Genomic DNA, 51,487 nt, shown 5'->3' on the forward strand with positions numbered 1-51,487 from the left:
GTATTAAAAACCTTATACTTAACTGAGGCTATTCAGTGCTTTAGAAAATGCACCTTTGACTAAGAGCAGCCAGTGAGAAGTTTCTGTTTCCTGCAGGTCAAAATCATGATGGGTCGTTGACTTCTTCCTTTCTCTCCAAGTTTTTAGAGTCTTGTAAACTAAATTTTTAAAAGCTCTCATTTGGCAAGTGTACATCTTTTTTTCCTAAAAGTTTATTTGTCCTAGAGCAACAGACCCATGTATTACAATGTCAGAACCTTCTCCACATCAGTGCTACTCAAATAAAAATCACAACACAAACAAAAACAAACCCCACTAAATTAACCAAGACCCCCTCCCCCCCCCCCCCCAACCTGATGTTTACATTCTAATTCTGGTAGTAGGCATCGAGCTGTCCTTACCCCAAGACTCCGAGAGTGCAAACAATCGTGTGTGTGTCTGTCCGTACCTCTGTGCTTCTCCTCTATCCCCATGGTGTGGCGGTGCCCTCGCTGCCCGCACCGTCCCCGTGTCCCGGGGACCGCGGCCGCGTGCGGTGCCGGCCCTGCCACGCCCGGGCACACGGGAACTGCTGGGTCATTCCCACGGCACACACGGGGTGGGAGGGACGGAAGGAGAACCAGCCCCGACACCGCTCTGGCTCCTGCGGCCGCCGCCGGCTGTGACCTCCCCGGCGGGGATCCGTGGCTTTGAGGCAGCGCGGCAGCCGGGCATTCTCTCACGAGTATGAAACATCACAAACGCACTGCTGCTCTACAGAAGAGCTCTGGCCCCGCGAGAAACGCTGTGGAATTAATCCAGTGCTGCAACACCACATCAGAGACACCGCTGGTGTGAGCCACCCCCTCCCCGTCTGTCAGCGCAGTCCTTCATCTCCCTTGGAAATGTTTCCTTACAGTTGTGTCACAGTTTTATACACTTCTCGAGGTTGAGCATTCAACCTTTGAAACACACCTAGAAGGTAAACTTTTTTTTTTTGACTACCTAGAGGTAACCCAAAGCTCACCAACACTTAAGTTCATTGTTTCAGTAATGTTACTGAGAGAGAACTGAAAACACTTGCACCACCACATGACTGTGAGGCATGTCAACTGTAAGCCACTGTGAAGTGAACTTCACAGGTAAAACATGGTAAAGCCTTTATGGAAAACTTCCAAGTGTTGTTGAAAAGGACTAATCAATCGAATGACCAAAATCTAAGATTACCTACTTACTCTAATTCAAACTTATTACAAATGTCATCAGAAAAACTAAGTAACATTTCTACAGCATACATGTACAGATTCTGTCATTTTATGCATCTGCTGGACACGCTACAAAAGCATCAAGGTGACCAAACCCCTCCACCATGTGAGCTGTTGGTCCTGGAGCCAGGCAGGGCCCATCAGCCAACCACAGGTGCTGTCCAGGAGCAGTGACACGTCTGTCACTTTAGGGTAATGGTCCTTTATACAGAAAGGTGAGTGTCCAAAGCTCAGCACAATACTGGTGTAAAACACAGCGTATCATGAGGTAGAATTAAAAAGGTAACACTCAGTGCATATTCACAGGCATAGCATTACAGTCACTAGGGTTCCACCAGTCTGAGGAGGTTCTGACAGGAGAAACAAAAACCGCCTTGTAAACAGACAGACACCCAAGAACCACTTCGGTCCTAAAGGTGCTCCTTCACCTCCAAACAAACACTATGCAAGCCCATGAGAACTCTGAGATTCTCTCAAATGTCTCTGTAGTCCCTTCCATGATGTGTAACAAAACATTAAATAAGGTGAGAAAACAGCAGCCTGGCAGTGGGACAGCAAATGCTTGGGGGAAAATTGCTGTAGGCCCAGGCAGGACCTGGATTTTTTTTTCCCCGAACAGCTTGGCCCATTACAAACTCCTTGTAGCTCTGCTTTTGCAGAAAGATCTCATATCCCATGCTTGTCCCCAACTTTCTTGCACACTTCACTCCCAGGGCATTGAACCACAGCCAAGGGAAGTGCCCTGAGCTGCTTTAACAGCTCAGTAGACTCACCTGCCCCACGTGCAGGCTCAGACCAGCAGAAGGTCTGATTTGCCCTCAGATTACCAAACACACAAAATTGAAGGCTTCATATTACCAAAGAAATTCTCCAAAAGAGGAAACCTGGTATTTTTTTCTCTCATAATGCAGAGGAGGCTTAAGTTGCAATGATTTCTGCACCAACACCAGGGTATTCTACCCACATAAATACAAAGCTACAGGAAGGTCCTCAGGCTTACCTTTCCAGCTCTCTCACATCCATAAATGTTGTCTTTATCCCCAAATACGTTTTGCAAAAGGCTTTGTAAGAGTCAGCTTTGAACAAGTGTGTTCTGTTGAGCCAGACAGAGTGAACCTGAACACCAGCAGGTGACAGTCCTTTCAGGTAAAGTTCCCTGCAGAACTGAGTGTGTGACTGGTCTGCAAAACTTCAGTGAAGTACTAAAAAAACTCATCTTGGTACACCTAAGTGATGAAAATGTTATAAACTGATATGGATATACAAGACTGAAATACCTGTGCATTTACAAGGTTAGCTCTATTAACTCAAGGGCTGAAATCTGGCATTCATACTTTGGGTGTGACCATTGAATCACAGAATACCCTAAGCTGGAAGGGACCCACAGGATCACCAGTCCCACCCCTGACCCTGCACAGACACCCCAACAATCCCCCCGTGCATCCCTGGGAGCAGTGTCCAAATGCTCCTGGAGCTCTGGCACCTCAGGGCCGTGCCCATTCCCTGGGGAGCCTGGGCAGTGCCCAGCACCCTCTGGGGGAAGAACCTTTCCCTGATCTCCAGCCTGACACTGCCCTGACACAGCTCCAGCCGTTCCCTGGGTCCTGCCCCTGTCACAGAAGTGAGGAGATTGGTACCTGCCCCTTCACTGCCCCACAGGAGGATGTTCCAGAGCACAGTGAGATCTCATTTCAGATTCCTCAAGCTGAATAAACCAAGTGATCTCAGCTGCTCTTCATATGGCTTCCCCTCCAGACTCCTTCACCAGAGTGAGCATTACAGTGTTTCATACCTGATGGTAAGCCTGGTTAGATCCAGGTAGATCTCACTGTTGACAGGTTTGCTTTAATCCCTTCCCAAACTGACAGAACATGTGAAGAAGGGCTCATTTAGCAATACCAGGGACACATCCAAATTTCTCCCATAGCAAGAGTGTGGGTGAGGTGTGTGTGGAAAAATAAGCAGGTGGGAAATACCCAAACATCAGCAGAAAGCCACCATGATTCAGATGTGGAATGATATGGAAAGCCCCCTGCAACAGAAATGTGGCAGAGGAGGGGCCAGAGCCGCCCTGCTGCACGAACCCAGAAAGATCCTCTGGGCCAGGGTCTTCCTCAGTGCTGAGTGGCAGGCTCGAGGGGAGCCTGCCTGTGCAGGGGGTGGGCCTGGGTGACTTCCAGTGGTCCCTGTCAGCCTAAGCCACACCATGATTCATTTTTCTAGCCAATGACAACCACATTAACATAGAAATGAAAGCAAAATTCATTGTTCTTTTTTTTTTTTTTTCTTTTTTTTTTTTTTGGTGAGAATAACTAACCGTGTTGCTTACGTAGACAAGCAGCCCATTATCTACTAATCACCACAGAGTTGCCTCAGTGACAGAAGAGAAAGCAGAGGTGAGGCAGTCCAGCTCCTCTGGGACAGGAGCTCCCTGGGCACCCTGCCCCTCTGTGTTGTTCCAAACAGCCCACTGGAGTTGTGCTGAAGGAAACAATCAAGTATCAGGGTACAAACACAGCAGGACAGCAGCCCCATGGCACAGGATCAGCAGGAGCAGAGGTCTGCTGGCAGGGCCGGGACACAGTGCGGGGCTGCGGGCTCACGGATGCAGGACCAAGATCTGCATGGCGGTGGCCTGAAAAATCCTTCCACCGTCATGTCCCGAGATCACGGTAACCGTGACTTCCTCTGGATTCAGAGATTTTGGAGAGAGCACACTTCCACTCAGCTGAAGTGGAACCCACGAACGTCCATCCACAGGTGCCGCTGCCGTGCCTAGAACTTTGGCTGGTAGAGGGAGACTCGTCCGCTAAGGCACCCCGAGGCGATCTGACAGTGCGTGGGGGAGAACTTGGTGGTGAGCACCACGTCGTTGTGGGAGTAGAGCGAGCGGATCTCGCGCAGGGGGCTGGCCTCCCGCGGCAGGCAGTCCACCAGCTCGCTGCAGTGCGCATCGAAGCCCAGCAGGCGGATGCCGAAGCCGTGCGGGGACGAGATCATGCGGCCGTCGGGGCTGAAGCAGAGCTCCTTGATGTAGCCCCGGCCCACGTTCGCCTCCTCGATGCAGTGCGTCAGACGCAGGGAGCAGCGTGGGGACACGGGGCGAACCGGGGCTCCTTCCTGGAATTCATAGACACAAGTCCACTAAAGGGAGAGGCAGAGAAAGGGACACTGAAAGAGAAGTAAAGCACTGCAAATACACATTCCCTCCCCCTGCACCTCAACAGGTAACCAGAGCTCATATGAACTGCTAATGGCACTGAGGGTGATGCTCCTGCTGACCTGCTCCTCAATGAGCACCCTGAGCGGGCCACTGCCTCAGCTTCTCCTTACCTGTGAACTGTTCAAGCAAAGCAGCTGCCCAGCATTAAAGCTGCTATTTTAATTAAATGAGTGCTAGATATAATCTTTCCAATCTAGGTTTCATCTGCAGAGAGCAAAGCCTAATCCTTTGGCAAGGCACCTACTCCAATTTAGTAAATATTTAAATTAAATCTATAAAGTCAAATTCAGCTGACTGTAACTCAGAGCAGATCACTGGCATTTTATGCCTTTGACTTCAAAAGCATGGAATCTTGAAACAAGCTGGTAACAGATTTTTGAAGGAAGATTATGAACAGCTCTACAGCCAGTTTGTTATGTGTGAGACACATTAACAATCTCTGTCTATCATCTCATCATTTAATCTCAAAACAAATGTTAAAAAAACAATGACAAAGTTTATATCGTTTTGATTCCACTTCAGCCCCAATACAAGCATTCCTAGCTCTGTTTCATGCATCCTTCTGAAATAACCACAAGAGAAAAAATACTAATGAATATTAATAAACAGAGTAAGGCAGACTCTACAACTAAAAGAAATTGTAACTCAGTAAATCATCAGTACTGACAAAATGTAACATTTTGCATGTTACAAAAATTCTGTGTTGTATAGCAGTTTGATTGTTGGACAATCAGCACTAAAATTTATAACCAATCTGCTAAGCTTCCACTCAGTCCTCTACACTTGTGTGAAGGGTTACCACTACAGAGTGGCTTTCTTCAACAACAACAAAAATCTCAAACAAATACAAAGAGACAAAAAAAAAAAATTCCACCAAAACCAAATGAACCCCAATTTACATCAGCAATCAAGTAACTAAACCACTTATTATTGGACAAGTACTATTGTCTACTGTTGGTCAAGTTAGAAGAGCAGAATCTGCAGCTTGTAGCTGGTCTTATGACTTCCTGCATCAGGGAAAAGGATTGAAGCAGGTTCTACCAGGAAGATCATTAAAAAATAAAAGTATACATCTGACTGCACGTATTTTAAAGAAGAACACGAGGCAATGTATTACCTCCTGGTCATCTGTGTTGCTGGAGCACCGCAGCAGTGTGGCCCATCCCTTGGGGTGCAGTTGCAGCGATGTGATGCAATTCCCACGATCTCTTTCTCCTGGAACCTCTGGTGTTAACACCTCAAGGCTATTTCTAGGTGATCCCCCTACAAGAGGAATTAACTGTGAGTCTCAGTGAAATCCACACATTGACCTTCACCTCTCTCACCAGTCCTGCTGCTGAAATGAGATCACACCTGTGGCAGCTGCACATGGCTGCCAGGCCAGACTGCACCGTCAGGACAGGGAAACTCAGAGGGTTACAGGAACCGGAGCCAACCCCCATGGGCTCAGCCCTCATTTCAAACAGCTTCCTTGTTTGAAATTTAGGTGCCAACGCTTGCGTTGAACCAGCCCACATTGACAACTGCATTAACCTTCCACACTTATGCTCTTTGTTAGCATTACAGCAAAATCTAAAAAGAGTGAGGTTTTTACACAAATTGCTGATTCTCAAACGTGCATGATGTACTCTCCAAATTCCTTCCAACGTTTGCTCAGCTTGCAGACGATTTTCTCCCTTCTTCCCCATGCCCCCAGGTAAATCACTCCCTGGCATCCAGGTAAGCCTCCTCTCAGCAGTATGCTTCAGCATCTCACAACCATGAGTAGCTAAAAATTAACATTACATTTCTTTGAAATTGTAAGGGGTGCACAGAGTATTCACCCATTAGCCAACTTCACGTTGATTCTCTGGATTTTTCCCTTAAAGCTCATTCACACAAACTTTATTCAGGGAAAAACGCAGGGAGAAGGAAGCACCTCTTATGTAACAATAATGTATTGACACAAAATACCAATCTTGTTACTTTTATCAGATTTCTCAGACATAAAACCTGATTAGACTCCCAGACTTTGGTGTGCAGTAAGACTTTACTGGTTTAACAGAAATCTCAGCAACACCATTCTTTAAAAACCACAGGACAAAAAAAACACTTTTTCACTATTCTACTCTGGCCTCTTTTGGATACAGTAAATCAAAGTCCAGGATTTCTTTTAATTTATCACTTTTTTAGTGATTTTTTTCCTACCTTCTCGCTGGGAGGGCCGTGACAAGGTTTTCTCAGAGAGCGGCCCCGAGTTGTTCTGGTGACAGGGTGAACCCACAGCTCGAGGGCCAGAGGAGCCCGACGATGTTATGTCTGCAAACAGCACCAGACAGATGAGCCCACAGGTACCCCAGCACATGCAGGCTGCTGGCCAAGAGCACCCCAGAAAACACCCCAGTACAGGACCTGCCACAGACCGCCTCACCAGCATTCACCTGAGCTCGATGTGGTCCTCCTGGCTCTTAAAATCGGGTAGCTGCCAACCTCCAAAGACTTGTTTAGGTCAAGATCATGCAAAATCAGAAGGTAACCAGAGGAGGTGGAGATGAGCATTTTTGAACAGTCTGGCGTCAGCCTCATTCGCATCAGAAAACGGGTGTGAAAAAACTTCTTGTGGGGACATCCTTCCTCAGTGCACCTGCACAGCAAGACAAGCACAGGAGGGGGCTGTGGTCAGCTCCAGCTTGAGGACCTGATTGTGCCCACAAGGGTCCAGGACATGCCCAGCATCACTCACTTTGTTTACCCCAAAATCTTTTTTTTGAGTGTTGTCTTTATCCTACCTTTTAACGGAATGGGTGAAGTCACATACTCCTACAACTACAACAAGGACAGGACCTTCTTCAGAAGGAAGAACTATGTTTTGGCACATCAACAAGAGAATCACATGATCATAGAACTACTGCGTTGGAAGAGATCTTCAAGATCATCATAAGGTCTCTTACAACCTTGTAATTCTCTGATTCTGGAGATCATTGTGCAACCCATGCCCTAACACCTCAACTAGGTGGAGGAGGAGAAGCTCCTTTCTAGCCACTTACTATTACTAGAGAGGTGATGCAAGCTCTTGGTAAGGGCTATAAACTCCTCCCAGTGTTTCAGACCAAACTGCAGCCCCACTCCAGGAGGCAGGCTTTGCATTTTGTACAGAAGGCCTGGTGTACCTGTCCTGGTGTGCTGCAGAAAGCCCTGGGGCGAGCACAGCCACGTACCTGTTGGTGTCCCAGATGATCACGTTTCCATCAAAGCCTGAGGTCACCAGTAACCTTGTGTTGGTGTCGTACTCGATGTTCTTGACCCAGCTGGTGTGGCCATGCAGTGTGCACACTTTGGTGTTGAGCTTCCTCAGGTCCCAGAGCGCAATGGTCGTGTCGTCGGAGCACGTCGCGAACAGCCGGTTATCCAGGAACCTGGGGCAGGAGGGAAACACTGCAGTGCTCAGGGCTGTCTGCACAGCAAATGGGCTGCAGCAGGACTGTAAGCTAACACAGAGAAAAGAGAGCAGCCACAAACACAACCCCCTCAAAACTCAATGCAGAATACCGCCATTAAAAGCTCCACTGAAAGCAGAACTGTTGGGATACGAACCAGCAGTGCCTCTGTAGCAGCAAACAATCAAACACAAATCACAGCAGAAGTCTGGTTTGGTTTGGGGTTTTGTGTGTTAATGGACTTTGTGCAAATCACACGAGAGCCAAAGCACCAGAGGAGCACCTCCTTGGACAGAACCCCCACAGTCAGTCTGTTCCCCCTCTGGACAGCACTCAGCTAGCTGGGGCTGGGAGCAGCACAGCTACGAAATAAACTGAGTAAATGGAGTCTAGAGTTTACTGAAGCAAATATAAGGCTTTCCAAAAACACCGAGTGAAGATCAGACCTGGTTTAAGAATGCACCAACACGAGTTATTTGGTTCAGTGAGCAAATGAACGGATGAAATCACTCAGTTTGCACTAGGCAGATCAAAGGTGAGCACATGCCTGGAATTCAGGCGTGCCTTTACTTTCAGAAGGACAAGGCATGCTGGTTTATGATTGGAATTAATTCGATGAAGGCATTCAATTAAGAAAAGCCCTCCCTGAGGTAAAAGGAACAAGACACCCATCCAAAAAACAGACACTAAAAATCCTTTAAGCCTAGAGCTATACCACACAAAAGCAGCAACGATTCTAAAAAATGAACAACAACCAACTATCATGGGAAAAATCCCAAACTTTGATACATAATACATATTTTTGATGCTCACTATAAGGAACTTCTGCAGTGCTACAGTGACTGAAATCCTGCTCATTAACCAGAATAAGGCTCCAGGTCAAGCTGTAGAAACTGTGTGCAGAACAGAGTTCAGTTCCTTTGTGTCAGACACACATTTTAGTCCAGCTTTCCTGACAGACATCTAGCTGATATAAAAAATAAGTCTTTTGTAAAAAGGACAACACAAGGACAACAGCTTGTGAAAAACATCAACTTATCTGATGAACATGGCACCCCACATCATATTGGGCTCTTCTGAGTGAAGACACTCAGAATGTTCTACAGTTTTCTTGGGGTTCTTCGTTTGGGTTTAGTTATTGGTTGAAGTTTTTTGTTGTTGTGTAGTTGGTTGTTGTCTTGGGGTTTTGGAGTGGGTTTTTTTGCTTTGAGAACCTGACTGAAGGCTGCAATACTGTTAGGAGATACCTTAAATTCACACCTCAAAATCTATTCGCAGAACCAGAACAGCTTAAAATCCCCTGAATTTAAAAGTTAAAATGCTACGTGATAAAAATAATGATAGATTTAGACATCTGCTCTTGCTATTTCCAGCTCTACCCCAAGAAAGTGGCAGAGGATTTAAACTACAATGCCTATAAGCTGAGTTGTGTCAAAAGGTCTCTCCTGACCTACCTGATGTTATTTACACAGTCTTCGTGAGCTTCAGACAGAGTCTTGATGTGCTTTGAAGATATTGGGTCAAAGAGCAGGACTTCAGTCTGTTCACAGGCGACAGTCAGCACTGACCTGCAGGGAGCAGAACAGAAAACTCCATGTTTGTGTTGGGTTTTTCCCTCCAGCAGGCACCTGTCATGCCACAGATTCTGTGTCACCTGGTCCCTCTGCCCACCCTCTGCCCATATCTTACAGAGTTTCTGTGACAGGAAAAGTAACACTGAATCAAAGGTTTATTTCCAATATATATTTGCCCTTTTGCAAACCAGTCAGGGTCTTTTCACTAAAACCTTGCAAAATAAAGATTTAGTAGCACCGGGGGCACCAGCTGGAGCTGGGCACTCGTTAGCAGGATTGTGACCCCCCGGCCCCTCTCCTCTTGGAGAGGGAGAGTCCCTGCTCCCCCCAGGTGAGGTGCGAGGGGTACAGGATGACACCTCACGCCAGGTACTTGCCCCAGTCATTTAAACCACAGCCCAGAGGTGCTGCTGATGTAAACGGCGATGACACCTGGTCACCAGAACGGATCTTGCGCCTCGGGATCGCCGGGCACACTTGGATGGGCACCCCCGGGCACACCGAACCGGGGAGCCCCAGCACACCGCTACCGGGAGCTCCGGGCACACCTGGGCGGGAATCCCGAGCACACCTACCCGTCGGGCGAGTACTCAAGGTTAAAGACGGCGCCGTGGGTGCGGGTGCTGAGGGACACGGAGTCCGCGGGCTGGATGGCGCCGTACAGCCCGGTCATGGCGCCGAACGTGTCCCGCGCCGGGTCCACGGCGGCCCCGCGGCCCAGGCAGCGCCCGCGCAGCCACGCGAAGAGCCCGCCGGGGGCGCCAGGCCCCGGGTCGGTGGGGTCGCTGTGGCGGGGGGGCTTCGGGTCCAGCCCCGGGTCCAGCCCTGAGCCTGGCCCCGGCTCCGGCCCCGGCTCCGGCCCCGGGCCCTTGCTCATGGCGGCGGCGGCAGCGCCGGCCCGCGTCCGCCCCCTACCGGTCGCCCTCACCAATGCGCCTGCGCCGCCCCGCCCCGGCCCCGCCCCTGCCGGCGCCGGAGCTGCGTCTGCGCGGGCGCGCGCCGTGCCCCGCCCATACCAGTCACGTGTTGGCCGCCCCACGTGACCGCGGCCCCTCAGGCTGGGCGCTCGGCCGGAGGCAGCGCTGCTCCCATCGAGCGGCGGCCTCGGCACTGGCCGCTGCTTGCCTGCTCTGCTGCTTGCAGGAAAAGGGAACGCCGTCCCAAGAGGGGTTTGCTGTCTGCGCGGAGCCACGGGAGTGAGGCCGTGCGGTGTCGGGACCGGGCAGTGCCGGCCCTGGGTATCGCCAGCATCGGCTCCAGACGGAGAGAGCACCTGTGCCTCGGGCTGCTCGGCCTGAGGGCTGAGGTATAGCTGCAAACGGGGCTGAGTACTTATTAATAGAAACGAGGCGTAACATATAACCCGTTAACGCTGATGTCTTTGTACAATGTATAAACAGTTTTGATGGACGGCGAGCAGCGTTTTGTAGGAACCACCCAGCTCCCGCTCTGGATAAAATCCCGCAGACTAGGATAAAAAACAGGCTGGGCCCCGCATGCCTCACTGAATGGGGTGTGTGAATGGGGGCTGTGCTCTGGGGAACGAGCCCGCGTTGGGGACAGCGCCTCCGTCCCCGAGCCTGGGCTTCCCCCACACCCTTTGCCCTCTTAAAGACAATTAGCAGCAGGATTTTTTCCAAAACCACCTAGGAAAGGTCAGGGTCCCTCCTCCCCACAAAAGCCACTCCTTTAGTGGATTGTGAATACTTCTCCTTAAGTTCTTGTAAACGTACTGACAGAATATTTTTATGAACACATAAAATTTCAATATGTCTTTTTAAGTAGGGTTTGAGAGTGTGGAAGATGCTACTGAAACCTCATTGGCAAAGAGGGGTCCAGAGAGGCCTCCTTAGTCTGGTCCAGTGCTAGAAGTGCAGGATATGTGCCAGTAAGGATGAGATCCATAACAGTCCCAGGCTTCAAGTCCAACAGCAGGACCGGGCCCTTCTTTGGGGTCTGTTTCATGCTGGGAGTGTCACTGTGACCTCTGTCTTATCCCCAAAACGTTCCCTCTGTCCCATACAGATGAACTCCATTTTCTTCCAAAATATTCTTTGTCCCTTGCATGGTACCTCAGGTCTTACCCCAAATTTTTCTCTACCTGTCTAACTTGTCTACTACTGACTACTTTGCCAAAATTACCTCAAAAGTGCCAGCCCAATCTTGAATCTGCCTCATTCCTGGGGACCTGCTAGGACATCTGGAGTCCTGACCCCGGTCACCACAGAGAGACCAGCCGCAGTCACAGGGAGAGATGGCACAGTGAGCCACACCAGGGTCTGGGAACAGAAGGAGGCAGAGTGTGTTCAATGGGATATGCTTGGAACCCCGGGTTGTTCATGGAGAACCTAGTCAAGAGCTGCAGCGACAGCCAGCGCAGAGGGTGGCATTAATGTCCTGGGCTTGGAGAACCATTTCTTAGCAGAGCAGTTCTGAGGAATGTAAAATGTACTCCTGAGAGTGCCTAAGGGAAACACAGATGCTTTCCTAGAAAACAAAATACACGTCAGTGTTGCAGGTAACCCCATGGGTGAGACACAACCCCCGGGCCTCATGGAACCAGGACCCCCATCCTGCAAACACCACAGGATTTCCAGGACAGGAATTTGTATCCTGTGGGCTGGAAGGGGTTTCCAAAAGTGCTGCTTGCCTCAGTGCCCAGTCAGGTTTGTGCTGGACCTGACTGGACACCCTGGTTTGCACTGGGGCTGCGTTCATTTTTCCTGAGAGGTGCAGTGCCATGTTCTGCATTCAGGGTGAGCGTAATCCATCACATTCCATCACATATCCATCATATGTGGATGTTGTGGCTGCTTCTGGGCAGGGCTGACCCTGCCAAGGGCTTTTCAGCTTCTTCTGCCTTGACAGCAAGCAGGCTGGGAGTCTACAGCCCAGACAGCAGATCCCAGCTGGGGCAGATGTTATTTAAATCCCCTCCCTTTACGTTTCCCCTTTTTACATACTGAGCATAGTGCCATACAGTGTGGGATGCAGATTTCCAGGTCATCAGAGCTGTCTGGGGCCACTGCTGCTCATGTCCTGGCCTGGCATCAGTCAGTTGGCTTCCTGCAATTCCAGCCAGAAGGTTGTGCTGGTCATGCAGTTTTTCCATTTTTTTCCTAATCAGAAGGGGTTTTGGTTTTTGTTTTTTAGTTTTTGTTTTCTTTGTTTTTTGTTTGTTTGTTTTTTGGGTTTTTTTCCCTTTCGTTTGGTTTGGTTTGGTTTGGTTTTTTGGTTGTTTTTTTTTTTTTTGTTTTGTTTTTTGGGATTTTTTTTGTTTGTTGTGGGTTTGTTTTTTGTTTTTTTAATTCATTTGCTATCCAAATTCTATTAGTTACCCAAATTCTATCTGCTTATAATTATCTCCATGGACACATGGAGTATAATGGGACAGAAAAGGAAGAACAACGATAAAATAATTAGAATATACAAAAGAAGTGGTGCACGATGGAGGAGCATCCCTGGGAAGTTGTCCCAGACTGACCAGGCCTGTGGCATCTCTTGTGTGAGGTGTTGACTCCACACAACGACCAACAGGGAAACCACCTCAGGACGAAACTTTCGGGGAAGCGCGCGAAACACTTTGTGCCGTTGATAGCCGGGACACCCCTTGCGGACCGCAGCCGACCGGCTCGGTGGGAGAACGGGCACCGGGAGCTGCGGGCTCCGCGGGGAAACTGCCGGCCCGGCCGGGCCGCACCGCACCGCGGGGGGACGGGCGGACCCGCCCCGGGCCCGCCCCTTCCGCGCCGGCGGCGCGATGGAGGCCGGCGAGGCGGCGGGAACGGAGGCAGCGGCAGCGGCGGCGAGCGAGGCGGAGGCGGCGGTGGTGGCCGAGGCGCTGCGGCTGCTGCGGATCGAGCCCTCGGCCGCGGGCGATCCCGGCGCGGGGCGGGCGGACGGCGCGGCGGGTCCGTGCTCGGTGCGTGCGGCGGGGCCGCGCTCGGTGCTCGGTGCGTGCGGCGTGCCGAGCCCCGCTGAGCGCCGTGCCCGCTCCCCTCCCGCAGAGGAACGCGCTGCGGAAGCGGCGGCGCTGGCAGCGGGTTCTCGCCGCCCGGCGCGGGAAGCGGCGGCAGGAGCGGCAGCGCCGCCGGGCACGGCGGGCAGCGGCGGACAGGGACGGCCCGAGACCGGCGCTCGGCAGCGGCCCCGCCGGAGCCGCGCCGCCCTCCCACCGCCGCGGCAGGGTTCCGGCCGCCCTGGCCACGGAGCGGCTGCTGGAGGCGCGGGCGGCGGGGCCGCGGCTGTGCGTGGACCTCGGCGTGGGCGGCAGCATGACCGAGAAGGTGCGGGGGTCCCGGGGGCTGCTCGGGTTTACGGGGGGCTGCTCGGGGGTCCTGGACAGGCTGCGCTCCGCGTGTGCTCCTCCCAGCTGCGGCAGAGCGCCGGAAGGTCGGCGGGACCGCCAGCCCCAGGCTCGGGGTCACCGTCGCGCTGTGTCCCCAAGGAGAGCGGCCGCCTGGCCTCGCAGATCCGGAGGCTGTACGGGGCGAACCGCCGCGCGGCGCGGCCCTTCTGGTTGTGCCTGACGGGGTTCGCGGCCGGGACGCCGATCTACGAGCAGTGCTTCCGCATGAACGACGGCTTCGCTGGATACCTGGTGAGGGTCTGGCGCGGGATGGGGGGTGAGCTCAACTCTGTGCTCTGCATCTTATTTAAAATTAGTCAATTGTTGCTGTTCTCCCTTTCTCAAAGCACCCCGAGAACTTTTGATGAGGAGAAAATTTAATTGCGTTTTTAGGTGTGTTGATCAGTGCCCAGAACAGAAACGTTGTCCAATTGAAAAGGAAGAACCCCAGGTCAGATCTGTAGGAGATCTGTAGGATCTATATAACCTTTGGCAGTTTGTATGTCCAGAGCAGTAGTGTTGGTCCTGGGATATCTCTGTGCCTGGGTTGGTGCTTTGTTCTGGCAGATGTACCTTAGACTAATGGGCTGCTTCACTCTGTCTTGTATTTTCAAGATGGATACAACTCCAGAGAGTTACCTGGACCTGTTTCCTTTGGAGGCCATTGTTTATCTCACTCCTGACTCTGAGAATGGTAAATATTTCACAGGCTTTAGGCAAGGGAGAGCCAGAGAAAAAGGTTGACTTTTAGAAATTTCTTTTTGAGGCCATTCCATGCTTCAGGCGAGTTGTTCCTCACATGGGCTGTCTCACATTGTATGAGACATGCTGTGTGCTCAGATCTGGTGCTGGTGGGACCTGTGTGCTCCCAGCCCACAGCCACCAGGGTGAGGAGGCTCTGCCCACTGCTGTCCTTGGGAGTGGGGTCTGCTGGGAGGGCACTGTCCTGCAGGATTGACTGCTGTGTGGTGGTGAGCCAGTGCATGTCCTATTTCTAGTCCTTGAAGACATTGATCCGGACAAAGTGTACGTGCTGGGAGGCCTGGTGGATGAGAGCATTCACAAGGTGCGTGGTGCCTGCCCCGTAAGAAGAGACATCCCAGTGCTGTGGCTGCTTCCATCATCCCTTTTTCCTCAAATTCTGCCTGGACCCAGCAGCAAGCTGGGAGAGGCTGCAGCAGTGTGGGCGCCAGGGCAGGTTTTGGCTCTGTGGCTGCTCAGGCCACATGTGTGAGGCCGTGTGTCGGCTTGTCCACGTGTCCCCTGCAGCAGCTGACCCTGCGGAGGGCACAGGAGCACTGCCTGCAGACAGCCCGGCTCCCCATCCGCGAGTACATGGTGAAGGCCCCTAATTCCAGGAACTACCACTCCGAGACGCTGGCCATCAATCAGGGTGAGGGGCTGCATGGGGGCTGGAGGGTCACATGGAGTCCGCTGTGATCCAAAGGCCGGGTGGGATCCCCTGCTCCCGGGAAGCTGTGCACGAGGCAGGGGACAGTCGGGTGGAGGGGTGCTGGGGGGCTGCTGTTGGGACAGGCCACAGAGGGATGGGACTTTGGAGACCTGTGCCACCTCAGCCAAGTCTGACAATGACAGGGAGGGATGTTGGTGTCTTGTACCCCCATGGGCTGGCACACCTGGCTACAGCAGGGGATGTGCTTGTGCTCCTTCACCTCTGCAAGGTGAATGTCTCTCTATTGGTGACTGCAGAGGGGCTTGTGACCCACGCTGGCTCCTCAGAGTTTGTACCCCTGACAGGAGGATTGTGTTGCTCCTCCGTGGACACAAGGCAGAGGAAGTGGGTGGGGGGTCCATGCCTGGGAGTGATAGTGGGAGCACAGCAGGTGTGGTTCACTGTGCGGGGGGACACTGGTAGGTGGCACATGTCAGCCAAAACAGTGATGGGGGCACCTCACTCCAGTTGACACAGCCACTGCTTTGCCCAGAGCTCCCTCAAGTCCTCTCCAAAATACTTGTCTGCCCTGAGGTAAGCTGCCTCAAGCACCAGCCCATCAGGTGTTAAGTGGGGGACCTTCTCTGGGCCAGCTGTCATCACTTCCCTGGTGTTCGATAGGTATGTGTAGAGCTGCTGGCGCCATTGTCACAGCAGGTGTGTGACTCAGCATCTCTCTGCCCCGACAGTCTTTGATGTCCTGTCCACCTACTACGAGACGGGAAGCTGGCCAGCAGCTCTGAGGGCTGGAGTTTCTTCTGGAAAAGGCTACGTGCTACCGGATACAGCGGAACAGGTGGAAACACCCCAACGCGCCACTGCTGCCCAAGAAAACTCTTTATTTTGTGATGAGGAGCTGCACAGGCAGGAAGCACCAGCATGAATGTGCACAGGAGACAGCTGTTTCCAGCAGTGTGAGGATGTTGTTGGAGCAACACCTTCTACCTCAGGAATGTGGTGCTGGACATCCCCCATGTCCCTGAGCAGGAAAGAAAAGTTGGTGGAGCCTAGTATCAAGTGAAAACTGACAGGAATCAGTTTTGCTTCTTTGCAAAACTTGTTTGTGACTCCTATACCTACACTTGTTCTGGGATGGGGGGGAGAGCTTTAGGGTGTTTTTGTCATTTTATTGAAACAGAGAGTAAGGTGAAGTTAGGATTGCAAAGCTTATGGGCAAGGAAAAGCCCCTACCATGGGACAGGACAGTCCTGCTCCTGCAGGAGATTGCGGGATGGCGAGCAGTTCCCAAGGGCACTATGTGCCAACAGCTTAAACCCAGTGAAGACTTAGTGAGTTGTTGAAGCCTTTGGCTAGTTGTATGCATCTAATATAAAATAAAAGGTTTAGATCCCCATTGTGTCCATACAGTTACTGATGAGTGGTACCTTGTCACATCTGACACACAGAGGTCCCTGACCCCCGTGTCCCTGCTGGGAGGTACCTGGGCTTGGCTGTACCCTGCACAGAGCAGTGCCACATGCACAGCCACAGCAGGAAGTGTGTTTGGTGCAACTGAGTCCGTACATTACCTCAGCCATTGCTGCCAAAAGGGCCCTAAAACCTCATGGCCCATGGCAGCAGGACCTGAAGGTCATCTGAGGTAAGTTTGGTTATGTGTTTTCATTCCTCTCTCACAGCAAGACCCTTTCAAAGCCCTGGGGCTTGTGTCCAAGTGTGTGTGACAGTGGGTCTGCAGGAGCAGCTGGGGGCTGTTGTGGTTTAACCCAAGCCAGAGGTTCACCAGAGGTTAAGCCACAACAGGGGTTCCAAGTGTTACGGTGTCAGTGTTGCCCAGCGCCTGTTGCTGTGCCCTGGTGGCTCTTGGCAAGCTGGATGTGGAAATGATCCCCATCAGTGTCGCAGAGCCAGGGGACACTCCTGTCCCCAGTGCTTTGGGAGAGGTGGTGCCATCACTCAAGCTCACCGGTGCTCCTCAGCTGCCTAGTGCAGACCCCCTGGGCTGTAGTAGCTCCTTGGGGAAAGGCAGATACCCCCCAATATCCCCAGGCTGGACCTCAGCAACGAGGGACTGGCCTCTGCCCCTCCATCTAAGGGTACTGCAGTGCTGCCTCACAGGAATGCACAGCAAAACCCCCTCCCAGCTCACACCTGGCCAGGGTGAGTGGCACCTGCTCGAGGGGGATAGGGCTGGTCCTTGCTGGGGGAGCCTGTGGCGGTCCCCGCACAGCTCTGACCGCAGCATTACGGTGTCAGGGCTCGCCCTTTCCTCTGGCAGACACCGAGCCGTGAGCTGCTCCAATGGTGGGGGAGAGCTCTCGAGGGCCTGTCTGGCTCACCAGCACAGGGCTGCAGAGCAGCACTGTCCTGGCTGAGATGACCCTCTCTGGATAAGGAAAAGCAGCTGAATATGGGATCACTGTGTTCCCTCAGCCACAGAAGGTGGGGAAAGCCACCTGGGGTCCTTCACATTGAGCCTTCACATTGGGTGGGATTTGACATCCCTTTAGTTCAGAACCTGCCTGGAGAGCAGAGTGAAAAGGCAGGCTGAAAGAGAGGCTTCTCACTCTTCCTCAAGGGTGACAAAGGCCATTAGGCATCAAAGGCAGCTGAGACAACACTGTGAGACTCACCACCTACACAGTCTGTGGGAGGCAAGGGACAGGCCCTGGGCAAGACACACACTGAAGTGCTCCAAGAGCCCCTGGGGCATGGCTGCTCTTGGGGAGCCCAGCCAATGTGTGTGGGCATATTCTCCCACAGCCATCCTGGGCTAAACATTGCCTGTGGAGCGTGTGAGGTGGACAGAGGGCACATCTGGGCTCTGTCCCCATCAGTGCCCTCGTGTGCCCCCACCCCGCCTGTCACAGCCACGGGGATGCCCTGAACTGCTGCAGGAGACAGAAGATGGCAGCTGATAGGGCTGTGTGCTGGCGGGCAAGGAGCTTGGTGCCCAACTCAGGGCAGACTTGTCCATGGAGCTGCTGGTGCAGAGCCTGCACCAGCTGCTGGTAGGTGCCCACCACATCCCCCAGCGCAGCTCCCAGCTCCTGCTGTCTCTGCCTGCACTGCTGGCAGTGTGTCACCTGGAAGCAGGTCACTGCCAGGTGAACCAGGCGGTCAAACGTTGCTCTCAGTGCACACTGCACCTCTGTGAGAGGCTGCTCCATGCTCAGGAGTGCCTGGCAGCTAGACAGCAGGTCCTGGGAAGCCCAGCCCAGGGCACCCTTGCTCTCTGCACCCTGCTCTGCACACTGGTCATGCAGGTGGGTTGCCTGGTTCCCACAGAGCTTCCCTACAACCTCCTGGAGCTCTGCAGTGTAGGCTAGGAAGCGGGAAAAATCTGCAGGGCTCATCCATGCCTGGTCCTTCAGCTGCCCGAGCACTTGGATGTGAGGGTCCTGTCCTGCCACGTTCCCAGCAAGGGAGACTGGGAAACTGCTCCTAGGGGTCCTGCGAAGGCTGCAGCTGCTGGATGGTGGAGTGGTGAGGGGCCCTGGGAACTGGGGGGGGCTGGTTTCACATTCCCCCTGGTTGTAGGGCTGGGGGAAGCAGCTGATGTAGGGCAGCCGGCAGCCACAGCTGCCCAGCCCACGTGGTGCTGGGGAACATCCCAAGGGCCCGGCTGGGATGGGGGTCGGAGGGGTCTGCTCACTCTCCTCGGGGTTAAAACAGAGGAAGGGGTGTTTTGCAGCCCCGTGGTCTCCTGCTCCTTTCCCCAAGAGAACTGGGACCGATGAGATGGAAAGCCCTGCAGATGGAGCCAGGCAGGAGTCCTTCCCCAGCCCTGCAGCTTGTTCTCTGGGAAGAGAAGCCTGTGCAGGCTGTGGCTCCTGCTGAGCCACATTTCCTGTGTCTCTTGTGGGCTGCCCTGCACCCAGCCCTGAGCTGCTCACCAGCTCCTTGCCAAAGCCTGCTCCAACAGGGGATGTGGGCAACTTCCTTCCAGCAGCATTGGCCCCCATGCACCTGCTGGTCGTCAGACAGGCCGAAGGCTCCAGCAGCTCATCGACCCTGTCCTGAAGCAGACTGCGTGACACAGGGTCTGTCTTCACCCCAAGTGAGAGCCAGGAGAGGCGGGTGAGAACCCCGGAGGCACTGCCACAATCTGCCAGGAGCTGGGCTGCATCTGGGAACCCTGCGTGGCCTTCGTGCACCTTCCGCAGGGTCTCCCCATTCACCACCTGTCGGCTCCTGGCCCGGGACACGGCTCCCTCGCTGCTGCTGTTGGCATGGCACTGACCATCGGCATGGTACTGACCATCAGCATGGCACTGACCATCGGCACAGTGCTGACCATCGGCATGGCACTGACCACCAGCGCTGCCCTTGCCAATGATACAGCTCTGACCATCGGCTTTGCTCTCCTGACAGGGAGCCAGTGAAGGCTCCACACTCACAGGGAGAGGCCCCTGGTCCTGGGCCAGATCCCGGGGAGGGGCTGTGCTGTGGACAGGACCTGGTGGCAGCAGCAGGATATTGTCAGAAGGGCAGACCACAGCAGAGGGCACAACACTGGCCTTGTGCTGTGCGGCCACCACCTCACCCCCATCCTCCTTTGCCCCTTGGGTCTGCCAGCCTCCAGTGGGCACACAGCTTTCCTCGCTCAGACACCCAGGATCTGTCTCTGCTGGGGAGCTTTCCTGGGCAGCTCCACTCTGACCTCTGGGAAGAGGCTCTAGGGACAGCAAAGGGGAGTGTTCTGGCTGGAGGCTGCTGTCCTCATCCCCACACTGGTCACCAGGATGGTGAATGTCTGAAATGGAGGAAATCACCCATTCCCTCATTGACTTTGTCTCCATCGTGCCAGGCTCCATCTTCATCGGGTCAGAGCAGAGGTCTGTGCCAGCAGTGTCCCTCTGGGCCTGGGTGGCCACAGGAAGCCTGATCTCCATGTCTTTCCCTGTGTCCTCTGTAGAGGGCTGAGTGGGCGGCCAGGAGCAGCAGCGCTGTGGAGAGCCCGGGATAGCCGCAGGAAAACTGACCTGTGAGGTGTAATCAGTTTTCAGGAAAGACCTTCTCTTCCTCAGGCTCTTGGTGTAGGTCAGCTCCTTCTCCTGCCCGTGCTTCTCCCTCATCAATGGCTTCTCCCCCAAGCTGTAGCACCTCAGCCTCTTTAGGACGCAGGAGGAGTTCTCTGTGCCCTTCCAGGATGCCATATCATAGCCTGATGGCAAGAAAAAACATGGAAATCAGGAATTAATCCAGGGCTGCAGGATACCCACATGCCTACACAGTGGGCCAAAAAGCTCCTGGCACAGGACTTGGAATTACAGGCACAGATGTCCAGCAGCAATTCCTGGCTCCCGAGGGCAGAGAAAAATGGTCTCTCATGATCAAGTACCTATTTGGAGTCTGATGTCAAGAAAAAGGCAGAGCCTGGGTGTGTGGCTACAGGGACTGACGTCCAGGTTAGGGTGGAGGGCTCCGGAGTCGCTTCACCTAAAGGCAGGTGTGGCTGTAATTGCCCAGTTAAATCTGGGGAAGAGCACTGCCCACAGCTGTGGGCTTACCATAAAACAGAAACATGGTCAGAGGTTCCCAGCTGGATATTTAGATGATAACAATTTCCAGATAGGACAGTTTGTTGCCTGAACACAGTTCAGTGACTGTGCATTACTATAAAAGCCAAAACTGTTCTAATGACATGAATCAAATTCTTAAGTGGCTCAGTTAATACTGAAAGAGTTGATTACTTCACAAACAAGAATCCTCCCATTTCTGAGAAAATACAATGGTTAGGGAGCTGCCCAGCCCTGGGAACCCTTGACCCAGCTCTGTAACAAGCCTCTGACTTTAACATGACCTTTGATCTTGGGGGTTCATGTAACAATGTTTCACAGGTTTAGGGTCTCCTTAGCTCAGAGGAAGAGATTCCAGAATGCCACTCCTCTGAAAACTGACTTTTCCCAATACCAGTGTTTGCATGTGATAACAAATCCTGTAATGTCACTGTAACAGTGCTGAGGAGTGGCCTGTGGAGAATGGGTCTACAAGGGTCCTTCAAAAGTCCTGGAGAAGCTACTAGGAGCTGGAAGGTGAGCCCCCCAGGAGTCCCGATGGGAGCAGAGGCAGAACCCAGCCCGGCAGTGGGAGGAAGGACCCGCAGCCCGCGGGTGTGGCTTTACCTGCCAGCGTGTCGCGGGGGCTGAGCCTGTCCGCAGCATCGTAGAACTCCTCCTCGGAGCTGGAGTCACTGAAGCCCGGGGGTGGCCTCAGGACGATGTCGCTGTCCCCTGTGCTGCGCCCTTCCTGGGCTGAAGCACCGTGTCCCTGCGCGCTGCTCGCGGGGGATGTGCTGTAGCACAGGCTGTAGTAGCCCGCGGTGTCCACCTCGGACAGCCTGGCCTCCAGAGTGGACGCCCCCTCGCCCTGCCCCGGGGGGCTGCCCCCGGGCCCCGCCTGCTCTGCCGGCGGCACCTGCAGGAAGCAGAAATAGTCCCCGGCCCCTGCCCCGCCGGGGCTCCCCGCCGCACACACCGGCACGAAGCTCCTCTCGGAGCTGCTCATCTCCTGCACGGTCGGCGTGTAAAAGTGGAACAGCTCTGGCCTGGAGGAGGAGCACGCTTCCAGCTCGTCTTCCTCCAGCGCATCCATGGAGTCGCTGGAGCCGCTCGTCTTGAACCCTCGGCTCTCGGTGTTGGCCGAGTCGGACGCCTCGGATGTGCTGTCGGTGGCGTTGTCACCGCCGTCCCGAGGGTCACCGCTGCCAGCCGGGGGCTCTGCGCTGCTCCCCCCGGGGCTGCTGGGCTCTCCCTGCCCCTCCGCACCGCCACACGCCACAGCGGTGTCCGTGCGACGCTCCGAGGAGGAATTCGGGTCCCAGGAATCCTCAGAGTCGCTGCAGGCTCGGGATTCATACCCTGGGATTTAAACGAACTCGTCAGCCCATCCTGTGGGTGGGAAGGAGACCAGCCAGACCCTCCCCCGCGGGCCCCAGGGGCTCAGCGCTCGCCAGCTCACCAGCCAGCAAGGGAGGGTGCAGCTGGACCCGTGGGGTGGTTTAGCCCAGAGCAGCACCCCGGAGCTGCAGGGCAGCTGCCATTTGACCCTTCGCCCCAAGCCTTGGTCTGCAACTCCCACCAGCCTGCAGCTATCACAGAACCATGGCACCATGAATGTTGGAAAAGCCCTATAAGACCACCAAGTCCAGCCTTAATCATCTGCAGATGCCACCACACAGCCCCGGGTTAGTTGCTCCCACTGGATGCTGTTCCCAGGAGCTGGATCATCCACCCACTTCCTCCCCAAACTTTGTAAAAAAAAGGCTGCTTTTTTAAACCTTCTTCAGCTGAGACACGGTGCAGTTGCTGTTTTTTCTCTCCCCAGGTAAATATGGAAGCGTTTGCATCCACAAAGAGCCTGTAGTAACCAACGATGAGGCAGACGAGATCCTTTGCACTGTTTGATTCCAGCAGCAGAGTAAGCAGCTTTTTGTGGTTTGGTTTATTTTTTGGAGGTGTGGAGGAGAAAAGGGTAAAAAAGATTAGAATAAACAAATATTGTTTGTACCACAGTCTGCAGGAACAGGCTGCACAAGGACAAGGCACCCCCTCTGTCTCATACTTCCCTCAGTCTGATTTGCAGGAGGCACAGACAAAGAAGAGTAATTTATTTTTCTCGCCTTTTGTGCCTTTGGAGTGTCTCACTGATGGAGGAAGAATCACTTTTCCTCAGCAGGAAGAATCACTTCCCTCTAATAATATTTTTGGTTCTTCCTACGAGCTTTCCCTTTCAAGTCTGTTCTAAGCCTTTTATCCTGGTGACACCCTCAGCCTTCAAGAAGAGCTGATGGTGCAGGTGCCTCCCCTGTGCTTCTGTCCCCACAGAGCCGCTCACCTTCAGATCCTGCAGGTAGATCTTGACAGTGCTCACTCGCTCGGACTCCTCGCTGAGCTCCACCCTGCTGATGCTGGGGAACTCGGCCAGGCTGGTGACAATGTTGAGCTTGCTGTTGATGATCTGGCTCACGCCATGCTTGGCGCCCACCAGCAATGCCACGTACGACTCCCTGTCCTGCAGCTGTAGGGGCAGAGGTTAAACCCGTCAATAAAGCCTGGGCAGGACCCCTCAGCCCCCTGACCTCCTGTAGGATCTCAGCACTGACTCTCTTTGCTGCTGGGCTGCCACAGGGGCCTGCTCCCTTCTCTTCACCCCTCACAGGGACCAGCAGCTTCCCATGGCCCCAGGTGGCCCCAGGGATGCACCAGCCACCTGGCAGACCCAGAGGTGTGGTTGGCAGCAGGTGCTCTGCTGTCAGCAGTGTCACCTGGCAGCCCGGGGTGTCCCCATATGGACCCAGTGAGACCTGCAGCTGCAGGGTAAAAACTTGATAAAGATATTTCTGGGGTTGGAAGAAATGTCAATGCTTTCTGGCAGGGTGAGACATTTAATGAAAAACGAATGAACACACATATAGTCTGGCAGAAGTTGTTCAATTTGCATGTAGGTGTAATCTTTAGCATTACTGTGACCCATGGCTGAGGTCTCGCTCTGGTACAGACCCACCAACATTGCTCAGCTCCCTGTGTGACATGGCATGTGTTTCACAGCTCAGCACAGACACAGGTGGAGACTGACAGAAAAATCAACAACCTAAGAAACCTCTTGTAAAAAGAGGGATTTTTTACAGAGATGATTAAATGTTTCCAGTATTTTTTCAAGAGTTTGAAGGCTCCCCAGATTTCTCAATTACTTTATAACACACAAAATACAGACAGGGGGTATCTGAAGAGCAAGAGTCACAGCTTTCAACTAGAAAAAACATGCATAACTATTCTGTAGGCTGGTCTGTGTTGTGGACACTTCAATGGAATTACGCCGAGTTTCTCCAGCAGAAGCCCTTACCAACATCTACCATGATATCCCAGGACAGGGAGAAGCACTATGGCCAGTAGGACTGCAGGCCAAAAGCAATTACATCAACAAACAGCTCGTACCATCATGGTGGCATTGAAGATCTTCCCACTGTACATCTTCAGCTCTCCCAGGATCTGCAGGTAGTTCAGGCGCACCTGGTCTGCTGTGAGCGTGTGCTTCATTTGGCAAGAGAGGAAACACAGTTGAGACACAGGTCCTGCAGGCAGCTGCGGGACAGAGGCATTCTGCCGTGCAGGACTGGGTGTCTGACCAACACATGTGCTCAGTCTGGGCAGGCAACAGAGGTGTCCATGGACCATCCCACACGGCCCACTGAGCATCTGGCAGCCCACAGCAAAGCGCAGCGGGACACGCAGTGCAGGGAGCTCAGGGAGTGAGGGCACAGGGTGTGAGAAGCAGGAGAAAAGCCCCAGGTGACATGCAGGGAGGAGCACACTGCCACCACCACGGGGGGCACTGTCACCCGGGGTTCGCACACTACCTTCTGCCGAGGGTCCAGCAGCACCTGGTTCCGCTTCAGGTGGTAGCTGATGGCTTTCTTGATGTCCTTCCCTCTCATGTTTCGAAGCAGGGTGGGTGAGATGAAGTTTTCGATTCCCCAGTCCCTCCTGGCATAAAGAGGGAAGGGAGCACAGAGCCAAGCTGGCCCCAGCAGCACAGGACAGGGCAGAGGCAGCAGGCAGCCTTGGGGGGCTGTGACACACCCAGTGGCCTCACTGACTCAAATTCACTGCTACTCGCACCTGCCACCAGGTCGGGAGCAGGACTGGACAATGTGCACTTTGATGCAGAATGGCCATTTTCACATGGTTTCACAGGAGGTAATTCACAACCTTTATTAGCAGGACAGTCCCAGTCTCCCCTCACCATCCAGAGGATGGAGATTCTGTCCTTGCATGCACCTTGTTTTGGTGACAAGATTATGACATTTCAGCACGTTCAGTTTCCCAGACCCAAACCATGGGCCATGTATGCTGCTGCAGAGTTTACTCAGCCCAAGCATTAAACACCTGTGAGGTGAGAGCGGTGTAGCTGCCCCTTGTCCCCACTCCCTGCACACAGCTGGGCACATCTGGCTGCACACGAGGCAGCCAATGCCTGGTAATTAAGCTGATCACCACACCAGTGCCTGGTAATTAACAAGAAGCTCATCACCACTGCCTAGAGCAGGGGCTTCTCCAGGGCAGGTGCAGTCCAAGAGCACCAACATGCAGCATGGCACCTGCTCCTTCTGAAAGCATTTTTTGGTCATTTCCCCACAGATCCCAGTACTTCAGAGGATCTATCACTGCCCAAAGTAAGTATTTCTGGCATGCTTCCGGTGGATGAAGAATTGTACTCGCTGTGCAACGCTGATGATTACACCCTCTCTCCAGATACTGCAATCAATACTGGCAGGAACAGCTTGGGTAACCATCACTGTGTGAGAGATCTGCAGTTTCAGGTCCCTGGCTTTGTGACAGGTGAGACCCTCCCTCTGCCTCGGGACACACTCAGGTGTTCACTGTACTGCTCAGGTAGTTCAGTGGGTTAAGGACTGGAAGGCCCACAAGGCCACCCTGCCCTAAAACAGGCAGCATAGCCAAGAGGTTGCAGTCCCCTTTAGACTCCTGTGCAGAGCTAAACGCAGGGCAAACAGTGAGCTGATGCCACTTTTAGGTGTCTCCCGCTTTGGCTGGGCTTAGTTACACCAGAAGACAGAAATCTGTGCACTTACTCGATGTATTTCAAGGACACTTTCTGTGGCTGAGCACACGTGTAGATCCTCTCCTGTATGTGCAGAGCAGCCAGACGTAATGCCACGCTGCACTTCATTTCCACTGCAAACCTTTCCTGGAGCACATCGCTGCAGCTCTGGGGCAAACAGAGCACAGGCACATCAGCAAGAACACAGAGCAAGACTGCCAACATGACACCATGCATCCAGTTAAGGATATCACCAGCCAAGCACACAAGTTGATTTAAGAATTTAAGGCAAATTGAATTGAAATGCTCTGATTTTAAGTGCTCTGCATTTCACGTGCATACACCTGAGCCAGTCTGAGGCATGCTTTGGTTTAAAGCAAAAATGAGAATAGGGTGAGAAGGGATCCTAAGCATGGCATGCCCCAGTGTCACCTGCAGGTACAGATATTCAAAGGCCACTGGGTCTTCCTGCAGGAGGTCCAAGGGGTCCCTGGGGACAAAGCACACTCTGAAGAGGCAGCGGTAGTCATGAGAGTCTCTTTTCTGGACCACCTGCAACAGAGAGGGGGCATCACACCACAAGCCCTCCCTCCACGAGTGCACAATGAGCCTTTGCTCTGCAAACCTACAGTTTAACGCCACTGGCAAAGGGATAGGGCAGATTGTCCCTAACAAACACAAGGAGACTTCACTAGTGTTTGTAATTTTATCTTCGATTCTTCATCTGTTTTTTCTTCTCCCTGCAGTAGCCCAGAGGCCCTTTGACAGCAGCACTTCATTTAATACCCACTGATCCCATACACTTGCTGTGTGATCAGGACAGAGGCTTTGGGGCTGTGTGATAACAGCAGGGGAAGGGGCATGCTGCTCTGCTTTGGAGTACGGTCACAAGACACAGCAGCCCTAAACAGACACCATAATCATCACTGTAGTGTCAATACAAGGTCAAGACTCTGAGTTATACATCAGCATATTTTATTCTGAGTAAATCCTGCCCAGTGGAAATCCTCTGATCCGTGTGCTTAGTGGTCTGACAGCATCAGCCACTGAGGGACTTGAACTCAGTGATCCTTGTGTGGGGCTCCCCATTCAGGATATTCCATGAGCCACTCTGCAGTGGACTGCCAACCAACAAACCCATCAGCACGAAGCAGAGACGCCTGAGCAGGCACTTCCTGACAAACCAGCACTACTGTTAGAGCAGCAGGATCACACGAGCTTGCCCCCTGTTTACAGGACACAAAGTGCTGACTCAGAATTTAATACAAGTGGCCCCTGCCTGGGTGAATGCTCTGACTACTGAGGGAACAGTAAGGTCATGCACAGCTACCTCAAAGCTGTTTTACAGCTCAAGCAGCCCTCTGTGGATGGGCTGATATGACAGGTGGCACAAAGGATGTCACCCATGACTGCTCTCCATGGTCCAGACAACACCAGCCCATGAGCACTGCTCTGTGTGTGTGGGCACTCAGTATGCCCCCAAAGTGCCCCTTCTCCAGGGATGTGGGTGAACACCATGACAGAAGTGGATGGCATCACTGGGGCTGAGCTGAGCTCACCCCTCTGGTGAGTCCTGCAGCCTGGGCTCCCTCCGCCCCTTACTGGCCTCTGTTCCTGGGGGGCAGTGCCCCCCTGCAGGGCTGTGGCGAGCAGGGGGGCTGTGCTCACCTGTGCAATGAGCTCCTCCTCGTGCAGCAGGTGGATCTTGGCCAGGTTGTACTGCTCCTCCAGCACCAGCGCAAAGTGGGCGATGCTGCGGATGGACAGCTTCTCCTGCAGCGTCAGCACGATGTCCTGGCAGGGCACAGGGGTCACACAGAGCTCAGATGTGGCACCAGTACTACTCACACACCACAGGGGGGGCACTGCATGACTCCAGCCTGCAGAACTGTGGAGGCACGGACAGACAAAGAACAACACACCCCAGCAGGCCAGGAGGACAAGGTGGGGAAGCTTGCAGCTTGCAGCTTTGCAAACTCCAAGGTGTCACAGGTATCAAATCCATTTCCTGGAGCTGCCTGTCCTGAGCTGCCTCATACTCAAAGTTTTACAGCTTTCAGCTGCGTGGTGTCGACTTTCTGTCACCCTTGGCCCAAGTGTTTGTTGTGTTTGTTATTCTAGCCTCCTAGAACTCTGCAACACTTTGGATCCCTAGAAGTGTCCAAAGCCAGGCTGGACAGGGCTTGAAAGAAGTGAAAGGTGTCTCTGCCCATGGTAGGAGGTTGGAGCTGGATCATCTTTAAGGTCCCTTCCAACCCAAATCAGTCTGTGAATCTGTGATTTGTGAAGAAACTAAAAGGAACGGGTGAAAAATACTTCTCTCCAATAAACAAGAATTTGAGACCATAATTGTGAAAATCTTACCAAATCTGACTGAAACAGGTGTTTCACTTTGTAATAGAGAATTCTGTCAATATTCTAACTGTTATGGAAGTAACAAGGTTTACTTTTGGCAAAAAGAAAATATCACCTCAGACTTGACTGCACACAAATTGAAACAGAAGCCCTTGGGCTCACTCAAGCCTCTTGAGGCAAGCATAAATGTTTGACTCACCTCAGTTCTAAGCCAGGATGTCTCAAGACACAGAAGAATTTCTGGAAACACCTAACTTGGGAAGCATTTTATTCATTTAGATGCTTCTGGAGGGCACTCATGGGGTCTCAAAAAAACTTGTTCCATGTCAGAGCTGACAAACTCAAGTCAAAGATGAAGAGCCAATCCATCCTTTAGAAATTAAACCCTTGGGGACAGGCATTCAAATATCTCTCCTCTCCTCTCCGAACCTCTCCTCTCCGAACCTCTCCCCCTTTTTGCTTTATTTAACTATTTTCTTTTTCTAGACCCTGCAAGTCAAGAGACTTGCAGACACTTATTTGCCTGAGAGACCAGAATAGTTTTGTGGAGCTTGAATGAGCCAGACAAACTCCTCCTATTTTGAGAAAAGTTTTCACTGCACGATAAATGGAATCTCTTTGTCTTTCCCCTTGACATACTTTCAGCCTGATAACCCCTGAATGTCTGTCCATCATGAATCTCTCCCACAGCATCTGCCCTGGTGCAGGACACCACTTGTCCTCTAAGCAATTTATGACCTCCAACCACTGGTCATGGCCAAATCTTACTAAGTCCAACGCAAACACTGAGCAGCTACAACAATAGCTGGTCAGGAAAACTGGAGGTGTGTAAGGCTCTGTCCAAGCACAGCAGTTATGGGAAGGGCTGAATCAATGGCTCTGCAGGGCAGCACTGTGTTTTCGGGGGAATGATGGCAACCTGTCTGTGATGCCCCCAGCAGAAGTGATCTAGGGAGGATCACTCTTCATTCAGGAGGATTATTCCCTCTAATGCTGCTCTTTCACCTGAGGGGGTTAGTCAGTGCTCAGGTCTCCAGAGGGGAACACCCTTACCAGTGCAGAAATGAGGCTGGAACTCAGAAAACCCATCCTGCCCAGCACCAGCCAGCAATGCCAGCAGCTGGTCAATGCAACCGGGAGGCTGCAAGTGCCCTGCCTGCACCTTTGCTGATGGGTTGGTCTGGGGTGGTGGGAACAGCCTGCCGAGCATCCTTACCTTCACTGTGGTGCTCCTCTCAAACCTGAATGCCTTTGTCTGTCCATTCTCCAGGTACACCTTAAGAACATTGGGCATGAACAGGAGGGAGCTCCCCTGTAGAACAAAAGCAGCAGCTGGACCCTCGGGCATCCAGCCTGTGGGCACCAGCTGCTCTGCCTGGCACTGCAACTCCTGGCATCCTTCTCTACCTTGGCAGGCCTCTTTCACGGCACCAAGCTTTAATCCTGATTATGGTTCTGGCACAGAATGACAGAAGGAGAGCACAACAAATGCCTTTACCGTAACACTCCGGGCAGTGCAGCAGCTGCACGTGGCCTGGGAGCACCGCTCCGTTCCCAGTGGCACAGCAGGATCCGGCAGGCACTGAAAGCAGAAAGCCATCCTCCCTGCTCATCACCAAAACCCAGCAGTGCCTCCAGAAAAGGCATCCTCCCATCACCCATCACCAAGCAGCATGGATCCCCACACTGTCACCATCCCCCAGCAGCAGCCACAGCTCCACCCTCCATGCTGCCAGCGCCACGGGGAGCCTGTCAGACACACAGTGCTGCTTTCACTGAGCCTTGCCCGGACATTTATAACCCTGGCACTTCCTGAGCAGGAGATGATGCCACCAGAGTGTCCCGAGATAGGTCTCAAACACGTGGGACAATATGAGGACACCCTCAGTGAGAACATCTCTGCTGGCTGCTTCAAGAAGGGTCTGGGGACTTGGCCTCTGTCCTCCTGGGGCAGCCTGATCACCTTTCAGCCCTCCAGCTCACCCCTTCAGGAGAGAATGCCTACTGCTTTCTTCCCAGTTTCACCATTGCTCCTCTGATTGCTCAGTGCTGAGCAGGTTTACCCCTCCACTCTTGGAGTTCCTATTCAGCACATCCTGTTCATGTTCTTGGACCAGCACACTACTCCCATCACCTGAAGTGTTCATCTGCTTGTCAAGAGAGTCTCAGGGCTAAGAATGGTGTTTCTAAGATGATTTCTCCTGTGTTTCATTTACTGTGCCTCACGTTACAAACCTCACAGCCTCGGTACCTCTAGACAGAGAGCCCACACACCCTGTAAGTGCTGCCAGGGAAAACATAAAACCCTTCTTAGTCCCATCCTTGTTCTTCTCATACCCATTTTGTGGAGTTCAAGCTGCCTACAGTCACCACTGAGAAAAAAACAAGAGAACACCGCTGCTCTTTTTTCTAGCCCAACTTCTGGGCTCTTTACTAGCCCAAACACATCACGTCTTTGACAGTGTTGGCTCCTCCACCAGCTCCAGGACAGAGACGCTGTTCTACACCAGCTGACCCTCTCCCCTGGTAGCTGCCCATGGTCACAGTTATCTTGTGAGGGGCGCCTTGCACTGCCAGCACACAGCAAAACTTAACATCTGCACAAATTACCACCACTCTCCTGGTCAGATCCAATTATCCAGCTGGAACACCCAGAGAGGCTTCTCTCTTTCTGTGAAGGGAGTCAGGAGCTACTATGAATGAACTGTGAAAGCTTCAACAGCCATACCCATCCTGTCCTGTCTGGGGTAGGGCTGATTCACCCCAGCTTACAGCTGCGAGTCACATACTGCCTGGCCTGTGCTGGCCCCAGGGTCCCCAGGGTCCTGTCCCTTGCATATTGCTCAGTGATATAGGAACACATCATCAGTCTGCAGAAAGAGGAGGCAGGAAAGCAGCAAGGCTTATTAACAATTGATGTTCCCAACCTGGAGTGTCGGGTTTCAGCTGCAGAACGCAGCCGCTGGGATCCTTCCGTCGCCACAAGGATCACTTAGCCGTGCTCCATTAGGATGACAAGAGCAGTATATTTACTGAAACTGGAGGCTGTACAGATTTCAGGGCCATAATACCCATTTTGGCTGCCTTAGTACGTCAGTCAATGGAAAGGAGAGCAGCCCTAAAGCACTCAGGGCTGCTGTGGTGCATAGTGCTTTTCCAGAAAGAAATCATAAATATGCAACAAATTTATTTACTCTTCCTTTGTGCGAATACTTCACTGCTCAAAGCAGGTTACATATCCAGATGGTGAAAAGAGAATCTAACACCAGTGGGACCCCAGCACCTGAATTAATTTCTGCTACCTTTATGCTGTCATTAAATGAATGGCAATCTAAACACTGATTTTGTCCCTCCTCAGTGCTTGCAGAGGTATGATTAGCTCAGCACAATGCTGACAGAGCTTTAGGGAGGCACAGAGTGCAGCGTTCCCTCCACAAGTGCCCTCTTTAGACTTTCAAAAGAGGTCCTTTTCCAGATTCATTGTGACCCTGCCATCAGTCACAGGGGCACAGTTCTGAGACCTCATGGGCTGTGACACCAGTGCCCAGCCTCCAGCTCCTGGAACCTCCAGGCAGACACTTGAGGCAACCCCCAGCTGTAAGAAAAACAGAGTCGGGTGATTTTGGTCTGCTTGTTTCCCATGACCAGTCCTGCCCAAAGCTCTTGGGCATCTCTGCCTGGGGTCACTTCCCAGGCACATCCTCCCCTTCCCATTCCCTGCCTGGTGATCTGAGTGCCACATCTCCCAACAGCAGGAGGGATCTGCTGCCTGGATCCTGTCCCAGGGAGGCTCCACCGCCCCCCTGCCCAGGCAGGATCCTGGACAGCCACATCACCACACCTGAGGGATGTGAACACAGCCCTGGGGGGCCAGGGACCAGCCCTGCAGCAGTGCTGGCACGCCTGGCAACAGCACGGCAGGAAGGGAAGGATCCCAGTGTCCACAGAGACACTGGCAAACGTCTGCAGGGACAGCTGACTCCACCTGCCCCATCCCCCACCCTGCAGGGAGGAGGAGGAGAGGGGTCCCCACTTGTGACTGTTCTATGGGAAGGCACTTCTGGCTGCACCTCTGCCCATGTGCAGGGCAAAGAGAGAAAACACCTGCCCTGGGAGGGCTCTGAGCTGTATCAGGAGAGTTCTACCAGCCACAGGGAACAAGAGACAGGCAGCAAGGGAAAAGGAAAAGAGTCCCGTGGGTGGTTTGTCATTGCTGCAAAGCAGAAAGACTTGGTCAGACCTGGACAACTGAACAGCACTAATGAGCAGGGGGCCAGACAGGGGCATTTTGACCACAGAGTTTTTTCATTCTGAAAGACAAAAGGAAAGGTGGACAGAACTAATGACTCCCAGTTGACTCCAGTTCACCCCAGCTTAGAAAGTTATACAGGAAGAAAAGGATACGTTCACAAGCTGTTCGCTTTTGGGAGGATACCAGTGTTCTCACCTCTGCTACAGGGAGACCAACACAGGCAGAGCCCTGTGCACCCAGCTCAGCTGCCAGCAGCACCAGGAATCCGGTGATGGGTTTGCAGCACCCTCCTACAAGCTATGACCCAGCTCACCTTACAGAGGTCAGGTAGAGAGGTAGCTGTGGATGCTCTGTGGAAACTCTCTGCAGGGATGTGAGAACAAGCTGCCACCCTGCCAGCTTGAGAACACTGTCACACCCAACAGCAAAGCAAAGTGACCACTGACAAATCCTCTGAACAGTGACCTGTTCCCAGGAGGGGACAGCCCTGTTACTCCAGAAGCACATAAACCTGGCACACACACATCAGTGTTCACCTCTCGTCTCTGGGTCAGGATTTATCATGACCACACTTCAGTGTGGGTTCACCATGGATGGGTTAGCACTCCAAGAGATGACAGCTGCCTCCCGCAGTGGTGAAGGAAGGGTTTAAGGTCTGACGGGGGAACGGGACAGAAGCGGTGCATGTGGGTATTTTCCATTAGTCCAAGCAAGCACGTCAAAGACAAAACCCTGCAGAGATGCCGGTGCCTCCTCCCTGCCCCGATCACCTCCGGCACCAGCAGGGGCAGGCTGCGTAGACCATGTCCAGGGCAGACCGGCACCGTGAGCTCAGCCACACCGCCCCAGCCTGACACGCTCCCACGGAGAGCCCCGCATCCCCTGCGTCCCTCCCGCGGCCGGGCTCCCCTGACCTGGGAGTGCCCGTTCAGCAGCACCTCCTCCGCAAACCGCACTTTGACGGGGTTGGTTTTCAGCCTCGCCCTCTTCTCTGCGGTGAGGAACGATGACTTGGGGCCACCCTGAAACGACAGCGGGGTTTGGTCGGGGCAGCAGCCGCCGGCTGGGCAGAGCCCCAGCGAGGGAAGGGGCACAGCTCACCGCCCGTGCCGGGGCTGCTCCCACTGCGCTGCCTCGCGCCCACATGGAGAGGTGTTTTGGGGAGCCTCTCCGCTCCCAGCCTTGCCACGGGCCCTTTGGACCTGCCTGGGCAGCTGCTGAGCCCAACCCCGGCTGCCCAGAGCGGACACGTGTGTGCCATACACTCCCCGAGTCACTGCACAGGAACCAGCTGCCGTGCTCCGGTGTCTCCCCACATCATGCAACGCAGCTGGGACCCCGCCGAGCAGCTGGGGGTCTGCCAACAGCTGGCTTGCAGTGGGGCTGTACCTAACCCAACATACCTAGAGAGCCTGGCAGGGACGGACAGAACCCTGCCCGCCCACGTGGGCAGCACTTCCCCGCTCTGCTGGGCTTCCCAGAGTACTGCAAACCGTTCTGAAAACTGCCCACGGTCACAAAGGCAACTAGACTACATTGCAGTGTTCCACACAACCTTGCTCTCACCATGGCAGGGTCCTATCAGGCTCACAAGACACCGTGTGTGTTCAGGAACCCTGCAGAAATGCCACCAAGTCCCTGTGCACAAATATCCTGCAAAGTATGATGATCCCCAAGAACAGTAGCAGAATCCCTCAGTTTCCTCATATGTAGCTTCCAGGCAGAGCCAGTCCTTCACCTGTCACAAGTGCCCGTGCCTCTTGGCCTGCCACAGCCCCATCCTGCCCTGAGGACACATGGGAGGGGCAGAGAAAGGGATTTAGGAGGAGCCCCCAAGCCCATCCAGACCTTCCAGAGCCCACCAGGGTACATGGAGCAGAGTCTCTCCCTGCAGCCCATACCACAAGCCAGCCTGGCCCCGCACCAGGGGCTTCGAGGAGTCACTGCCCAACCATCCCAAGCCCTCTCCAATGGTGTGTGTGACCGAAGAGGATGCTCAGGGCACCCTCACGGCTTTGGGCAGCCCCTGACAGCCCACACGCCAGTCCAACCACCCCTTGCCCGTGCCAAAGAGTGCCGTGAGAGCTGAGGAAGGGTCACTTACGGATGTGCAGCGCAGGACGGTCAGGAGCAGCTCATCACCGGCCTCCCTGCAACACGGACACGTGGTCAGCCAGGGCCAGCACCCCCAGCCCCTCTCCCCGGCCAGGCACGGGGACACTGCACACCTGATGATGCTGGCTGCCCGTTCCACAGACACGCTGTGCACTGTGGTGGAGTTGATGGTGAGGAGCTGGTCACCTGGCTGCAGCTTCCCCTCGGCCGTGCTCCCTGCGGGCAACCAGTGCAGCGTGAGTCATGGCCAGCCCCTCCCACCCGGGGATCACAGCAGGATTTAGACTGAAAAAGCCCTCCAAGATCATGAAGTCCATCCATTAGTCCAGCACTGCCAGGTCCACCACTAACTAATATCCTCAATATCTCATTATCTCAAATATAACTAATATCCTAGCCATATCTGCGCTAGGGATGTCCAGAGACAGCGTGAGCTCCTCCTCCCTCTCAGCACCTGCTTCCCTCAACAACCTCATCTGGACGGCAAAATAGAAGGGGTTGAAGGACAGGGGGTGCTGACACCACCTGGTGTGTCCCTGCCTGTGTCCTTGCCCTCCACCCAAGCTTCCCTCTGCCCCATGGAAAACCCTCCAGTACATGCCTGTCCCCTTGTCACAGCCCACCACACAATCCACTGGGAACCAAACATGGGCCATGTAGCTGTGGGCTCCCATCAGCAAAGGACAGGGTCAGAAGGACAGGTTTCTTTGTGCCTCAGCTTTAGTAAAATTTGATTGATTCTTTCTGATTAGGAGAAAAGAGAAGCACAGCAGGAAAACCCCCCACTTCTTACACCCCACAACTCTCAGATAATTTCACCATATTTCACATGGGAAGGAGCATAAAGAGAAGTGGAAGGTGACAGAGGATACATGCCCAGCCAGCCCGCAAACAGAGGGCTGTCACACTCACACCAACAGGTGAAAACCACGTGCTTTTGTGCATCCATTAAAAAAAGTGAAATATAAATAAGAAACAGAATCACAGTTTTTGAGTTACACCCCTCCCTTCTATAGCTGGAGGAGCTGATCTGCATGATTTCAGCCTGCACCCAGCAGCAAACCTTTTTGTGTTACAGGGCTGAAAGCCCAGGGTCTGTTCAGCAACAGATCACCACAGCCACAGTGGAATAAGATGAAATTCTCTAAGATAAGATTAAATTCTTCCTCTGCAGTTCAGATAAAACACCAGGAAGAGCTTCACTTTGAGCAGGTCTCTGCATCATGAAGACCAGCAGTGAGCGAGCACAGGTGAAGGACCCGTGGGGATACTGACCCTGGCTCCACACTGTGGGACCTGGGAGACATCCTAGCACACTGTGTGCCATGGTCAGGGCTCACACACCAAACAGCTACCTCAGAAACCACAAACCCCTGCCAGGAGTTTATCCTTGATACCTGGTGTTCATCCCAGGTAGAAGTTTATCCCTGCTACCATGCTGGACTCTCAGACCCATCCCTCCAGGGAGGACACACCTGGAGTGACGGATGCAATGGTCAGGGGAAGGCCTGGGCAGATCTCGAAGCCATAGTGCTGCAGGACGAGGTCCTTGTACACGGTGACGGTCACTTTGACCTGGCTGGGCGGCTGGGTTGCACTGTCCCCGGCACCGTCCATCACAGGCACACTGCCCCTGTGAGACCAGAAGAGACCATTAAACATGATATAACCAGAGACAGTTTGTCCAAAGGGCCGGGATCCACAGTTCCCTGCTCTCATAGAGCTGCAGTGCTGCCCCAAGACTGGCCCTTCCTGGGTCCCCAGCTCTGCAGCCAGCAGTGACTCCCTGGGCTCTGCAGGAGGTTGAGGACATAAGGCTGGTTGTGACCACAACTTCCCAGTCATCCCAGTCCAGTAGTCACACAGATGGAGATGCCCAGGTGTGCCCCACCACAAGCCATGACCTCCATCCACAGGGACCAGCAGCACCTTTACCCAGCGAGGCAGCGCAAGAACACTGCTGGGATCCTCTCCAGTTTACGCATGTCCACTGTATATCCTCTGTATGTCCATTCCACCCTAATGTTGACTCTCAGACCTCAGGGAAGGAAAGCAGCCATGGATCAGGATCCCTGGTAAATGCAACCTAGTCTTGCCCAAAAATGTGGGCCCACCTTCAAGAAGAGCAAGAAAACATGGAGCAATGCTGCATTTCTTCCTCACAAAACACAGCACAGCAAGGCAATATCTGTCCCTGGAAGCCAAGGGGGCTGCTTAAAAATGCGGTTGCTTTTCTTTTTCTGTATGCATATGTCCCAGGAACACTGGAAACAATGAGTAAGATCTGCAGGCTGTGCCAGCCCCTGCTCACTGGGAACAGCCTCGTGCTGTCTCTGATCAAAGGTGACCGTAGCTGTTCCTTCCACAAAAACCACACTTACCTGGGTGCGCTGTCCCGAGAACGATGAAGCCATTTTGCTACCATTTGCTCTATTCTACATGTTTTTCGTGTATGGATTAAGCTAGTCTCCAAATCTCCCATTTACCTGGAAGTGACAAAAATCACAGGAAAACAGAATGACAGTGATAGAGGAATCCTTCTGGACAGCTTTCAGAGTTACCAACACTAATTCACGACCCATTTGTAGTACAAAGAGATCTGCTGGCACCTTGTGAAGAGCAGAGCTCTAACAGAGGGTGACTGCCTGTTGTGACACTCATGGAACCCTCCCGCCCACCCAGCCTCCCCTGCTCGGTGCTTTTGGTCATCCATGTCATGGTCTTACTGCATTACCCTTCCATAGCAGACAGTGAAAATGCATTCCTTTCCCATGGATTTCATGGATCCATGGGCTTCTCTTGGAGGTGCAAATGCTGGGTCAGCTTCCCACCCCCAAACTGAGCCTGCCAGACCATGAGTGTTCAGTGAAACGCGGTAACTGATGCAAACATCAGTGGTAATTGCACACCCTAACAGTGTGCCTTGCAAGGCACAGGAAACCTGCAGCCATGCACCACTGTCAATACTCCGAGCTCTAACCCTGGGAAGAAATGTGGGCTGTGACAGAACCAAACACAAAATGAAACAAATGATGCCTATATCTGCCAGAAGTCGTGAAGAATATTAGCACTTTGTATTTCAAACCCAAAACTGTTATATCCACCTTTCACAGTGTGCCTTCTGACCAGCCTAGGAGTTCCGTACGTCCTGACCTCCTCCCTCGTGTCTTCTGCTGGGACTGGAAGTTCTGTGCCTCAGGGATATGCTCTGGCCTAGGGATAGGGTCATACTGGCACAGCGGGCTGCTGGTCCATGGCAGAAATGGTGCTGTAACAGAAATACCAGTAAGTTAACCTATGAACAGCAGAGATGGCTGGAAACTCATAGAAATGAGGCACGAAAAATTTTGTTTCAATAAAACCCAGACTTGTTCCACTCAGCAACTTCCCAGGCCCTAATATTCCCCCAGCTCACATTTTCTAACTAAGAAGAGAGGGCAGGACTCACATTTGCTAGTGAGCTCCTCACAGGGACCCACCCCAACCTGTTACACTCCCTGCCTATTCAGCCACGGGCAGAAAATGGAGGAAATTCAGCCCTCTAGCAATTCTGGCACTGGGCACTCTCTGGACAATTTCTTCCTAATACAGCACAATTCAGCTTGCTCCTTCAGCCACAGTGCTCCTACATCTGCTCTTGAGAAGCACCTCTGAACCACAAATGGGGACCTTGTGATCCAGCTGTGCTTCCAGAAATTAGAACTGATAGGATGGGAAATCTGACCTCTTCTCAGAGGGTGACCAGGAATTGACCACAGAAGGAGCAGAAGCCCAGCAGTTCTGCAGCCTGGAACCCAGATGCGGGATCTCTCAAAGGCAGCCTGAGCAGGTTCCTGCTGGCGTGTCCCCTCTCAGCCCCGTGTGCCACCATCTGTAACACTCGTGTGGCAGCAGCTGCAGCCGTCCTCTGCCTTTGGCTTCACCTTTCTGCTTGGCAGCACAGAGTGCTCTGGCTTTCCCACTCCCCTCCAAACATCCCAACATTCCCTCTGAGCCACAGAGACTGTGCTGCCTGCAGGGACTCCATGTCGGGGTGCCTGGGAGCTGCTGATGCCCCATGATCAGGCATTCCCAGGTGCTTCCTCACCACCTCCATCTGCAGCTCTACCCCTCACCCCTTCCCTTTCATTGCTCTGCAGAAAGAACAGGCTTTTCTACCTGGGCTGTGCAAAACAGAATTTCCAGAAAAAGTCTCTTAACCTCTAGAACAAGGAGGAAAAGTCTGAAGAACAAACACAAAAATTTAAAACCCCCAGATGGAACACTACGGAAAAAAAATATGTTGTCCTTTCAGGCAACTGGAGTGTTTGGGCCAAACAACAGGTGTCCTAGAGGAGGCAGGTATTTCCCTGAAGCAATGCACAGCACCAGGAGCAGCCTCTTTCCCCATGGCATCCTCGGGACACACTGTGCATGCAGCCTCACCCGGGATCACTCACCTGGCACACACAGCTGTCACTTCTCCCCACCCTGGGATGTCCCACAGCTCCCACCTGCCCTTCTGTTGCTATTTCTGAGCCAAGCCCCTGAGCACATCACTAAGCAGCTTGAGCTGGGATCCTGATACACAGAGATCCTTCTGCTGGGTCAGAGGGAGCTGTGACTCAGTGGGGATTTTTGTGACCACCTGACCCTTCTGGACAGCCCCGGGTGCGTATCTGGAAGGAAAGCTGGGTGGGTGGCTCTGGGTGTTCAGGAGCAGAGCAGACCTGAAGGTCAGGGCTCACACCAGAGCATGCAGCCACGTGGCAGTGGTATCAAGACATGCACAGCACAGACCTGACCAGCAAGGAAAAAACCAAACCCACTTTCAAGGAATGTACTTCAATATTTCATGGCATGTATTAATTCATCAAACTGAAGTTTTTTTGATGGGCAAAGGTTTTTCTGGAACTTTTGATATTACATGTTTGTTTTAAAGTATTAGCTCCCAGCAGAGTGTGGCAGCAGGAGCAGCAGCGGGGACCAGCAGCTCTCCTGCATCCGCTGACAGAGAAATGCCTGCTCATATGTTGCCAGAAGCTGCTGTAAAACTCTGGATGCTGTCCACTCTTAACTTCACTCACAGGGCTCTTGGAAGCATCTTTGCAAGTACTTCTTGTAATGGATGCCCATCAGCAATGAGCTGCGTGGGCTCTGGCTGAGGGAGGAGCAGATCAAGAGCATCTCTGGGGGAAGGACTTTCATGGGTGCTGGTGGGTGAGAACTGGCTCTGCCCAGGCCATGGGTGCTGGGACACAGAAACCCCCCTGTGCTGGCCTGACCCCCAGCGTGGGCAGCAGGGCAGGGGAGATTCTGCCCCTCTGCCCCCTCAGCTGAGACCCCACTGCAGAGCTGCCAGGAAGGAGCTGCAGCTGCTGGAGCAAGGCTGGAGGAGGACCACAAAAATAACCACAAGTCTGGAACACCTCTGCTACCAGGCAAGCTGACAGAGCTGGAGTTATTCAGCCTGGAGAAGAGAGGGCTTTGGGGAGACCTTAGAGCCCCTTCCAATGCCTAAAGGGAGTTTACAAGAAAGATGGGGACAGATTTTTAGCAGGGCCTGTAATGATAGGACAAGAGATGATGGGTTGAGAGTAAAAGAGGCAGACTGAGACTACATATAAGTAAAAAAACCCCATACACAATGAGAGTGGGGAGGCCCTGGCACAGGGTTGCCCAGAGAAACTGTGGCCGCCCCAGCCCTGGGAGTGTCCAAGGCCAGGTTGGATGGGGCTTGGAGCAGACTGGGATAGTGGGAGGTGTCCCTGCCCACAGCAGGGGACTGGAGTAGATGGCCTTTAAAGATCCCTACCATCCCAAACCATGCTGTGGTTCCGTGATTGCACCTCTTTTTTCTCTGGTGACACATCCCCACACTGTGCTTCAAGATAAGGCAGAGCTGGTCCCTGCCCAGGCCACCCCAGCTCACCAGGTAGGATCTACTCCTGCCCAGAAGATCACCACATCCCCATTCTCCCAGGCAGGAAGAGGAAAACTGAGCTCGTTCTTGACAAATGTGGCTCTGAGCTGCACCAGAAGACTCTTCTGGCACGACTGAGCGTCTCTGCAGCAAAGCTTTTGAAGGTCAGCCAGTTCTGGTGAGACATGAGGACAGAACAGTAACTCACCTATTTTTCCACAGAGCTTCTAAAGATGTTCTTGGAGATACAGCCAGGGAGAGAGCTGAGCCCAAGGACCAGGTTTAAAGCTCCTGTGGCACTCTGCGCTCCCACCACATTGGCTGTGCATGCACAAGGAACAAAATTCTCATAAAAAGAAAATTTAAAAAAGAAAACAGAAAAAATCTCCAACAGTGTGGCCACCCTGTCTCATAAGCCTGTGATATCTGCCTGGTTTTTGAGGAGATGAGCTGCACTCGTGGGGACTTGCCTGGACTGAAGGCCAGCCCAAACTGCCAGACACACATTGCTGCTGCATGAGGGTCACAGGCACAGCTGGGGACGCTGCCGCCCAAGGAGGGTCCAGAACAGAGTCCTCCCCCGGCCACGAGTATCTGTGTGTGTGTCACAGGAGTCCCCTTGCCCATCACAGCAGCACACAGGAAACATTCCCACAGCACTGTGTGACACTGTGTGACACTGCCAGACGTCATTAATGGGATTGAGGTCCATGCAGACCAGTTTATCCCCCCACCCTCAGGTCAGCTGCCATCTGGTCACTGCCAGGGCCAGAGGTAGAACTACCTCTGCACCACAGGGTGGCCAAGCTGGTCCTCTGGCCTCCCCTGGTTCACAAAGAGAACCTATGCTGTGCCAGAATGTTCAGTACTTCTACGTAACACCAGGCAAAGTATACCCTTTAGCACCACAGCCCCCAGAAAAAAATAATTTTAAAAAAGCACTCTTCCTTTTTAATACTATTTGAGACACGGGTTTTTGCCTATAAACATGCTACCAGGAAAGAAAAACAAAAACAAAACCAACCCAAAACCAAAAAAGCCACCAAACAAGCAAACAAACCCCCACAATTAAAAACCAAACAAAACCCCCAAACTCCCACAAACAAACAAACAAACCCACCAAAACAAAAACAAAACCACAACCAAAGAAAAAAAACAAACACTCCCCCCACCACCAAAACAACAACAACAAAAAACCCAACCCATGCTTCATCCAGATGCTGTAAATCAAGAACCATCAGCAGGAGAATTTGGCCCTTGTCAGCTCAGGGAAGACAGGAGAGATTCTGCACCTTAATGTCCCCATTCTCCCCTCTCAGCTGACAGTGGTGACGTTTTACACAGACACACTCTGGCTCCCAAGGAGCAGAATTAGTTTCAAAATATGAGTTTCTGGGCATGCAAAGACTTCAGGCACCAAACAAAAATGGCTTCAGCAAAGGCCGCACACCCTCAACTGGCTGGGGCATGAGGGGAGAAGCAAGAATACTTTTGTGCATGGTGCATTACACACAAACTGAAGGAAATGATAAACAGAATGTTCAAGGTGGAAAGGAGGAAAATCAATACTTCCCTCTTGAATAGCTTTCACTCCTAAAAATAGACTGTTGTGGAAGTGTGTGAAGACTTTCCTCCCTGAATCTCCATCTCCCTGGACAAGAGCTGCAGGCACAGAAGGAATGTTTCCTTCTACTTCCCTGACTTACAGCTCCTTTTCACGGTGAAGAAAAGAGCTGCCTCCCAACACATGGGTGGATCCACCTCCCCATCTCCTGCACACAAAACAGCAGAGTCAAGCAGCTCAGCCTCTGAGAAGCACTGTCATGTCACTGGCAAATAGCACAACAGAGGGAAAAAATATCAACCAAAGAACCCCACACCACCCCAAAAAATAAAGGTTCTGTGCAGAACTCCACATATTGTCACTGATCTCTGTGTCTTGCTGCAGATCTAGAACCAACCAAAGTGCTCATGGAGTTCACCACTCTGGAGTATTCCCATGGCCTTCCTGGGACTCTCCCCAGAGGAAAAAACTCAAGTTCAGGGCAGGCACCTCAGCAGGTTCCTCTGAATCTGTCAGTTGAGGTGATCTTGACATGTGCTGGGAAGCAACTTTCGCACAGCCTTTTGGCAAATGTCAATAAAAGAAGAACAAGACAAAAGAGAAAATACTTGCATTTTGGAAATATTGATTCAGGAATGTCATGCCACATACAGAGCCATATCAGAAGAGCCCATAGCTTCTCTTCAGGTCTAGAAAGACAGGCTTTCCACAAAAAGAGAGAGTCCAGAGCACTGAACAGCACTAAGCAACTGTTTGACAGTAGATTGCTCAGCAAGAATTCAGAGGGTAATTCACTAAACCTTAGGGGAGCGAAACCAGGATAAATTACACAGCAACACACATGGAAACCTGTGCCATTTGAGTGCTCCTGATGGCTGAACTGGGGAGGCAGAGAGGTCATGGGCTGGGCAGAGGGTTTCCATGTCCTCGCTCTCACTCAGGCATGCCCTTGCCTCGGCCTTCCCACCCAGACTGGCCCCAGAGGTTTCTCATCTGTCTGGCCAGGTCAATTCCCAGATGGGGGAAATGAGGCACATGCCTTTCTAGCCAATGTCAGCTGGAATTGAAGCAGGGAAAATTAAATGCTGCCTACAGACTTCCAGAACTCTTTTCCAGCTTGGATTTTTCTCAGATTGTACCACAGCTCTCCCAACATCTGTCTCTCTGCCTTGCTGCAGAGAACGCCACATAGGAGCAAGAACAGAATCACAGAAAGAGATAAGTGAAGGAAATGGTTCACTGAGAGCTTCCTATCCTACATGATTGTAATTTCCACCTCTAAATCTGCAAAATCTCCTGGGCCAGCAAGTCTGCTCCTCTGGAATGAGAACTCCATGTCTAATGGAGATCTAATGTTTCCCACTTTAAAGCCCCTTTAGACCACTCAGACTTAACTCACACATCCCACTGGCAGGTTAAGTCTCACCCAAACCTGTCTGGAAGGAGAAACTTCAGGAAGCTTCCCAGGAACGGAGCAAACGCATCTGCAACAAGGAGCCACAAGAAGCTGTGAGACTGTCAGTAAAAACTGACGATGCTTGGGAGCTGCAGATCAGCAAACACACTCAGAAAAACTTACCTGGGCAAGAGCCAGCAGGTGAGTTTCCAGTGCTCGGAAAGCCATGTGAGTGCACACAAATGGAGCAAACCTGAACGCTTTGGGCAGTGGTACAAACCTCTAACACCTGCCAGAGAGCACGCACTGCCTGACTGCTGTCCCCCGGAGCCCCGTGCCCCAGCTGTCCCACGGGACCTTCAGGGGCTGAGATGCTCACACAGATGCCCCTGACATCCTCATGTTAAAGTCATTCTGCCTCCTGTTCCCCCCAGCTCAGGCAAAACTTCTCTCACAATATTTTCCCCATTCTGGTTAAGAAGCCAAAATCACTGGCTGTGAATTCAACAGCTGAGAACTGTGGGGAGGATTTTTGTTCGCTTATTTTGTTGTTTGGGAGAGCGGGGCGCACATGTATGGCTTCCTCGCACCGACAAGGAAACTAGCCCACGGCGTTTGGGACAAGACCGGACGGAAAGCGCTAAATCATCCCCCCAACGCGCAGAGAGGGAGACGGAGCCCGCGCCCCGAACGGGAGATACCCGGTGGCAGCGGGACGGCGGCGGCGCCGGCACCTCCCGCGGCCGGGACCGGCGGCGCGCACCCTCCCGGCTGCCAGCCCCGGCGGCCCCCGCCCCGCCCGGAGACAGCCCGCGCCCATCCCGAGCGATCCCCGTTACCTGCGGCCGGGAGTGCAGCGCTGCCGCGCCGGCTGGGCACAGGCGGCATGTCAATGACAACCCCTGGGGCCCGCCCCCGGACCCGCCCCGCATCCCGCCCCCCGGGTGGGCTCGGCCCCGGAGCCCCGCACCGCCGGCTCCCTGCCCGGCCCGATCGCCTGGCTGGACCAGCACGGGCGCTCGGGCCGGGCGCTGCCCCAGGGGCACGGACAAGCACCCCAGACAGAGAGCCCCACTCGGGACACTGCTGGAAGTGGGGCTGGATGGGGACAGCACTGACCCACGCAGGGCGCTGCTGGACGAGCATCCCGACTGCAAGGCTGACCCAGTGCCCACAGCCCCCTCACTGCCTGGCCCCTCGGTCTCCCCAAGTTTGCTCTTCCCAAACCCCATCGACGCCCGAATTTTCCTGCATTCGGTTCCTCCCGGGCTTCCTGCAACGAGCCGTGTGCAATCCTGAATGTTCTTCCCCTGTGCCCCACGGCTTGTCCTGTACCCGCGTTGATGGTCCTACGGGTGTGCAGGGGTTGACCTCTATTGACAGATGTCACCCCTGGAGTACGCGCCTGAGTCTCTCCGGGGCAGCTGTGGACGGGATGTCACTTGCTCTGTGTCCCTAACTTGTGTTCCCAGCTGCCTCTGTGTCTCTGGGCTCCCCTCGGCTCCCCTGGGCAGGGCTGGTGGGAGCGGGTAAGGGGTGTTATTTGTGTTTCCCGCTCTGTCCCCCGGCTGTGCACAGCCGCGTTCCCCCCAGGCCCCGCGCGGGGCTCCTGCTCCCGGCGCTCGGGCCTCAGCGGCGCCAAGGACACGGACAGCCGGACACTGCCCGGCTCTGCGTGACCGCCATCCCGCGGATACGGGAACCCACATCCCCAGCGTCAGCGCTTCCTTCCTGCCCTGGCACCTGCCCCTGCCGCGAAGGTGCCCTGCTCGGTGTGCGCCCAGCCCCGCCACCGCCGCAGCGCCGCATTTAGCACAGCGCTGGGCAGCACACGCCGACTTGCTCGTGGACAGGCATCGATCGGCTCCGGTTTGTGCCTCCCGGCCTTCGCCCCTCTGGTCCCTCACAGCACGTCTGCACTGTGAGCCCTCCACTGCCTGGCCTGCTCTCTCTGCCCCTTTTCCAGGAACTGTTCTCCCAAAACAGCTCGCCCACAGAAAATGGGGTTATTTTTCTCTTCTGCTGACGTGAGAACTAAGTTTGGCACCTTTCACAAACAGTACTGCCCTGTGGTCACTGAAATTGACAAAAAAAAAAGAGGTTGGGGCCTGACATCTGAAATTAATGTAACATTAAACAGTGCTCAGAAAAAGGCTTTGCATCAGTTGCTGATTCATGCAGCTTCCCTGGGCAACCTGCATCACATCTCCCTTCTCACATGGCCCTGGGTGATGTTTTCAAAGCAATCCACACAGGAAGCCGATGCTTAATTAAAAAGAAATAAAGCTCTGGTTGTTTATCCTGAGGGCGAATACTGGTACCCACTAGCAAGACACATCTGAAGTCCATGCTGACCTTTGAAATGTGAGATTTGGGCCTGTGTGGGGTGGAGCTGAGCACACAGTTCTTTTCCCCTCTGAAAGTTCCATAAGCGTGGGGAACAATAACTCAAAAAGTTACGGGACATTTTGTCTCTAAACAGCATTCATCATCACTCACGTGTGGATCCTGTCACAGCTGACCTGTGAAAGCCTTCTGTCCTGGGGAACATTTCAGAGCTACTTAGAAAGTAACAGCTTGTGGCTGCTGGCATGCCAAGCTATGTCCATGAAGGATGAAACCTCTGGGAGCTCTCCCACTCATGAGGGGAGCCTGTGGATCCACTCAGCTCCATGTCCTACAATCCAGATGATACCTCTGGAATGACTGGGATTAAGGACCTGGAAAACTCTGAAGAAGTATAGCTAAGACCTTGTGAAGGAGGAAATCCCTTCATGTTTCATAGCAGAAAACCAGAACTTTCAAAGGGTCAGCCAGCTCCTCGGGGAGCTCCTCATGCAGATGTGTCAGGGCTCTCTGGCCATGTTCGAGTGCCTCTGTGCTCAGGGTTTTGTTTTCAGGGGCCCTTCAGGACCAGCTCCAGGCACTCTGCCTGTGCTTCCACAGGGTGAGGCTGCAGACAGGGAACACCTTCATCTACATGCTTGAATGATTCTGGTCCTCTTCATCATAAAGCTCCACACACAGAACCTGTTGAAGACACCAGAAGTCATGTTCAACCTTGGTGCTGATGCAGAGGGTGCTGTGGTTATAGGTTGCAGGTTTTGAGGGCTCACATTTCCTCTTCTCTCTATCCCTCCCTGTTCTGGACTACAAGTAAATGGATGGCAAGTCTGAAATATTCCCCGCAAGGCTTTGACATTGCTTTACAGCATCTTCTTTGGCTTCCTACTGAAGCTTCTGGGGGTGGTTTCACCACCTCAGGGTTCACAGTGGTGCAGGGTGCCCACAGCAGTGGGTGCAGCTCCACAGGTGACAGGGCCACATTCATCTCTCCCAAGAGAAGAGGAAATAGCAGGAAGAGAAACTTTCCCTTGGTGTGCCAGGAGTGCTGAGGAGCCCTGCACTCTTGGGATGACACAGCCCCCAAGTCTCAGACCACAGCAGGACAGGACTGTCTGAGGGGTGGCAAAACCTACCTGAGGTGCTGAGAACACTCCTTGGATGCCCCAGTCGAGAACTTACACCCCAGTCGAGAAATCAAACTATCTGGGCTTAGGCGAGCTGGCTGGGGCACATTCCAGTGTGGCTGGTCCAATGACATGACTTTCACTCCTGGCCCTCTCAGACATGAGAGTTCAGAGCCTGAGAACACTGACTTTGGTGATGAAAAGTTCATCTGTGCACACCAGTAGAGCCCTAAGCCTCGAGGAAACCCCAGTGACACCCCAGAGCCATGAGCCCCCATCCAGCACCTCCCGGTCCCAGGGGAGCTCAGCTCCCAGGGCTTTGGGGCACCACCCCCTCCTGAGCACCCCACAGATGCAACGTCACAGCCAGGGGTACAGGACAAGCCATGGGGCACAGGGGAAGAACACTCAGGATTGCACAGGGCTCGTTGCAGGAAGTCCGGGGAGAAACCGAATGCAGGAAAATTCAGGCATCGATGGGGTTTGGAGAGACTGAGGGGCTGGCCAGGCAGTGAGAAGGCTGTGGGCACAAGGTCAGCCTTGCAGTTGGGATGCTCATCCAGCAGTGCCCTGCATGGGTCAGTGCTGTCTGCCTTGCCCCCATCCAGCCCCACTTCCCAAGTGAGGCCTCTCTTTGATGTGTTTCCGTGGTGGCCTCAGGCCAGAAAGGGGAACAGGCACAGGATGCTGGCACTGCTGTGTCAGTGTGAGCACCCAGGGTGGTGTGGTGCTGGTTCACGTGGCCAGACATGCACACATCTGGGTACTGTGCTGGGTTTGTGTGGCCATTTTTGGGAAGCAAGGAGGCTGCAGGGGTGGCATCTGTGAAAAGCTGTTGGAAGATTCCCCCATGTCCCATGGGGCCAAAGCCACCAGCTCCAGTGCAGAGCCACTGCTGAGCCTACCAGTGGCAGTGGCACCTTTGAGATAACAGAGTTAAGAATGAAGAAGTTAATTCACAGGGGCTGTTGGAGCCAGGGAAGAGAGGTGTGAGAACATGTGAGAGACACAGCCCTGCAGATCCCCACATCAGTGCAGAAGGAGGGGAGGTACTCCAGGCACTGGGGTTGAGGTTTGGCAGCAGCCTGTGGAGGTCCACAGGAGGCCACAGATCCAGCTGCAGTCCTGGAGGACCCCACTCTGGAGCACAGGGATGCCCAGAGGAGGCTGTGACACTGATGAGTCTGTTTTGCCCATGACAGTATTTGCTGAGCAATCTCTAACCCTATCACAATCCACAAGATTGTTGTACTTCCTCTCTCCTGCCCATCTGGAGAGGGGAGTGACAGAGTGGCTTTGGGGACACACAGCACCTGGCCAGTGTCAGCCCCTGTGTGCAGGACCCCTGTGAGCCGGGGCTCTCTGGCCACCCCTGCTCAGCCTGGCTGCTTGCTCCTCCCGGGTTGGATCCCCCATCCTGAGCAGTCCAGCAGCCTGGCAAGAGCAGTGGAGGAGGCAGGAGCACTGCCACAGCCCCTCCATGCTAGCTTGGGGTGCTGTGCTGGCCTCTTCCAGCCGTAGGGAGCAGTTGCCACAGGTACTGCCCTAGGCCATCCCCACTGAGCCATGGTGGCCTGGGCACATGGCAGGGACAGGAGGAGCAGGAGAGCTCCTCGCAGGAGGTGTGATGCTGGAGGAGCAGACTTGCTCTGCTGCCTGGACCCGGAGCAGGCAGACGGGATTGGGGTGGGCTCGAGCCATGGTCATACATGGAGTTCATCGCTGGGACAGGGCGGCAGGGCTGGGCGGCTGTCTGGGGATGCCCAGTGGGACAATGACTTCTGAGGGTAAAGAAAATTCCCTCCCCATGACCCAGCCCGTGGTTTCCCATGTCACACAAGAGTGATGCTGAGCCCCAGTGTCCAAACATGTGGAGAAGCTGTGGGCAGAGCCAGAGCAGCGCCATCAGTGAGCCCTGTCCTGCTGCTCCTCCTCTGCCAGCACTAGGGACTGTCCTGTGCCCAGCAGGGACTATCCAGTGCCCAGCAGGGACTGTCCTGTGTCCTGACACAATCCTGGGAAGCCAGGAAGCACCTGTGGGCTGGCAGGAACAGCCTATGCTCTGGTGTGATGGGCCTGGAGCACGGCCGTGGTGCAGCTGGGCCATGGAGCCCATGGCGATGGCAGGACTGGGCAGACACGGAGGAAACCTCTCTGTGGGCACAAAGCCAGGTGCTGCCATTGGTGTTGTACCAGGATTGATTCCTTGGGTGCGGGGAAAGGGCCGGTGTGGCAGCAGCACCAAGGCTCCATCATCACCTGGTTTCCCTCTCCAGGTGCTTCTGCCAGGCTGCCCAGGCCTTCTGGGAAAGCCTTTGTTCTGCATTTCTGACAAACACCCTGGTCCTGTCCAAGGAGAGGAGGTCCCTGGTGCTCCTCCACATCTCACCAGAGGATGCAAAGAGGCCATGCCAGGCAAACACTGCCTGGAGGAAGGAGAAGGAGAAAGGCATGCTTTCCTCCCGGCTGTCTGATGGGCTATCTTCACGATTGAGGAGCAGCCTGGAGAAACACCACTGATCACCAGCTGAAGGGCCACTCCACTGAAAATTTTTATCGAGGAGAGTCAGTCCACTGTGGCGAGTTCCTTGCTCCTAGAAACCTGACAGAGGTCTGAAAAAGAATTATCAGGGGATTTTTAACTTCTGTGGGCTATTTCTTTCCTACTGTGTGCACTAGCTCTGTCTTACCATAGTTCCAGGACTTCATCGGAGCAGGGGGACCCAGTGGGGAGAGAAGCCCGAGTTTCAGCTGGAGTTTCTGGGCTCTGCCAGATTCCCAGGCAGCTCTGCCCAGCCATCCCCTCCCTCTCCTCTGCATTTCACCCAGCATGCAGCCCTGCCACTGTCACCAGCAGGCTCCATTCCTTGGCTAGTGGAATCCACCTAGATCCCACAGTTTTCCAGAAAGATTACCCACAGCAATGGCAAGAAGAAGCTAGAACCAAAGCTGCCTGCTGGTTTTGTTCTTCGGGTGAGGAGACAGCCAGACTGTGCCTGTCTTCTGTACCTGAAACACTCCTTGACTTATGTGGCCCTGCATAGGCTGGTCTGTGGAGTGAACTTGTGAGGCTGATCTGTAAACCACGGAAATTCGTATTCTGTGTCACCTTGTCAATCTGCTCTCAGCTAGAAAAAGGTGAACCTATTTCTAAACAACGTCAGGAAGCGACAGGGAGCTGCCAAAGCCCTCACTCACAGTAGATGCACACACACTGCGCTGCTGGGCGTTCAGCCCATTCCCCCGAGTGTCCTCAGGCCTGCCAGGGACAGCAGTGCTCCTGGCTCTCTGTGCTCCCCAGCAGGACAGCAGGTGTGATGTGCATCCTGCTGGTGCTCGATGAAGAGCTGTTTGCACACCTAGTGGGCTCATACAATAGTTATTCTTCTAAACCCACTGTCCTATGGAACCACACAATGCTCATTCTGTAGGATCATGTCAAACATTAACCAAGAAGAATGGGAGAGTCACCAGCCCAGTTATGCCAGCTCAGCTCCATGTTTGGAAAGTAACACCAGTTCCTCAAGTGCTCAGCTGTAACTCTGGGGTCTGGGACCACCAAGAGATCCCTGGGACAGAAGAATCCACAAGAAAAGGGAAGGGAACATAAGTTAATGATTTTGGGGAAATAACTATCCTATGTATGCTTATTCCAGGAAAATAAATATGTCTGTAAAATATAGAATCTAAACAGGAGCTTTTTCTGTGCTCAACACGCAAGATATTTCAGAGGAGAGGTCCCTTCATTCAACTAACCAAATAAAGAATGGCAGGTCCTTAATGCTCCATTGTTGTTAGGGATTTGATCAATTGGTTTTGGTACCACCATGGCCAGAACAGCTGTGGTTTAATGCTCCAGAAGTGGTGATCACACACAGGGTTGCTTGGCTGCTTCCTCCTCACAGCACTGGCACAACATTTGCAGATCTCTGCAATCCCGTTTCACATTCCTTGACCCTTTTTCCAATCCTTGTACTTCCTTTGTCTGCTCAGTCTCCTCCCAGAGGAACAGCCAGCCTATAAATATTTTTTTCTCCATTGCTATCATATGGGGGTTTTTTAAAGATCTGTGTCTAGTTCAGTATTTCTGACAGCTTTACCTTGCTATTATCTAAGCACTACGTGCTAAGACTGACAGTTGCTGAGAGGTTCTGGCCTAGCCCCTGGAGGTCTGCAGTGCTTCTCTCCAGCTACCTGTGGAGTCTGGCCTCTCCTTACACCACTGTTCCATAGCCACTTGGGAGGTCCAGCTGTCCCCGTGGCAATGTCTGTACCTTTTGTCAGCTTCTCCTGTTTTCTCCTGCTATTACCTACCACACACAGGTCGTGCCATGTTCTCATCAGAGACCTCAAGGCAGTGCCCAGTCAGTGGGTCGTAATCTCCCTGTAGCTCCAGGGAACTGAAGGTAATATTCTCCTGTAATTATGGGACTGACTGCAAGTAAAGACATGGCATGGGCAGCCCAAGCTTTGGAGTTCGAAGGTTTGAGGGAATTCTGGAAAGTTGCCATTAACATTTCAAGGACAGCTCAGGACAGTGTCAATACTCAAAGCCAAGGCCTTCTCTCCCTTGCCAGTCACTTCACACCTGAAGTCTCTGGCCTATCCAATGAGATCATCTCCCACAGGAAATGTTTCTCATCCCTCCATC

General features: G+C 53.3%; 3 protein-coding genes across 13 annotated transcripts; 1 reads left to right on the top strand and 2 right to left on the bottom strand.

The window, feature by feature from the left end:
• Positions 1-3,505: 3,505 nt before the first annotated feature.
• Positions 3,506-10,395, bottom strand: DCAF10 (DDB1 and CUL4 associated factor 10). 2 transcript variants are annotated; one of them, XM_063421690.1, is made up of 7 exons: positions 10,033-10,395; positions 9,338-9,451; positions 7,665-7,862; positions 6,888-7,090; positions 6,655-6,765; positions 5,585-5,730; positions 3,506-4,364 (listed from the first exon to the last, which is right to left on the bottom strand). In XM_063421690.1, the coding sequence occupies exons 1-7, from the start codon at positions 10,332-10,334 to the stop codon at positions 4,020-4,022; spliced, it is 1,419 nt and encodes a 472-aa protein (XP_063277760.1). In that variant the 5' UTR covers positions 10,335-10,395; the 3' UTR covers positions 3,506-4,019. The 2 variants fall into 2 exon arrangements, with proteins under 2 accessions (XP_063277760.1, XP_063277758.1); XM_063421688.1 differs by having other exon boundaries at positions 3,506-4,388.
• A 2,720-nt stretch (positions 10,396-13,115) lies between these two features.
• On the top strand, positions 13,116-16,612 carry TRMT10B (tRNA methyltransferase 10B). The gene is made up of 7 exons (XM_063421691.1): positions 13,116-13,379; positions 13,465-13,743; positions 13,905-14,057; positions 14,421-14,499; positions 14,804-14,871; positions 15,075-15,198; positions 15,948-16,612. The coding sequence occupies exons 1-7, from the start codon at positions 13,218-13,220 to the stop codon at positions 16,139-16,141; spliced, it is 1,059 nt and encodes a 352-aa protein (XP_063277761.1). The 5' UTR covers positions 13,116-13,217; the 3' UTR covers positions 16,142-16,612.
• FRMPD1 (FERM and PDZ domain containing 1) lies at positions 16,078-44,257 on the bottom strand. 10 transcript variants are annotated; one of them, XM_063421681.1, is made up of 20 exons: positions 43,550-44,199; positions 43,403-43,454; positions 40,615-40,727; positions 37,609-37,772; positions 36,886-36,990; positions 35,980-36,137; positions 34,618-34,720; positions 34,494-34,539; positions 33,304-33,411; positions 29,636-29,719; positions 29,354-29,449; positions 27,451-27,576; positions 26,215-26,334; positions 25,814-25,950; positions 24,578-24,704; positions 24,156-24,251; positions 23,056-23,238; positions 22,499-22,646; positions 21,345-22,079; positions 16,078-20,383 (listed from the first exon to the last, which is right to left on the bottom strand). In XM_063421681.1, exons 5-20 carry the CDS (start codon positions 36,984-36,986, stop codon positions 18,081-18,083), a joined length of 4,671 nt encoding a protein of 1,556 aa, XP_063277751.1. In that variant the 5' UTR covers positions 36,987-36,990; positions 37,609-37,772; positions 40,615-40,727; positions 43,403-43,454; positions 43,550-44,199; the 3' UTR covers positions 16,078-18,080. The 10 variants fall into 10 exon arrangements, with proteins under 10 accessions (XP_063277751.1, XP_063277750.1, XP_063277747.1 ...); XM_063421680.1 differs by having other exon boundaries at positions 43,397-43,454; XM_063421677.1 differs by having other exon boundaries at positions 43,370-43,454.
• Positions 44,258-51,487: the final 7,230 nt, after the last annotated feature.

The sequence above is a fragment of the Prinia subflava genome, chromosome Z (assembly GCF_021018805.1).
Source record: "Prinia subflava isolate CZ2003 ecotype Zambia chromosome Z, Cam_Psub_1.2, whole genome shotgun sequence".
Taxonomy (NCBI): domain Eukaryota; kingdom Metazoa; phylum Chordata; class Aves; order Passeriformes; family Cisticolidae; genus Prinia; species Prinia subflava.

Bases quoted from the DNA above. Each gene is read 5' to 3' on its own strand.
- DCAF10 (XM_063421688.1), bottom strand. From the start codon at position 10,334: ATGAGCAAGGGCCCGGGGCCGGAGCCGGGGCCGGAGCCGGGGCCAGGC. The intron at 7,091-7,664 runs GTACGTGGCTGT...CTTGCTGTGCAG, and splicing joins ATCATCTGGGACACCAACAG to GTGCACTGAGGAAGGATGTC. The intron at 6,766-6,887 runs GTGAATGCTGGT...TGCTGTTTGCAG, and splicing joins GAGGACCACATCGAGCTCAG to ACATAACATCGTCGGGCTCC.
- TRMT10B (XM_063421691.1), top strand. From the start codon at position 13,218: ATGGAGGCCGGCGAGGCGGCGGGAACGGAGGCAGCGGCAGCGGCGGCG. The intron at 13,380-13,464 runs GTGCGTGCGGCG...CCCCTCCCGCAG, and splicing joins GCGCGGCGGGTCCGTGCTCG to AGGAACGCGCTGCGGAAGCG. The intron at 14,058-14,420 runs GTGAGGGTCTGG...TGTATTTTCAAG, and splicing joins ACGGCTTCGCTGGATACCTG to ATGGATACAACTCCAGAGAG.
- FRMPD1 (XM_063421685.1), bottom strand. From the start codon at position 36,986: ATGGGAGATTTGGAGACTAGCTTAATCCATACACGAAAAACATGTAGA. The intron at 23,239-24,155 runs GTACGAGCTGTT...CTGCCCCTACAG, and splicing joins TCTTCAATGCCACCATGATG to CTGCAGGACAGGGAGTCGTA. The intron at 22,647-23,055 runs GTGAGCGGCTCT...AACCACAAAAAG, and splicing joins TCTACCTGCAGGATCTGAAG to CTGCTTACTCTGCTGCTGGA.